At 46.8% G+C, this 72,089-nt stretch overlaps 1 long non-coding RNA gene across 1 annotated transcript; it reads left to right on the forward strand.

Moving 5' to 3' along the window:
• The first annotated feature begins 27,220 nt into the window (after nt 1-27,220).
• LOC135244523 (uncharacterized) lies at nt 27,221-28,730 on the forward strand. Its single transcript, XR_010326992.1, has 2 exons — nt 27,221-28,231; nt 28,649-28,730. It is a non-coding gene; the product is annotated as an uncharacterized LOC135244523 (long non-coding RNA).
• The last annotated feature ends 43,359 nt before the right edge of the window (nt 28,731-72,089 follow it).

The following is a 72,089-nucleotide window of genomic DNA, read 5'->3' on the forward strand; positions in this document are numbered from 1 at the left end:
TAAATTTTTGGAGCGATTAGCCAAAGCCCTGTGCTTGTCCAGCTTGCACGTGTATAGTATTTCCAATGACTCTTAAATTATTATTCAGCATGGAATCATAACGAAAATGTTACAGCTGAAAATATTTCATTAGCCAAATGGGGAAAACTTTAGTAAGTATGACCTTGTTATTCCAACCCTAACGTTCATCCAAATGCGACACTTAACGTAACTACAGCTTTTATGGAACCATGATTGACATAAGTTACATCACGGCTACATAGTTTTGTTATTTAATTTAATATAGTAATCCCGTACATCACAACATGTAAAGGAGAACAAACAGGCTATTGTTCACGTGCAGTTGACCATATGGGTGAAGTCCATCGTTTCGTTTGTCAAGTTCATTCAGGATATTCTAGAGCTGAAGAACCTCTGGCTGAAAGACAGCAGGAGCAGGACAAAATCAAAACCAAAAATGGGAAGAAGTCGTTCTGACGTAACAAAATATACGCTTATTACGCAATAACCAATTTGCCACACACGGTATGTGAAAAATTCACGAGTGCGTGGCAATGTGGGCGATAGCCAAACTAACAGAACACAATGTACCGTGACGGCAAGGTTTAACATGACAGTGCACGACCAAGGCGATGCGTTTAGAATTTGGCAAGAGCCAATATGACGATAGCGATGCGTTTAGAATTTGGCAAACGCCAATATGATGATGGGTGCAAGTGATTCTGTGGTTGAGAATCATCATCGGTAATGTGCAGCGGTGTAATGCCATTGAGAGCAGTGGGAAAAGGTTGAGTTCCATTTTCCCACCTGTCCGAGGACACTCCCTGAACTCAGTGGGCTTCCCAGCAGGGTGTGAGGTCTAGACCCAACCCTGAGTGGACTGACTCATGCGTTTATCTCTCTACGAGAGGCACTGTCTGGCGAAGTAATCCCGGTCCGGTAAGTACTGATCATGTGATTATGAACTAATCCACAGTTTTACATGGATGAGTAGTCTAGCTACCTGACGTGATCCTTGCATTACTCACATATGCACGCTCACATGCGCTCAGGCGTACAGAAATATGCACACTCAGACATACGCACGCACGTACACACATACACCCCACAAACACACACACACACACACACCACAAATACACACACACAAACACCACAAATACACACACACAAACACACGCGCACACACACACATACACACACCCCACTATCACACACACGCACACACTGAACTTCACAAAGACAGTTTTCAGATTTTTTGTCGAAGCTCCTCCCTAGCGCTACAAACGAGGCCTGTGTGAAGCAAGGCCTCAGCTTTTCTTTCTTTTCTTTTTTGGAACTTCCTCCAGCAGAATATGCAGCACACACGCTTTTCTACTGCCAGCGCATTCATTTGACAGGAGAATGCAGCTTTTTGACAGGATGTCACCGCACGGCATTGTGGGCGCTACTGGTTCACACGGTGCTCCAGATAGCTTCAGTCTCTGCCCGCTACAGTCTTTTTTTTTGGGGGGGGGGTGGAGGGGGTGGGGGGGTAAGATTACACCCAGCCCAAGAGAAGAGTCTGACCTGAAAACTGGATACAGTTTTTTTGGGAAAGGCAGGGTACACTCCCAAGCCCTTTGTGAAACGGGATCTCGCGTCGGGCGCAAGGCCACGCTCGCTAGTCACGGCCAGAGCGAGCCGCAGGACCGCGCCGGGCCAGAAACTTCACCAAAGACTTTACCAGCGCGCCGAAAAATGTTTCTGTTTTTTTTTTTTGCAATTCTGCGCCACAAAAAGCCTGTTTTTCTTCTTTAAACTGAGGAAACCCATGGAGGCAAACAGTCCGCTTACGCTGCGAGGAAGACTAGCAGTGTATCTGTTTCTGCCAGGCCGAAGGCTCTTGGGCACCGAACGGAGAGGACGTTTGGCTTGGACTGTTCACCGGGCACTCGCGCGGCCTTGTAACGGATCTGAAGTGAGACGCTCCTCTGTGCGCGATCGAATATCGGGGCCCTGTCTCATAAAACAGGAACAGGAAGCTCCTGAAAAAAAGAAAAAAAAAGGGCTGCTTGATGGCGCAAACAGCTGACGCGCGCACTTCAATAAACCGCGACTGAGCTGAGCTGAAATAAAAACCTCATAAAAATCTGACCGCAGTGACCTTTGACCCTCCACACAGAGTAAAGCATTTAAGTGTTGCTTTTATCCAATTCTTAACCTTGCACTGTTCACGTTAATTTGGCGAGCACCTAACTTTGTGTGACGTTACATTCGTGCTGTTCGCGCATGCGTTTTTGTTACCACTTTGCTGAGCACGATGCGCGCTGCGGATAGATGGAACCGGTCCTCGCAGTGGCGGATCAAAGGCTCCAGGTTTACACGCCGCCTCCGTCTGTTTCGGGTTCTAGCCGCGCAGCGCGGGCGCGGCCCTGCCATGTCATTCCCGTTCCCAGCCGTGATGTCATACCCCCTGTCCCCATCCACCCTTAAAGCGCGGCCAGGAGCGTGTTAAAACACATCAGCTGTTCCTCCGCACGTTTCCCACTCGTTCGAGCCCAGCGCACGGTGGCTTTCTGTTTCCACCGAATCGAACGAGCGATTTCATGCGTGTAATTTTAATTCGGGTTCTACCGGATCGATATTTCTGCGGGTGTGCGTTTCAATGTTCCGGAACGGTGCGACAGCACGCCCGTGCCGCTGCAGAGCCCCTGTCCCAGCGCTTTGCATTCTGGGATTCATACGCGGTCAGACATATTGCCTGCTCTCTCGCATAAGTGCAAATGTTTTTTTTTTTGCTTTTTTTTTTTATGAAACACGCAATGCAAACGAATTGGCCTCCTGTTTCTGAATAAGTTAACCTCTGGAGAATTCACATACTCCTGCATCAAGTACTAGGGGGGTTATTATTGCGGTGCACATTTAAAATAAACAGCCAGAATGCAAATCATACAGTGTCTAAGAATCTATGGTGGACATTATTTTTAGATAAATAGAGAGACTATATTCTTTTAAAATAGCAGTTTTTACATGCCTTAGCTGAAACCATGAATTACTTGCGTCTATGATGAAGATTGGACTTCTTTCTTTATCCACAGGGTGTCACTGGTGGTCAGAGGAGTAGCCAATGGAGCTGAATTTTTTATTAATTTTTTTTTCTTCTTCTGTAAAGTACTTACACGCATTTGCATTTGATAGAAAGTCACACTGGTACACACAGTCGTGAAAATGTTTTGGATTTATAACTCGGAGAGACAGTCTCAATTATTATTATTTGCGGGCATAGGCTACCACTTTTCGGAATAATCTTTTTACATGAAATGTAAACAAATACTTCTACACCCGGGCGAAAACCCCTGGCTTGGCACTTTTGACGGAGATTAAATCTGATCTCATTCTTCCCCATTTCCCTGTCAGGGGATCTGGGGAACTCTGCGAAGCTCCAAAAGGCATTCAGATGAATGCATTGAACGTCACCGAACTGCACCTTTTCATTCCTGAAAAGACTAATAATCTAATTACAAACAACAACCTCACACATAGAAAGTGGCAACAATGTGTTATTGTTGTTGTTATTTAGCCCAGAGCAAAACGAACGGTGTACACCTGCGTCAGCCTGTGGAAAACCCAACAAAGTGCGGAGATTAATGTGCAGAAGTTGGTGGCCCCTGACCCTTCTCTCACCGAGCGCTACATCTTTTCCTGTTTTCCTCCCGCTGCGCCTGTTCGGTCCCGCGAAACCGTGATTTATTGAACAATTTGACAGGAGACTGGAGGTGCCCCCCCCCAACCCCCAACCCCCAACCCGCCCCACTCCCCCACTCCGCCGTTCTCCCATCCAGGGTGGGGACCGCCAAGGCTTCACTACGAGCCTGGGGGGGCAAGGTGGGGGGGGGGGAATATTTGTTGAGAAAACACGCTCGTCCTGTGACACCCCCTCAGCCGCTGAAGGTGGGTGTCACTGTTGCTCCCGGCGATGGCGGCGACGTCTCTGAGCGTGCTCCCTTGTCAGCATCGCGATCCACCACCAAACCCCTGCACCCCCCACCGGACCACCCCCCCCCCCCCAACCAGGGAAAGAGGTGTAATCTGGCCCCGGACCAGAGACCCCGGCCAAAAACAACAGTGCCCGGGCAGCGCTAAAAATGGTCCGCTCGCAAGGAAGCTTAAGCATTGTTTTAACGGTTTAAAACATATTGAACATTTCCTGTGACGGCCGTCTTTCCAGCAGCCTGCCCGTGCTTGCCGCCGCGCTTCTACATTCTTAGTTGCCGTGGTGATCGTTGCTTATGTTCCGTGCCGACGCCCCCTCGCCGCCTCTCTCGCTCGCTCGCCCGCCCGCCCGCCCGCTCGCTCTCTCTGTTATTCTCGCCGTGTTCCAGTTCCCCGAACTCGGCAGTTCTGAGGAAAACACCTTTTTCAGGGAACATCTCAGTAATTACTAAAACAATGTGTGGGAAAAAAAAGAACATTTAGACCTGCCTTTATAGGCCAATTAATCGACATGGCAACGCTGTACAGTATACGCCTAAACTCTAATGTAAACTGCCAAATGCATGAATTTGACCTATTGTCGGTCAAGCATCGCAGACAAATGGCTGTCCTGTAACCACTGAAAATTGCTTCTTGACCCCTCTTGACCTTTTGACAGACAACTAATTGAGGATGGTAGGAAGGAGCCCCCCCCCCAAACAATAGTGAAACTTAATTAGAGAGTGTAACTTTTTCCTAGTTACTGAGTAAGCCACCGGACTGGAATGTTGCAATTATGGAGAGACTAGGGTTAATGAAGGGTTGCCCTGTAGTTATTTATGAACTAGCGCATGAGTAGAGAATGTGCCACAATTAGCACGAATAAATCATTACACCATAAAAAAACTGGTTGGCCAGCCCTTTGGGGCTGTTGTGGGGGTAACGGATCGTCCCAACCACAGGTATCAAATTACTGTAGGCAGAACAGGCTCATCCATCAAAATACATCATCAAAAGTTTTTTTTTTTTTTTTTTTTTTGGTGAGCTTACACATTTGTTCTAAAAGAAAATTGCTTGCCAATACTTTTTCTTTTCCTTGGCTACACGATCAAACAAAAAAATTCCCTTTTGTTTTTAAAAGCAAAAACATCTATATCGTGTATTCACAGGCCTGAATAACATTGCACAAAGTAGATCGGCCACCAGCTCGAGGTAAATCATTCAATTAGCAAATTAATCGTCGTGACGATTAAAGCATTAACGGATATATGCACATCTGAAGAAAAGCTCAAAATCCTATCCTCACCACCATCTAGACAGTCAACCTCTGGATTTAAAGTGTAAGTACCAGCGCTAGCTTGCCGGAGTCCTGCTGTAGCTTGCGTGGACCGTGCTAACGAAACTTAGCACGACCAGCCGCACACAGACCCTCCCGGAGACGGATATATAATTCGCAGAGGAGCCCTCGCCGACGGGGGGGGGAACAGGAGAGGCGACCCCCGGAGACCCTTCCTGAACTTTCTCCGGCAGAACCGCCGCCCCTGTTCCCCAACCAATTATGGCAGACCACCAAAGACTAGCGGCAGGCTCGATCGAGGGGGGAAAAAGACAGAAAAAAAAAAACTCTGCTTACGGCTCCGAACCAAATATTGTTTTAAGAATGGGAGTTAGAGTAGAAACAGACTTTGCGAGGTTTATAAATAACCTGCTATCTGCGGTTTTTTTGTTTTGTCTTGTTGTTGTGTGTGCAGACGGTGAGAACACGGATGTTGTATATCCAGGCAGTGGTGCTTTTTTTTAAAAGCAGGCTGTTAAATGCTATCAAAAAAAAAAAAAACGATTAATTTTTTTAAATGTTTTAGTTTCTCTCTCAGCATCCTACGGGGTTTTCCCCAGCTAGCTTTTTAATCAGTTGAGAATGGGGTCGTTTTGTTGTTTCCAGGCGTACAGCTGTAAGTGTTTTTTTGTTTCCATTGTTTATAAAGATGTTTGTAAATGAGCGCTTGGCCGGTACCGTTCGCGTCACGTTGACGTCGTGCTAGCGTCACCAGGGTAACGCTCTGTAGCAGAGAAGCCGGGCTGAGGCCTGGGTAAGGAAAGGGGTTGATTGACAGCTGCCCCCCCCCCCCCAACCCCTCCCGTCCCCCTCTCCCATAAGGCTGAGGGGCGAACCGCGGCTCAGCGGGACAGAGAAAAGTGAGCCATTCGGAGTGAAAGGTGTCCCATGTAAACACGCCACTCATCATCCTGCCAGGTGATCATACCACTTCCTGCCTGGTTTACGGGGTCATGCTCTGGCCGGCTAAACAAAGCCCCCCCCCCGACCCCCCCCACCACCACCACCTGGATCAGTGCAGTCCTGCAACCAACTGGCAAAATATAATAAAATAAACTCTAAATACATGCATGGTAAAATGTTTAACCCTTTACGGGTGTGAGGTCACAAATATGTGACTAGAATGTTGTTAGCACACTAATGCTGATGTAACAATCGCTACTGGTAATTTGAAAGCACTGGTTTCTAGAACAGTTCTAGAAGCCATTGCTTTCAAAGGGTTCATCATCTCTGATAGAGAGCATTCAATCCCTACAGGACTCCTGCAAACTGTTAGAGCTGACCTAAGGTCAAAAGAAGCCAGTAGTAAAATTATACCATACAGTGCTGATTTACGTAATATCAGACATTTTTATTTTACAGCGTGACATGTTGGGGTAAGCGCCCATGCAGTAGAATGCAGTGTCGATCGGCTCTCAGAACGAAACTCTCTTACGGGAGCTGCTCACACAGGTTGTTGTAGGGAAATGCTGTACGGTGAGAACGTACTGTAAGGGGGAAGTGTTCTGACAGGCGTCAGCTAGCATTTGCCTGCGCCTGAGGTGAGAGGGGGACTCAAAGCGGGTGAAACAGACAGACAGCCAGCCAGCCAGCCAGCCAGCCAGCCCGTGGACTGCAGACAGACAGAACGACGCCCACCGCCTCGTGCGCGAGATTGTCCTAGGAAATTATTTACAGGACTCGCTTCGTTCTCGGGGAAGCGCTCCACGGTTCCCACGCCCGCGGTGGCTGCGGGCTCACTCATTTATCTTAAATCGGCTGATTGGCTGGCTGGAATGCAAGTACAGTGACAATGTTGTCATAGGGATATGTCAAGTCGGGTTTGATTTTTTTTTTTTTCTTCTTTTTTTTTGCCTTGTGTTTATCTTTTCCAAAAAAAAAAAAAACAGAGCCCTGTTGTCATGTGAATGGCAGCAGAACGTTGGATTTTGTCCACCCGGTTTAAAAAAAAAAAAAAAATGTTATTTCTTGAAAACATTGAGATAGAAAGTGAGAGATAGAAAGGGAGGGAGAGAAAAATAGAGATAAATAGAGAGAGAGAGAGATCAGGGCAGGGAGGGTAACAGAACGGAAGATTGTGTTCACAGGACGCGGGCGCAGTCTTCAGCCTTTCATCTCCCACGCCCAAAAACTCAGGCTCCGCCCCCACGCCGAAGAGCACGGAGGGTGCAGCAGGAACGAAAGCTCTGGGTCGAAAGAAACTGCAGTCGGGGAGGGGGGGGGGTGATTTTAGCGCTTAAAGGAGAACGAAAACAACCCCCAAAAAACTTAGTTCTTTGGCTTTCCTGTGTGAAAGCTCTTTTTTGTGGACAGAAAAGAGTTTGTCGACGGTGACACGAACACGTGCGTGTGCAGCGGAGTGATATGCATGTTCACAACACGCGTGCACGACGCCACGGACCGAAAGTATCCCAGCCCATGTCACAAAGGCTGCAGCAAGGGACCATGGGTAGGCAGGTTCCCCCTCACATTTTCCTTTCTGCATATGGCTTCTTATGCATGATGGGAGAGCAGACAATGCAAGCAGGACAGGGGGCAAAGGGAGAGGGAGAGAGAGACAGGGTGAGAGGGAGATGGGGGGGTAGACGGAGAGAGACAGAAAGAGAGAGACAGAGGGAGAGATACAGGGAAGGAGAGAGGGAGACTGTGGGAGAGATAGAGGGAGGGAGAGAGGGAGATGGAGGGAGAGAGGGAGACTGGGGGAGTGGGGGACAAAAAGAGAGAGAGCAAGAAAGAGAAAGAGCAAGAGAGCGAGCGAAAGAACTGACAGGTGAGTGAGACCCAGTGGGGTATGGAAGCATCTGTTTGGTAATCCATGTGATCATGCTTTCTGGTGGACAGAAAGGGTCTATTGTGCATTTACCTCATTATCAACTCAAAGGGGGGGAGTTGGTGTGGGGGGGGCGCTGGCTAAACAGACTACGAATCCAAAGATTTAATGTTTTTTTTTTTTTTTTTAAAGCACAATTTGTCAGCATACAATCTGAACAAAGGGGGGGAGCCAATCTGTTTGTGGGATCCGACCTCTTGGCTGCGCCCTGAATATTCAAACTGGCCTTTGAATAGAGCAAGCAGGTCTTCCGTCACACAGAGAAAATCCCAAAGGCAACAAAAAGGTCAAAAACCTCCCATTCAAATCTTTTTGAAAACGCATTAGATGGAGATGCACATATTTTCTTCTGTGCTAACATACATAATGCCGGTGCATTCATCTGTTATCAGATTCCCATAAATGCAACATGTTTGAGGAAGCACACTGCAGCATGAAAGCTCACAAGATATGATTCACAAGGTAACAGAGTAAATGCAATACAAGTTCTCTGAAGGCTCAAGGGGTTTACACTGATTCTAAAAAAATGTTACACTGCAAGGTTGTCACAATTATTTTTGGCAATCAGAAACAGGTTCTTCAATGATTACCATATTAAGAAGAAGAAAAAAACTGTGCTCTGAAACTATCATTGTCCTTATCACTATAACGTGATGTCTGCCTAATTTATGGTCGTGTTCTAATAAAAATTTATGTTTGCACATCATTCTTATCTTACCGCTGATTACATTTCCTAAATTTACACTTCATTAAAATGGGATGAGCCTCAGCCAGGATGTCTTTCAAATGAGTACAAGTGGCTGCTGAAGAAATCATAAGCCTGATTGTACATTTATGTCATCCTTTAGCTAAATATGTTGACATTTCTGTAATTGTACGCTACACCTACAGTTAAATGCTTAAAATATTTGGTCAGTGACACCATTTCTATTGTTTTGGCCCCATGCTCCAGTGCACTGGACTTGAAATAAAACAATGGATATGAAATTAAAGTACAGAGTGCTAAGACTATCTATTTTAATATGAGGGCTTTTGCATTCATATCAGGTGATCCATGTAGGAATTACAAAAGGTCTAGGGTCGATTCCAGGTGTGCAATTTGCATTCGGAGTCTGTTGCTGTTGTCTCTCAAGCAGTGTCAATGTGTCAAGTGTCAAAGTGAAATCCAATGATAATATTTTAAAATATATATATTTTTCCAGTTCCCTTTTGTTGTTTAAAATTTTGCTTTGCTTGGTTTGATAGAGTCGGGCCATCGAGGATTTCCTCGGTACACGAGCGACCGTGACTACGGTTTCACTTCTCTAGTGTGGGCATTTAAATCCCCCTCCCCTTCGGGCGTGGATTTCAAAAGCTGTCGTAATGGGTATTAAAGAGGGGGTCTTTATGCGTATACAAAGGCCCACCATTGGCATTTAGTCCATTCTGCAGTATCTTAAAGGGTTCTTAATTATGCTTGTGCCAGCGCTCCCCCATAGAAATCACAGCAAATTAATTGTAACACTTTTGTGAAAAGGCAGATTAGGCTTAGGGGGTGGGATGGGGGAAGGGGGGGGGGGCCGGGGGTGTGATTATGGCAGGGAACACGCCAGGATCGCAAGCAAAACAGACCTTCACCAGATTATACACAGCTGTTCCACCGAGCAGCCCCCTATTTCAATTCATGACCCGTTGTTCAAAAGGGGAACTTGGTGGCATGAGATTGCCATCAATCTCCATTGTTTATCGTAAGCCCTCCACCCCCCCCCCCGCCCCCCCCAACCCAACCCCACCCTGCCAAAGCAAAACTGGAGTCACTAAAGTCTCATTTGTAGAACCCATTCATGGGGTGCTTGAAGGCTCCAGTCCTCTAAGAGGGAATTATACGGGCTTAATTGAGTGTGGTAAGTGATTGGTCGCTCAATATCGATCAATGGGAGAGGGGCAGATGTGGCGTGAATCCGCGGGGCCAACGTCGGGGTAGAAAGAATACAGCTTTCGGCCCCACCCCGAAATACAAAAAGCTTATTTAAGACTCAATCATTCTATTCACGGGGATTCTGGTGCACAGATGGCGACAATGCCGACGGACTTCCCAATACCAGAGCTGTTCTGCCGACGAGCTTTTGTTCCCAGCAAGTTTACCATGGAATGATGAGGTTTTATTGGGGTTATTATTGACCTCCAGGGGAGGAGTGAGAGGGAGGGGGGGGGGGGGTTAGAGGGGCTGTTGGGAGCAAGTCTATGGTTTTAAAAGGAGACAATCGAAGAGAGGAGCTCATGAATTGGAATGAGAAAGAGGAGGCGGGTGTGCGGCTTAGCGATGGTGTTTTCGCTAGCGGCCTGTGAAACGCCCCGGGGAGGGGCCCTACACCGCCCGAGCACCCCTGTGAAAAGCCCTTCCCAAAAAAAAGGGGGCGTTCCAACCCAAAACCGGCCATCGCCACCGTCTGTTCACCATCTATCTTTTCCAGCCAAATGAACAGTACTTCTCTCTCTCCCTTTCTCATAGCATCCCCTAAACCTTCCCACAACTACCTTCTCTGTCAACAGGACCCATTCAAGGGGTGGGGGGTGGGGGGACCCAAAGTACCTAAACAAAAGACACCGCCCCCCATCCCAAAGTCCAGTCCATCCCCAAACTAGGGTCATGAATATATGGCCGTCTATTAGCAAGCCATGTGTCAACCCACTTTTTCTTTTTTTTCTTTTTGTTTTCGCATCACAATGCCCGTGGCCCTGAAAGCCTTCCGCCTCGAGACACTGGATGAATGCCACTTGTCAGGAATTAAAAACCCGACCTGCTCCCGTTCACCCCCGTGGAGTCACACGGTTTCTCTTTCTCATAGCGCCTACGACCCAACCCACTTCTCCAAACAAACAGCTCCTTATCTCGGCGGTCCCGCTCCACTTGGCGCAATCTGGCCCGTGTAGAGGGGGACAGGGGAGGATTCGCCCGGCCGCGTAGGCCATCTGGAAGCACGGAAGCTTCCGGAAGAATGGGAACACGCATGACCGTGGACCCCCCCAAACACCTTCCAACACTGGGGGGGGGGACATGTTTCTCTTCTGGAAGGTGGGGCTGTTATTATGGGAAAACAGAGTCACATTTTGGTCTCTGAGTGTATCCCAATGCCACAGGTGCGTAAAGCCAAGGGTTAATACATGCAGAGCCTCCAGCTCATCTGTGCCCTGGAGCTTCTAACTTTCAAACACATCGCGCTCTTCCAGCGAAGAACCTTTTTTTGTCCGGTGTCTTTTGGAACTGCGCGTCACTGAGCACTTTCGGTTTGCACTCCGAATTCCAGAAAAGGCAATGTAAGATAGCCAATCGGTGCTCCAGAATTCCAGAAAAGGCAATTTAAGAGCCAATCAGGGCTAAGACTTTGTGGTCAAGATGCGGTCAAGTATGCCTGCTTCAGAAAATAAGTCTGACCTGGTTCCCAACGCCGAGCCTTGATGTAACGCAGTCACCAGGATCCACCCAAATAAAACATGTCTAAATCCTTGGCTGAAGTCTGCAGAAAAGGTCAGGGAACTGTTCTTGGTTTGTGCTGATAAAATCTTTCGGCGATGTAATCCTAAAGGACACGCACTACATCACACTGCCTCGTATCTGCACCCTCAAACACAGCTTCTGATGTAACGTTAAAAAAAGAAGAAAAAACATTTGAATTGGTTATATAATACATTTATATTTGGGATTTATTTTTTTGTTTTTTTTGTGAGCTTGTTGGGGGACAGTTTAATTGTTACAAGTTAAAAAGAAGAAACAGATGTGCTGTATTTAAAGTTTATAGTCAAGGCTAATTGCCAAGCCATTTCACCCATTAGGCTTTGGCCTTAAAATAAATTATAATTGTACCAAATGTGAAATGAATAATAATTCATTGAAAATGGAAAGTTATCTTAGCATGGGCGGAATTATTACATTTGATTGACAGAGAGAGAGAGTGTGTGTGTGTGTGTGTGTGTGTGTGTGTGCGTGCACGTGCGTGTATGTGTGTGTGTGTGTATGTGTAAGGACGGAGTGTGGCACAGTGGGTAAGGAACTGCGCTTGTAACCAAAAGGTCGCAGGTTCGATTCCCGGGTAAGGACACTGCCGTTGTACCCTTGAGCAAGGTACTTAACCTGCATTGCTTCAGTATATATCCAGCTGTATAAATGGATACAATGTAAAGTGCTATGTAAAAAGTTGTGTAAGTCGCTCTGGATAAGAGCGTCTGCTAAATGCCTGCAATGTAATGTAATGTAATGTGCTAAATGCCTGCAATGTAATGTAATGTGTGTGTGTGTGTCACTTCAATATCATGTTACTGTGTAAAATGTATACATTTAATATATACATAAAGGAAGTTTTGATTTTATTGCATGTTTCCTTAAGAAACATCTGGGGACATTACTTGTGTCAGCTGATTTTTCTCCCCCAAAATATTGTGTTGCATGGATGAAAGATGGTGTTCATCTCTTTGCCGTCCCAGAATGCAGCACTGGCGGCATCTCTGGGCCATGTGGTTTGTGAGGACATCGACCACAGCAACATCTGGCCTGGCCAAGCACAACTGTGTCTCGGTCACATTTACTTACATAAATTAAGCTATTTCCGCAATCCGTGAGACCAGGCCATGATATATGTTTTTTGGCACATTTGTGACAACGCGCATGTGCTACATGTAACTAAGTGTTCTTAATTTCTCTTACTTTCTGTTTTTAGTAAGTTATTGCCGTGATGGCATTATTTTTCTTTCTGTTTTTGCCACGCCTCCTTCAGTTTTCTTGTCCAGAAATACAATATTGAGGAAAACTGAACACCGCGTGCATAGGTCTAAACATTCTTTGATCGAATACCGAAGGGAATTTTACAATCTACAAATACAGCATCTACATACCTCCCACTCCTGCATGCTAATTAAAACACACAGATCAAATCTGTATAAACTACTACAAATTCTGTTCAACTGTGGAAACATTTCTAATCTGTAACAGTAAAAAAGATTTCAATTCAAACATCAAAGTATCAAACATCTAAACATCTGCTGTACGGGTTTACACAGCTGCCTGTCTGCAGGCACTACAGCAGTCTGCTCACGGACAGCTCAGAGGAAGCAGGCAAGATGATGGTCAGCGGTTAAAAGGAGGCAAAAAATTTTTTTTAAAGCTGGCGAATGGTCTTGACCCTAGCAGACCACTGTAACGCCCATTTGACGATCCTTTGCAGAGGCACCAGTGGCGGGTCGAGAGTTGCTTGTTGCTCGATAATGTTGATTAGTTTTGTTAGCCAAAATACACACACGCACATGCACGCACATTTATGTATTATATATTTAATATATATATAATTTTGCATTTTAACTCCAGCAATGTCATCTCTGCTTGTAGCCGTGACAGAGTGCTTACCCTCCACTGACACTAACAGTCTATGTCACGGAATGAAGCCCAAGACGTGTCCGGGTCTCTGTTCTCTTGTGAACTGCTTGTCTCAAAAAGATGGCTATGCACTCTTCCCCTATTAAACCAGAGCCAAGCCACACATTCAGATCTCTGTGGTCGAACCGTCGATGCTGCCCGCAAGAGACTCTTCAGCAATGCTGGGGTTTCCACCCAATCATAAAGCATCATTTTCATTTATTTTATTTCTTTATTTATTTCTTCGAATAAACAAACTTGTGACCAGTACAGATATAATTTTGGTATAAACATAAAATTCTGTTTGATATGAATGACCGAATAAATGTAAAAACAAATCCGAGTCCGTATTCCCAAAGCAGCTCAGTGTACCGTGACTGACGTCGCTGGCAACCTATCCCATCTGAACCAAACTTTTTTTTCCCAATATTTGTGAACTAGATATCATCTCATTTCCTGAATCCTGAACTCTCTGTATGAAAATGGGATAAAGCCCTGCCTAGCAATGTACTCCTGTCTGAATTCAAACAGGGATAAACCACAACCTGGCAACCCACTCCTGACTGAATTCAAACGGGGGATAAGTCACAACCTGGCAACCTTAACACGCACCCCTCCATTTTCCAGACTCAGAAACGGTGCTATGCTAAAGGCCTCAGAGCGGAGTCAGAGATTGGGATCTCCTGCGCTGGTCTCCGCCGCCCAAAGGTCAGTCCAGCCTGGCGGGGCGCTCAATTAGCCGAAAGGAAGCACAGGGGGCGGAGGGGGGGGAGGTCCCCCCCGCCCCGGTCTGAACGCCCTTTTCCAAACGGGCCTGGAATGTGCTGCTGGACAGGCCCGGTTATTTATGCTAAGATCGCAATCGCGGGCCCGGACGACGCGGAGCGCGGGGCTGTATTTGCGTACGGCCCGGGAAACGGTTTCCTTTCTTTCATTGTCCTCGCTCCGTGTTTCCTCCCCCGTTTTTTAAAAACGCCTCCCGTTCACATAATAACACGACGCTAAGAAAGATTATTTCCCCGCAGAGAGACGTTAATCACTGTATCGGCGCTGAGCGCACTCAAATTAATCTTTTTTTGGGCCCAAGGTCACACAAGAGAAGCCCATGGCATTCTTAGTGTACAGTCTAATCCAGGGTGGAGACAATGCTTTCTGCTCCGTATGTTAACAATAAATAAATAAAAAATCTCACTAGTGCCAGTCAAAAATGTCTCAAAATTGTATAATCAGTGAGTTGTCAATCATGTTTCAGATGAGTGTTTCAGTGTGTAGGAGCAGCCCACCGACAGGATTTTAAGAAGCTTCACCAGATATGTTTCCAACCGACACTCCCCCCGGAAATTTAAGTGACAGCGGTGAGAATGAAAAATGCATTTTAGCGTCAATTATCATGTCATTCAAGTGCCATACAAGTCCTCCAGGCGTAAAAGTCTAACCTGTGGAAAGATTATGAGGGCAACAGTGTGAGCTGATGGAATCTCATGCTTTATCCTCTTCTGCGGAACAGTCATATCCCTCCATAACAACGGCTGCTGGTTCTTAAAGATTCCCCTTCATGACTTGACCTGGGCCAAAAGCACTTCTTGCTTTTCTTGTTCCTTTCTCTCTCTCCTCTCTCTCTCTCTCTCTGACTTTCTGGGTCACTCATTCACTAACTCACTTGCTCACTCTCACTTCCCCCTCTCATTCACACAAACACACACACACATGCGCTCCCTCACTCACTGCCCCTCTTCCTCCAAAAGTAAAAACCAAAAGTTTTTTTTTGTCTTAACTTCTGCTGTTTGTTGCCACAGCCTATCCAACGGGTTGCCATGTTTTCCCCTTACTCCCCCCCACCTCAATTAGAAACCACCCGTTCGCTGCGATGCAAAGCCTCAGCGGTGGCGTTTCACCCCGAGGGCTCAAACTGCTCGCGTTTTGCTTTCCGTCGCCCGCTCCAGCGACGATTATGTCAGAATTAGTCGAGGATCATTTGCTCGGCCGGGGACACGTTCGACGCGGTCCCAGGCAAAATCGGGACCGTCTCCGTCGAAGCTGCGAAGCCCCGTGGAGCCCCAAGCAGATGAAGTCATCCGCTCGTTAAAAAAAACGAGCTCCTCAGCATCCTCCTCCCCTCAGACCCAGCGGCTCCAGATAACTAGCACTGCGAGTGCTGCAGTGCTGTAGGGCTTTTTTTTTGTGATGTCGGTGTGTCTCTCTCACGGTAGCGTTAGCATTTGCTGCAAGTCGCACAGTATAATAAGAGTGTCTGTAAAATGGCATCATTTCTAAGGGCTGTAGCATTCACTTTTAAACGCAAAAGTGAAATACTCCATTTTGTACCCCGGGAGTGAAATTAGCTGACCGGGATAAAATGGGGTGGGGGGGGGGGCGCAGTGGTGGGGGGTCAGGTGCTCCACCTTCTCCTCTGAGGGAGAGGCCATATGTTTGATTTAATATGCATGTGCCCACTGGCGCCATGGCAACAAAAGCAGAGGCGACAAGACATCTGGGCAGAATTCCTCGGCCTCCTCGCTTATAATGCCTCACGCGTGGGCAATATTGTGCTTGCAGGGTCCAGGGCTTGCCTTCGAACGCGAGAGCGTTTCCATGGCGATGCACCAGTCTGAGGAAGCAATCACTCGGAAAGCGCAGAGCCAGTAACCGTGTCATTTTTTGACTCAGTTTCTCCAAGGCGCAGATTGTGTCTGCCTTAATCTACAGTTTAGCTAAAACAATATTTGTGTTAAATATCCCCATGTGTCGCAGGCCTTAAATCCTACATCCCTTCCGAGCGGCTCAAATTCACAGCCAATGGTTGCTGTCATCCTGGCGGATAGCACAGTGTTATTTGGGGGACCGGCTGTCCATAATAAAGAGGATCCAGGTCCTTTCATTGCAAGTCTTTCTGCTCTATATTAAATCTCACTCACTGTAGAGTCAGCAATCAATCAATCAAGCAATTAGTAAATAAATAAATTACAAATATTATAACAAAACTGTCATTTTTCCTACATTTTCTATCTCCAAAGGCACAAACAGGACCACAATTTTTTTTTTTTTTTAAACGAGCACAAGTTTGGCCGATGACCTCACCCCCCACTCCACCCCCCCCACCCCACCCCTCGCCTGCCCCTGCCTGTAACCCCGCTGATGTCAGAGCCCTGGGCACCCAGTGGAGTCTGGCAGGAAGTTTTTACTGTGCAGCTCCGTCCTCGGGGCCAGACAGCGGGGTTTGGACCGATGTCAGCCCCGGCCCGCTGCAGGCATAGCTTAGCGCTCGCTCGCCGCCCAACAAAGAGTAAATAAACACAGTCATCCCCTCGCCGGACCAACTGCCAGCCCAATCAGCCGTGAGAATCGCCCAGCAACTCTGCGTTTTTTTTGTAAACTTTTTAGTTTTTTTTTTTTTGTGAAGTTGTTTTTTTTTTCCTCTTTCACTCTAGTTCACTTTACCTACTCGAGCCTCTTTACCTGTGACCTCTGGAGCTCGTGATTGGAGGTGATTTTTAATTACCCCTTTGTGTATTTAGCCTGCACGCCCCCCCCCGCCCCCCTCCCCTTACATCATCAGGGGCGAGGGGGCTGAAATCTGCCGCGTCAGCAGTAATCCTTCCTGCCTCTTCACTGCATGACTGGAGCACCAGAAGCCCGTACGATGAGAGCTGATAACGCCGCCGCGGCCCCTCCCCTGATGCCCTGATAGCGACTCCAGCTGCCTGTTCCCTCAGACCAGCTCAGAGCCGGGATGTAGCCGTTTGGACTTTTTAAGGGCGCAATCGCATGCAAGCATGGTTACAAAAAAATATATAAGGAAAAAGAAACAACAGGAACGGTCCTATCTGGACTGCTCACGCTACATTTAGCCGATGCAGTGTGTGTGTAGGTGTGTGTGCGTGTGTGTGTGTGTGTGTGCGTGCCTGCGTGCGTGTGTGTGTTTTAATCACATTTATACAGCTGGGTAATTAGTTTTAACTGCAGCCATTCAGGTTGAGCGCCGCGCTCAAACAAGCAATGGCCCCACCCCACCCCCAGCCCCACCTGGGAACTGAAACTTCAGGCCAGCTCCCAAACCTACATGCTACGCTGCCAGTTTCATACGGTCCAATAAAATTCAGCAATGGCGAAAAAATAGCCTCTTTTAATTATTGATACAAATGGAAGCACGCTAGCAATGTTCTACAATACGGCCACATCTTACTGTTACACCGTTCATAAACTATTTGATTTTGTCCAATAGTTTGTCCAAACAGTGTAGAGCTGTTACAGAAATAATGCCTTTTTAAAATGTAATATACATTAAATATAAAACCGATATATCAAGTGCTATTTTTTTCTATAACGCACTGTGTGAATCAACATCGTTCCGTCAACAGCGAGATTACTGACGCACCACAGCACATAATATCGACAAATACCTGCATGCACAGACAGAGTTATGCAATACAGTAGTATTATGCCAGATATTACCAAACTGCTCCATAAATCACTCACGCCAACCTTGAGATCATGAGGCAACCACAAATCGGCCTCTGACAGGGCAAAACAAAAGCAAAAAAAAAAAAAATTACGAAATGCACGTGGGCTAACACAGGCTACTCCAGCTGGACACAAGCTGCTACACAAGTTGGCCGACCTCCAACCGTTTTCAAAAAAAGTTGCTTAGCAGCCGCTTGCGATTGTTTACACAGAAACAGGTTTTTTGAAATAAAGCTGCCAGCAAACGAAGGGGGCATTATCGAAGTGTGTTTTGTCGGATTGAAATGCTTGAACGGGAACTGGCCACGAGCTAATCTCAGGTAATTGAGGGGTAGAGGAGCTGGTACAATAGCACACCCCCCCACCTTGTGAGTTGCGCTCCTCGGTTTAGTGTTGCTCACGAGCGCTGTCCCGCTCGCGCCACTGCTCAGCCCGCCCATTACCCGCCAACGCGCCATCGGAGCGTCCGCCAAAAAGGGCACCTTGATTAATCAAGATCACAGATATCTCGACTGAACGTTCCAATGGTGACGTCACAATTACTATGGGTAACTGGAAGTAAGTGGAGTTCTAGAACACTGACTGAACGCTGAATTTTGAAAAAAGGCTAATAAAAATAAATGCTAATTCCAAAAATCCTACTTTTCAAAGGGTTAATTAAAAAAATAGCCAAAAGTCACGTTAGCCAACTTTAGTGTCTCTTTTACGTGGACGTAAAATCTCAGGCCTCATCGACCCTGTAGCTGCTGTAAGCTTGGTTTTATTATGACTTTTTTTGTTACCATTCTTTTTTTAAATTAAATAAATAAAAAACTAAGTTCATTGTTAGATTGTAGTACCACATTTTTTGGCAATGGGTGCCGGCATTCACCCCCGGACCCCAGGAGGAGTCAGCAGGATCCTATCCCCCCCCCCCCCCCAGCATAATCATGTCTGTGAGAGAAAGCAGTTAGGAGAGGGTAATTAGGTTCTCAGCTGGAGGTGCACGCTGAAGCGAGAGAACTGTGTGAGCAGGAAGAAGAGCAGTGGTTTCGATGTCGTTCTCCTTCTGCTCTTTTGTTCCCCCTGCCAAGGTGCCGGCAGTGTTGGCACCGACCCTCCTGAAAACAATCCAGTTTTTTTTTTTATTTCTTTTTTTTTTTTTTTAAGTAGTGTAGATACAGAGAGCTAATCCAAAACAGAGCTCCTTTGATAGTTGGGCGAAGCAAAGATTTTTATTAGGTAGTATGGGAGAACGTGCAGTGAATTCAAGGCCCTGAATGCAGATTAAATGGAAAAAAAAAGAAAGAAAAAAGAGGACCTGCCAATGAACTATCACTTCCAATTCTCTGTTAGACAACTTTTCATCAGTTGTCATCTATGGTAACAGAACAGTCTGTTCTCTTTCTCTCTCTCTGACGTTTTTATGTACTTATTAACTTAAAACTGGCAGTGAGAAATGAGGAACGTCCCTGCCTCACACAGACTGAAATATTCATTTCTCTACCTCTGCCTTCAAACTGGACTACGTATCCCACAAGCCGTAGGCACTGTGTTCTGGGTGTTTGAGCATGCAGTTGCTCAGGCAGAAGCAAATGGGTTTGGCTCCTCATAGAAGCTCGTTTACTCCTGGAGTTCTGTGTTCTAAGCATCGCCCAGTGTGACATCACACAAGAGCCGCCATCTTGTGTATTTCTAGAAATCTTTGGCTAAATCTTCGACTAAACTGTTGTCTTTCGCCAAAACACCTGGGCTCCTATTCAAGCATCCCAGAGCAGGATTGCTGACATAGGACCAGGTTTCCCCTCTGTCTATATCCTAAACTTATCAATCATAAGCTGACAGGCAAACATGATGAATACCGGGCCTTGGTTTGTTATGGAATATAAACCCTGGTTTATTAACAACTACAGCTTTGGCAAAGCCTTCAGGCTTCATGGTTGATTCCGTTGATTCAGAAAATACTCTCAGCATAACACTGCCATGTAATGACATCACGCAAGTATGGCTCTCCCTGCTCGAGAGCGTTAAAAAAAACTCTATTTACACAAAAAAACCATCTGTGTTTAAGCAAGTTTGTTTAGCTAGCTCTGCTACACTCTTTGTGTAAGTGATTAATGAGAGGATGAAAAGTGCTTATGATCAGGATGTCAGGAAATACAGATGTAGGCAGCCATGCAGATTTCTGACCGTAAATGATTTTTTAAAAATTGCGTTGTGATCTGCTTTACTCTTTGTGGTGTGTGAACCGGATGCTTCTTCTTTCAGTCAATTGATGCTAGCTGCTGCCACAGTTTTTTATGATTTTTGTAGCTTCTATCTTCCAATTATGTAACAGCGGTCACACACATATATATTACACAACAATTAAAGCACAAATTACACGCTGGGGCAGAAAGTTGCTTTAAACAAACATTATCGGCAATAAATTATACAGCAACATTAACAAGAGTCACAATGCTCTGGGAATATTATAATGAGTTGTATATAATGAGCAAATGATGACACAGTTATCTGTCTTGACTGATTTTTATGACCCAGGAATTCTTGCACAGTTTGCTCACTGCCTTAATGGGGTAATGGTTGTGTCAGATGTCTTTAAAGTTGAGAATCATCTCCGGTATTTTATTTGACACATTAGCTCATATCTCTTCCCACTCATCTTAATAAATGATTTACAGCCCATTATGACAGCCTGGTGCCACCTTCCTAAGAGAGAGAGAGAATGAGTGAGTGGGAGAGAGTGAGAGAGAGAAAGAGAGGGAGAAACACATGCACACACACACACGCATGCACACACATAACAAACACATGCACACACACACATGCACACGCACTCACACACACACACACAGACGCACGCGCACTCACACACATGCATGCGCACACAGACACATACATACACACACACACACACACACACACACACATTGTATGTAACCAAGAAAAGTATATTTGGATAAATACAACAGTAATAAGTGAACGATATCGTTCATATAAAAATAATATAGTAATAAGACAGTGTAGTAATAATCGTCGTATTCACTTATTCAATAGATGTTCCATCCAACACACGCATGCACGCACGCACACGCGCACACAGTCACACACTCTGGATTGCTTTCATAAAAACGCTGCTAATAATGTGGCCAACAGCCTGAAATTATGGGTTACGCTTGGGGTTGATCTCCATTTTTTTTTTCTTCTCTGCTGTGTTTCTCTCCGTTTCGTAAACACGTAACCACAGTAACCTCCGAGGGACGCGTCCCGCACACGCCGGCAAACGGACCGGCCCCTGGCGTCGAACGAGCGCCCGCTGCTCCAAGGTTCGGTAAGGAACCGCGCGGAGGGTAATGGAGTTTACGGGGAAACTCGGCCAAAAGGCTCAGTCAGGGCCATGAATCACTGCTGGGTCTCTGCTCCAGGATCTGGCCAACCACTGGCCTCACCACCAGAGTACAAAATAACAGTGCAAGAGGTCAGTGCAGTTTTTAAAAAGTGAAAATTAAAAAAATTGATTGCCTCATATTGTTGATCTAACGGTAGAATTTGTGTTGCAAGAGGCGGACCTTTGCAATGTCATGGTACTGCTGTTGGGATTAGCTTCATCTTACAAAAGGTCAACCCACATAAAGCCACCCACGCATCTACATACACATGTAACATACACACACACACACACACACACACACACACACAAAGCAGATATATGCACACACAAAAAAATTTTTTTGTACATTCAATATTGAGGATAAATTATTCCAAACATGCAATATTTTTCTTCTGGAGAATCCTCATAGCAGTTTCAAATTCTATACCAGTTTTTTTTTTTTTTTTGATTCATGAATCAGCAACACAATCGCGACACAGAAAGTTTGAACACATAGTTGCTTTTGTAAAATACACGCTTCATATCTTGCAAATTGTTTTTTTCCCCCAAAAACCTTCCAGCACGAGCGTCTACATTGCCTGATTCTTTTGACTGGTTCATTCTCTGCGGACCTCCTCCTGTACCGAACGGTAAGCGATATTCACCGTTGTCAGGAGAGCAGTTTGTCTTTGTCAACGTGTGGGCCAGTTTCGTCTTTCATGTACCACAAGTCATACATTCCCCAGTGGTGACGGCCATTTTGTCTCGTTCAGTGGTCATAAGAACAACAGAGAATGCTATTTAATTTTGATTTTTATTTCCCTGATTCATTAGCATTACGAGTAGAGCACAGAGGCTCTTTAATTTAACAGTTCCTGTTCCTGGCTGGGAAAACAGATGAGTCTAATCTGAGCACTGTAAAACACTTTTTTGGGGAGAGGAAGTGTTCATTCTTATGTGATGAAAACAGGACTCAGGTGAAACACTCAATTATTACGCATTACTTCACACTAGCCTATAGCTGTGTTTACATCCACCTCATGTAACTTTATTTAAAATACCTTAACCCTTCTGACTCAAATTACATTGCAGACTACGGAGTGTTGGCAGAAACAGGATTGTTAATGTGTTTTGTTTAAAATTGTCAGGGAACTGCAGGACCGGTTTCAAATTTGGCTAGCACCTTTCCAACATGTGTTTGACTCAGGACTGTTCACCAGAGGTCTGTCTGCGGCACTATCTGCAGCACGCTCTGGTCATACAACAGGCTTTTTCAATGTAGCTTTTCTGCTGCCTGCAGGGTAAATGTGCACGATGCACGTAATGAGGATGTTTTCTTCCGATATGGACGTGAGATCACAGTGGCCACAGTGGTGCACATTATGGAAGTAATCACAGCGTTTGATAGGGATCTTTTTTTTCCACCTCCTGATCTCGAATGGATGTTTACTCTCAAATTAAACTCATTCAACTCAAAAATGTCTTTGAACTCGCCGGTATCCTCCCATCAATTCCGACCTTCCCTGAGCCTTAGGCTTTACACACACACACACACACACACACACACATTCCAGCTCCATCCTTATGGGGATATTTCTTTTGTCTGTGACTGACTTCTTTTTGTGAATCCACGATAAACCAAACTGGGTTGTTGTGGCTTTGCAATTATCTCCAAATTAAACAGCATCGAGGGGGGGGTGGGGAGGGGGGGAGGAAGCCAAAGTTATTGCTCCACTTTTAGATTCAGAATATTTGTATCACGATGAAAAAATGATCTCAGCTAACCCAAAATATAATACCGGCCATTGTGCTGCAGGTCACACAGTCGCTCAAATGCAATATCCAGGAAGGCCGTTTCATTAGGAGCAAAGAAAAAAAAAAAAAAGAGCTTCAATGATGTGTAAAATTCCCAGAGTGAATGGGCCACCATCACATCAGTCATCGGGGCTTAGATAATGGCCGCAATTTCTGCCTCATATTTCTCTGCGTTTATTGTTTGCCAGTTCCGCCGTCAAGAGTTTGGCCCCCGTTTTTATTCGAAGCGCTTTCGTCGGGATCGAGCCGCGAGCGAACAACGGCGCTCGAGGGGTGTTCGCGTCAATATGTTTCCTCGAGATTAGGAGCGGGGGGGGGGGGGAGAGAAACATTAGCGCGCTGGAAAGAGAAATAAGGAAATAAAGGCGCTCGCTCGTAATAGCAAAAGTTGCAGAGTGGACGTAACGCGCGTCCGGTGCTGAGGTCATCGGCGGTTTTTTTTTTGCCTGCGTTAACCGAAATGGCTTCACGTTTACATGGTCTATATAAGGCTCTCGTCTTTGTACAAGCTAACTGAGCCCAATTTGAGAACCGTACAGTTTAGGATCAGGATGTGACCTGAAACGATGTGAAAGGCAGATCGTTGGTTAACCCCGTGCTGTCATTTTCTAACTTGTGCGGACAGGAGGTCAGAAGGTGAGAAGTATGGTATTGAGGAACCCACATTGATACTGCAAGTGGCACGATTTATCACCTGGCAGTTTTGCACCACCAGGGAAAGTGTTTGTGGTGAAAAGTCAAGTGAAACACGATCTAGGCGTTCAGGCAAAAAGAACATTTGGTTGAAAAGTCAAAATGGTCCAGCCGACTAAGACACACCTACACTGGGTAAAACCGGAGCTATATTGGGATTGACCTAGTCCATTCATGTCCATTATGTCTCTGAACCTAAATTTACACCGTTCTAGATGTCTACAGTCCACTGGGACCAAACATAGTGGGACACACACACATGCGCACACACACACGCACACACATGCGCACACACACACACACACACACACACACACACACAGCCTAAAAGATTCACCCAGCCAGCACACAGAGAAGAAGGCCCTGCGGGAGATGTGCCACGCCCTGCGCTGGGTACTGTAAACAGAGCAGAGCTCTCAGATAGAGGCCTAGGCGTTCAAGTGTGAGCGGCAAAAAACAAAGATCTCAGATCTTATCTCTCGCGAGGAACCGCAGAGGGAATCACCACAGATACCTCGAGCAAGTGAAAAAGCATAGAGGAAACCCCTCATAGAGGAAACCCCCCAGAGCTCTCAAGTTAGAGACCCAAGTGTTCAAGTGTGCTCAAGTGTGAGGGAAAACACCATAGAGATCTCAGAGATCATATCAGCAAGGAGTTATACAAAGAGGTACCATAGATATCTCAGGAAAAGACTCAGTGAGGGACGTATGAGGCAAACACCATAGAGAGCTTAGATACGACTACTGGAAAGAGACACAGTACAATGCTACAAGAGAGATGGGAAAATGCCAGGGATATTTTGGGTGCGGTCACAATGGGAAGGAATTTGTGAGGATAACCACAGAGACCGTATCAGAGAAGACCTCAGCCAGGAAGTACTAAGAAAATCAGCATGGATATCTAAGGAAAGGTAATGACTACAGTATTGCGAAACCCACTGAATTTTGTCAAAGGGAAGGACCTACCTTATAGTTGTCCCCAGTATGAGCTGTCTTTGAGACAGTACATCCTGTATCACACCTGTAGGTCGGAAGAATGAAAAAGGGCCTCAATTCAAAAGGAACCACCAGTGTAGTTAAAGTGCAAGCCTCTCATGAAATGAAAGAAAGTAAGCTTTCCAAACAAACATCTTTTCTTAATTAAAAAACATAATGGCAACACTCAAATATATTATATTTTGATTTAACGGGTTTTATAGTCATATGTTCACTTTTAATTTAGAATGTTCCGAATTCATAGTCATTAAAGTGTAGGGCTGCACGCCCACCAAATAAGTACACAAATTATCTAGAATTATGGCACATATAAAGTACTTCATGGATGGTAAACTGTTTGTCACATGACTGCTTTTTTTGACAATTGTGTAAACTTTAACAGCCTCGTGGCTTCTGTGTTAAAATGCATTTAAATTTTCCTATTTTCTTACGCAAGAACTACAGAAAAAAACGCTCGGTACGCTGCATTTCGAACGATCTCGGAGCGAGAGAGAGCGGTTCGCGGTCAGACAGCGAGGGGGGGGGCGGGGCTTGAGTAATCCTCGGGGTGCTTTCCCAGACAGGAAGCCTCTACGGTTCTCAGGGCCCCCTCGCCGAACGTGATATTCAAGTGCGAGGGGGTCAGGAAAACATTAAATGATGCAAGAGATACGATATCGCGCCCCGCCAGAGGCAAGATGAGTGACAGCGAGCATTAAACGCCGGGTAGCTATAAAGCGAGAATGCAGGCAGGGACAGAATAAACTATGGTATTGGATCATGTCCCAGAATGCATTGCATCACAAATGTACTGAACACAAAGAATTAACGGATCCCTGACAAGCTCGCAGACTGTCCTGCGCTGTATGATATGTGAGTGGTTTTCACTGTATGGCTTTTTTGGATGTGTCGGTTTCCTGCTATTGTTCGCAATCACCTATTGTGGGATTTTATTTTGTGTGTTTCGCTTTGTTTCCTCTCTTTTCTCTCTCTTTATTATTCATTGCAAATTGTGTCTTCCTCCGGGCCAGAAGGAAGAGGTTTCCCCCCCCTTTCATCTTGGTAAAAAAAACCCAGCCCAGGCACCGCAGCTAAGTGCCCGACTCATTCTGCCGCCAAACCCAAACTTACTTACCTCTCCGTCCGCCGGCGTTCCAGACAAAACAGTCGGGGGGCATTGTTTACCTCGGAGAACATTCAAAATAAAATCCCCGGGAGGAAAAGGAAAAAGACGAACTGCTGTCATCGCCGTCATAGAGAACTCCAAACAAGGAAAAATTAGGTTTAAATATAGTTTTTAGGATGTGTGTGTGTGTGTGTGTGTGTGTGTGTGTGATGGGGGGGGAGGGGGGGGTGCAAAACTCTGCCTTGTACCTCATGCAGTTTAATCGATCCAAGAAGAAGTCGGTACTGTTTTTGCCGTAACTAAGCAACAGCGAGCGTGCGCTTCAGTCCCGCTGACTTGTTCAGCTATGTTTTTGAAAACTACGGGTGGCATTTTCCCCCCTGACGAGTTAACGAGTTAACTTTTTTATTTTATTGCAAGTGTCAGCGAGTTACGTAGTGCCCCCACAAAATCCCCCCATTGCCAGAATTTTCCCCCTTCCATGAAGCGGTTGTGTGGTTTTGACACTTTTAGTGTTTTTGCACTTCAACAAATTCTGTTATTGCGCGGGAGTGGGTGCTCTGGACCGCCTTAAATCTTGTAATTTGCAAGGCCCTTGCTTTTTATTACACTGCAAACAATTATAGCTAAATTGGGCTTCCTATAAAATACTAATATAGACCTTTTATAAGCTCACTCAATCACTTTGCCAGGATAATGAAAAAAAGTGCAGTACTAGATGCATTGGGTGACATAATATTTCTGATTTCATATCTCTCCTGGGTAGGGGAGGGGGGCAGGGGGGCTTAATTTGGCAACTCTCTACTTCGGCCTCTCCCCAGTGAGTGGGGTTCTGGTGGCCCAGTTGGGCCGGGCCTGGATTGGCTGGGGGCTTTGACACCACAGGAAAAGTTTGTCCCAGTCTAGACGTGTTTCCAAAAAAGGACAATCTCCTGTGTATAGAACCAGCAGCGCAGGTTCTCACAGGCTAGAGAGAAAACGTCCCAAAACAGGACATATAATTCAGAGGGCTGAACCGGGACACAGTTTGGGGGCTTAAAGCTGATTTATTAAATGACAATAAGACATTACAGCAACAGATTAAACAACACTGCACTGGCGAGAGATTCAATTTACAGGGTTCCATTTGCATGAACCTAACTGACGTTGCATCCCTTCAATGCACCAGACTCCTGTGGACGCGTAGTATTTCTAACTTATGTAATAAGTCTGGGGAGCATGTATCAGTAGTTAATTATACATTTTGAGTGAGTATGTGTTTGAAAAAATGAGCCTTTTGCTTTTGTAGAGCCGGCTGAGACGTTCACACCGGAGCCTGGAACCACCCCCCCCCCCCCCCCAGAGGATATCGGGGGGTCGGGCCCCGCCAAGGATGCACCGTGCCAAAGGATGACATCACAGTTTATTCTCTCCCTACAGAAAAAAAAGGAAAGAGTCTGAGTGGATTTTTTTTTTAGAATTTTAGAATGCAGCGTTACCGTCGGTGCTTTGTTTTGATTCCTGGATTCTTGTTTCGCCTAACCCCTTTTGTTTGAAAGGCACCCCCCCCCCTTCCCCCACCCTCCCCCTGCCATTTTTAGAACACTGGCAGTTGTTCTGAGAATACCAAAAAAGCCGCGTTTCATAGCATCACCTGATTGATTATAAACCCTGCAATGTAGGGCTGATTAAATACAGAAAAAAATGTGAAATTTACGGGGAAGGGTAAGAGCCTGGCAGCGATCCAGCGCCGTGTTTGTTTTACATCCGCAGAATTGTTCCTCTTTCATGTTTCCAGAGGACTGTGAAAAATGATTCAGACTCTTACACTCACCGCAATTGTTTTGATTACATAATTGCTTGCAATTGTTTCTCATTATATTGAGATAATGTCCTAGTAACAAAAAAAATTAAAAAAACACCTGCGCAAATGAGGCACAACAAAGCAGAGGCTTCCAAACAGGTGTGGCTCATCCAATAATTAAGCAGATGGCATCCCAGCATGCATTGGGGCGCATATTAAATTGCTGGACAGGCCTGCTTGGATATAATTATGGCTGGCATGGCTGCTCGAGGAGACCTCTCTGACTTTGACAGAGATGGTGATTGCCGGTGCTCGTTTGGCAAGAGCTTCGGCGTCCGAGACGGCTCGACTTGCTGATGTTTCACAAGCAGCGGAGTGTAGGGTGATGTCAGCGTGGATCTCGGAGGGAATGACATCATCAGCGAAAGGGCAACAGTGCACAGAAGTGCACACTACTAAATCATGCGAGGATACAGCAACGGTGGCCCAACAAAGATTTGTTGCTTCCCAGTTTCAACCTGAGGTGAGGGCGGACAAGTTCATCACATTTCAGCTTCGCACAAATCTGTCCTCTGTTCCGTCCTCCTCTTCTAGGAGAGAGAAATCGAGAGTGGATGAGAATTAGAGAGAATGAGGGAGAGAGACAGAGAGATTGAGAATGAGGGAGAGAAACAGAGATGGAGAAAGAATGCGACGGAGTGAGAGAACGAGGGGGAGGAAGAGAAAGAGAGAGGCCTCTGTTTTCATGCTTTTTCCCACGGTCCACCAAGTCCGTCGTTTCTGCTGCGTTGGCATCGAAATGTGCCCTGGGACCGGCGGAGAAAAGAGAGGCCCCCCGTCGTGTTCTGCGCAAAAAAAAGAAGAAACAAAGCCCACACTGACCTCCCTTCTTCTTCTTCCTCCTCCTCTTCCTCATCTTCTTCTTCTTCTTCTTCTTCAGTGACAGGGATGAAAACAGAGCCACACTTCAGCTGGGGGGAGAGAAGAAGAAGCAGAAGAAGAAGCAGAAGAAGAAGAAGAAGCACGTGTGACCTGAAAGGGGCGCATTGTGTAAGGGGGCACTCTTCCCTCTGCCACCGAGGGGCAAGTTGACGGAGCAGCGCCGTGAATCGCACCCATTGTAGCGCTCGCCGCCGGGATGAGAACATGGAACGGATTTGGCCCCCCTCCGGCCCCCCCCTTATCAGCTCCCGCCAGGAACGGTGCCCCACCTTGACGACGGCGGCCGTTGATGCCAAAGCGACCGTAGACTCCTTGGCGATCACGAAAACTGCCGTGTTCTCACTAAAGGGTGTGTGTTGCAGTCATACGCACGACGGACCTTCTTCCTGGTGCGGTCACTTCCTTTGCTTGCCATAGATTTAGCCAGAGGTCTTTGCGGTTGGGTCTCATGCCCTGGGGTTTGAGCGATATTAGAGTCCAGTTCATAAGCCACGTCCGGGGTTTGTATCAACAAAAATCTAGAAATGGAAAATGAATAAATTTGTAACTTTGATCGTTTTCTTTATCCAAACGCTAACTGTTCAATTTAAAAGGAGAGAGAGAGAGAGACCAAGTTAATATATCCATACCTCAACATGAGTCCATATAAAGGTATTTTTTTATACATTTGTACAAGGTGTGTCTGCAAGAGTATTTTTTTTCTGGTAGACATTGCAGAAGCTGCAGGATCATCGACTTTCTCAAAAACACCTTTAAATGTGAAATATGCTCTCTCTCCCCTGTCTGTTTTGGTCATTCCAGCCTGAAAATAATTACATTTAATTTCAGCAGGCAAAAAGATACACAGTTAGACTTAGGAGAACCGCCTGCATGCTGCAGCCCCTCAGAAAAGTGTGGGAATAAATCCTGCAAATTGAAACTTATGTAATCAGTTTAGCTGTATTATGAAAAATGTGTCTTCCCCTCTGACAGCTGAAGGGGACAAAAATAAACAGTGAAACATAAAACCACCAGAAAAGACCATTTTTCCACCTCGTAATGCCGAATACATTTTCGACTGCGCAAGAGTGTTAAAAAAAAAAAGAGATCGAAACGATAAGCTATGTAAACTAGATTAGCAGACATGAACATGAGAAGCAGGGGCAGTGGTCGCTGTAATTCTGCTGGAGTTCTGACATCAGCTGCCCTGCACAAGCAGTGTTTTCATCTTCTGGCGAGTGATGAGGTCATCGCGCTGAGACAGGAAGGAGCGCTGGCAGGAAGTCCTGTGTCAGCATTCTCCACGGGCCACGAGAACACGACAAAAAAACAAAAATGGAATCCGTCTCCGCTTCTGCTTTTCGAGCGCGTTCACGTGTCCGAAGGGCTTTGTTTCTATTTACGCGGCCGATATGAGTGAAATCTGCCCCAGCGAAGAGGGCAGGGTGTGAGCGTCTGATTCCCCTCCCTTCCTGTCCTGGGAGGACTGGGTGAGGCATTTAATTTCGAGAAAGGTGGGACTCTCCTTCATGCGGGCATCGTCATGGATCAGCGGCACCTCATAAATGCCTCTCCAAGGCCCACTGGTAGCCAATGAGGGCATATCCGAGGCATAGCGGTACTTCATAGTGACATCACAAAGGCACTGTGGCGCCTTATAAGGGCATTTCCAATGTACAGTGGTACCTCTTTGTGACTTCACAAAGGCAGAGTGGCACCTTATAAGGAATTTCTAAGGAAAGCTAGTACCACCATAGTGACATCACAAAGGCCCCATGGCAACACATAAGGTCATTTCTACAGCGCATAATTACCTCACAGTGACATAAATTCACAGCGCTACAGCAATATCCCAGAGGCAAAGGGGGTACAGTGCCATGTAATCACTGGGGCATTTGGCTTTTGGCAGTCATTGCACTGTCATTGCACCAAGCAATGGCACATGAAAAAAGGCAAGGCAAGCCAGAAAGCTAAACAGAATGCCCCCCAAGACGATTGCTGGTGACTAAGTCAGTCCATTTAGTAAATTAGCTCCAGGTGCTGGCTTTTCCAAAGAAAAAAATAAATAAGAGAGAGAGAGGGCCTGTTCCTTTTCATGTGCAGCACGGGAAGCCGGGAAGCATTCCAGTCAGCCGGCACTTGTCAGGCTAACGGAACGCTACAGAACGTTCCGCAGCCGCCGTCGCCACCGCCACCGCCGCCGCCTCCCTGTGGGGCCGTGTTTCACCTCCCTGCCGCCCAAAATCGCTTGAAAGCCCCCAACCCCCACCCCTGTCCTGCCAGGCCACCGCGCGAGAGGAACACCAGCCCGCGGGCTCAGTCCACCGAGACTCCCGCCAAACCTGCTCCTTCTGTGACATCACCGCCCGCCGCTCCTTCTCAAAGCACCGCCACCTTTGATTCTTTTTTGTTGGGTGGTAATTAGCCTCAGGCAGAGAGCAGAAACGGGGGTGTCATTTTGCCCCTGGGGGAGACCTCCTGCCATTAGTAGTTAACAGCAAGGCCACATTTAACAGACTCCCCACTTCCCCGCCCCCCCCCCCCACACACACACACACTCCCAAAGTATCAAACAAGCTCTGTGAAGTTTCTTCCAGCAATTAAAACTAGGCACAGAAAATAAAAGAAATGTGAAGAGGACAGGGGATTTTTATTATTTTTTATTTTATTTTTACAAGCCGCAGATGATTGATATTAAAAAATTAATTAATTAAGAAATGTCTCAGAATTGCGACGGATGATGGATGAATGTCTGGTTACAAATTACTTTGGGGGCGGCGGGGGGGAGGGAGGGGGGGGGTAAAATAAATAAAGAAATTCACAGCGAAACGATTTTAAAACGAAGCTGGGGGTCTCCTGAGGGGACACTTGGGGGCGCGGGGCGGATCGACCTCACAAGCGCCCGGGGTCTCGCCCCATCTGCCTCGGGATCGGGGATGGATACAATTAGGCGGGGCCGGGGGGGTCAACCGTATCTGAGGGGCTCCCAGAAGTCCCCCCACCCCCCCCCCCCCATGGCCTGTTTCATCATCAGCCCATCCTGCACAGTAGCATTCCTCGGGCAGAGAGGGTGTGGAGGGGCACCGGTAAAAACCTCTCCGTTGTGAGAGAACATGACGGGCTCTTCCTTCTGTCTGTTCCCGCCCAGCGGCACCTCCCTTTCATCAAAACCGCCAACTTTATGGATCTTTTATAGTGTACTATTATATGCACAATAGTACGCTATAAAAGATCATAACGCTGGCGGCATCCCCTTTTATCAAAACCGCCAACATTATGGATCTTTTATAGTTGTACTATTGTGCATGTAATAGCACATGACCAAAGAGACTATACGGTACATAAGAGTGAGTCCCAAATGGTTAAACACCAAAAATGGATGATGACTTTCTTGAGATCACCCACAAACTTTCATCCTCTACCCCTAAAAAAAGTGTTGTATAATCATTTACGCCAAAGGTATAATTACACTGCTGTCATTGTTATTATCTGTATTCGCACCTTTTCTTCCTTAAATGTCTAATCATTCCCTTCGTTCGGGAAACCTTCCCAACGCAAGCCTTCCCTTCTCACTTTCTGAGAACATCCGCTCTGTCCGCTCTCATGTGTATTTCTTCAAGCTAAATACGAAAAAAAAAAACATACGTGCTAGGAATAACCGGATTAGCCGAATTAAATCGGGCGAGGTGACAACAGTGTAATGGAGGAAGGCCCTGTGATGGGCTGTCTGTGTGTCTGTGAAAGGCTCCATTACATGTAGTCCCTGGAAGAAAGAAAGAAAAAGAAGAAACAGAAAACACGGATTAGGGGAAATAAAAGCAGGCCTTGGCGGTAAGGCCCCTCGGCGATCCTCACACGCAGACATCAAACGGGAAGCGATCCGGGAGCCGGAAATCCACCTTTAACAGCTCCTTATGAGAAGGGGGCGGGGCACAGAGCAGCCCTCGGCGTCCATCTTTCTTTGGCTGCCCGGCGGTTTGGCGGGTCGGGCTGGGTCGGGCTGGGTCGGGCTGGGTCGGGCTCGTCCGGGTTCCCACAAGCGCTCGACTGAAACGGAGCACAGCGCTGCACACGTGCAGTGGCGGGTTTTTCATTTCCGCACCTCACGTGTCCAATAATATCACTCCCTCTCCTCCTGAGGAGATTCATTGGATGTCATAACTTGGGGGGGGGGGGGGGGGGGGGGTTGAGCAGTTGGTCGCTCAGACTGGTTCCTGGGTTGTTTCACGCTCCACATCTTCAGTTTAAATTTGATTACAAGGGTCGGAATTACACAATTCTGGGGAGGTTCTGTGAGATCAGAAACCCCCAAAATAGATCAGATTTGGGGGGGGGGGGTCAGATTGCGGTCGTGTATGGGAGTGTGGAGTGGGGGTGGGGCAGGGGATGACATTGCAACCACCAACCAAAAGGGGTGGGGGTGGTGGGTGGTGGTTGGTACAATGCGATTGTGTGGTCTGCTGGGGGGGTATGGGGGGTATTACAATCGCAGATTGCTTTCGATAATAACATGATTGCATGCTTTCAGCATACAATCAATCATGTAATTATTTTGTTTTGTTTTTCTTTTTTTGCCTTGACATAAGCTTTTTAACCCCGCCCTTCTCTTTTTTGGGCGTCCTCCTCCGACACCCCGACCGACCGTCTCCTCGACTGTGAGCGAGGCGAGGGGGGGGCTTGGGACACGCCCGCTCCAACCGAAAACCAGCGGGGAGGTGGCCCGTTTGGTCTCAACCCAAGCAGAAAATCCGTCCTCTTCTCAGACCCGTCGACTCCCTCTCCCAGAATTCACCGCTGGCATGAGAACCTGGGGGTGTTCAACGGGGGGACTTTCCTCTTCCTGAAAGCACTCTACTGTTGAGCAAAAAAAAACAAAACCTCCTAAGATGTTCAGCTCATTAATCACCGTGGAGCCAGAGAGCGTGTTTGTGTTTTTAGTATCATCTGAAAAAACCGTCTTCACCTCGTTTGCTGTGAATAGGGGAAGGACTTAACGGATGTACCGTTAACAAGGCGCATTGCAATAGCCACTCAACAACTGTCGTTTGATGTGCGTGCTTGTTTTGTTTTCAGGGGTGTTTTTTTATACGTTTCAAACAATTGCATAACTTTCTCTCAATACTTTACTTGCTTCACTTAATATTTTGATTGCTTGAATACGGGGATTATTCAAAATATAGCAGTATATGCAAACCAGTTACAATAACATACTACTTAAGAAAGAAAACATCAACTGTACAATTAAGATCATTATTTCAGTGGCATGCAAGTGCTTACAAGATTTTCTGCAATGTGTTTACACGTTTTGGTAAAAATAATACTCGAGTGTTGTGTAAAGGAGCCGTTGACTGCTCTGTGTAATCTGCTTTGCAGGCCTGCTATGAATGTTCAGGCCTACTGCTTAAATCAAAACCCACAGGATTCCCAGCTCCCGGACACAGGGGGCCTGTTTCGAAAACACTGGCCCGTTTCATTACAAAGTAAACTTTATTTACAGCAATCTTAAACTGACGCACATACAGGAAGAGCAGGAGGGGAAAACGGCAGTCTGGGTCAACCCCAGCAGGCATAAACAACCTGAGGGGGGAAAGGACATCTGTTGTTTAAAACCAAATCTCGTTTTGTTTACTTTTTTTTTCCTTATCTGAGCATTTCTATTATAGAATCCAAAATAAAGGCCGTCATTTCCTTCACGGGGAGAGTCGTAAACATCGCACCCATTTCCTGCTTTTTGGTAGTATCGTCGGTGGTGCGCTGCACCGCCACTGATGGTGAGCAGGTAACAGCATCTGTGGTGCTTGGGAGTTAAATGACAGCTCTCCAAAATCTGATATCCGGTTACCGACACATTCTCCACAGGTCAACGATTTTTTTTTTTTTTTACTCAAGAGGGCTTTTGTCATCAGGCATTATTCTGAGAATGCAATACCTCGCAATAAATGAACGAGAAGGAGAGCTCTTTAAGGGTGCTCTGATTAGGTGTTTTCAGCCTTAGAAGAGAGCGTGTCCAAAAAAAAAAGAGGAGGGGAAATTTGGCTTTGTTTTTTTTACAAAGGCTGGCACCGGCACTTGACCGAATGTTTAAAAAAATTTTTTTTTTAAAAGGCAGTCACGGTGCTGGACTCACACACTCAGCGATGACCTCACGCGGTGATGGTCCATTAGGCGCGGAGTTTGGAATGCGGGGCAGACAGTGGGATGAATATCGAATCGCCCCCGGGGGGAGAGGGATTGATGACATAGGGGCGGGGTGGGGGGGCAGGGGTGGGTGGGGTGGGGTGGGGTGGGGAGGGGGGCAGAGGGGCGAGTGCTTCCAATGCAGATTCAATGAGCCGTGTGAGCCCAGTCAAGTCCCAGCTGCCACACTGTCTGTCTATGCAGGCTACCAGGCCCACGGAGGCTGGCATAGCACAGCAGTGATGCTGGAGCACTTATTTTTCAGGCTAATCGTGTGTCCTTTAATCAGTGTGGACTCATATGAACTCTGAAGTAATGCTGTGCAGATTTTACTGTAAAACATTTCACTGGGGATGTGATTGCCAACCCCCCCCCCCAACACACACACACGCACACAGGAGGCTGCAGGTTCAGCTCCCCAGTGAGGCACAGCCACTGTCCAGAACAAATGTGGGAGCTATTTCACTTGCACAGAATCACGCTGTTTGCCAAGCAAATATAAAATGTGTCAAATAGACAACATGGATATGACCACAAGTACAGTAACTACTGTTTATGAGAATGAGACCATTGGTTTAAACATATGAAATCTTAAAGAAGAATGCTCATTTCTTGCCACTGTGCAAACTCTCACAGCCACATTGACAATTTACTGACACCTGATCCTGACACCAATCTTATTCTCTTCAGCAAAACCCAGCAATTACAGTGCACATAATGTCAGCTAAAATATCTAGGTCGCCAGCATTCTTTGGGGCATATTTTTAATATCGCCCAAATTTGTTTCATTTACGGCACCAATTAAACTTTGTCATGAGTCATTTAAGAGTGAATGAAGTATCACAGAACGCCATGCTGTACGTGTATCACGGATTTCATTATTCTCATCTCTCTGACACGTTTCTGTAAATCTTGCCGACGGGATCGTGCTGCAGACACGGCTGCTCTTCATGAACCCCCACGGCACTTCCTGCATAAGTGAAATGGGAGCCGTTGAATCACAACACCAGTTCAGTCGGTTGATGGTCTAATCTCACTATAGTTGAAGTTTTTGTTAGGTCTGTCTTTAAGTTTTATTTGTTTTTTCACATAATAACTCATCGTTCTTTTCGCAACAGGAAAGAAACTAGAAAGAGGATTGCACCAGACTATTTTTTTTATTTATTTCGTAAGCCAAAAATTAAATTAATTCGAAGGACCATGCAGGCATTGTTTCTGTAATGTATATTAAATCACTCTCCAGTCTCCAATGCATCCGTTAATGGTCTTAAAGTTTCACAAGAGCCCACTTAGTATGACAAATGTATTTTATGCAAAAGGGGGTTGAATAGTCCTTCAGTGAACAGTTGGACCGCAACCGGGCTTTGCAAAGTTTCCGTACAGTGCATTACACGAAGTACATCAAAGACGTGGCAAGGTTCTTCTGTTCAGTAACAGCGCCAGACTCAGTTGAGGAACCTAGCCCGTGCCGCGGCGTTGCTAAAATCACTTTGGGAAACTCTTGTCTCCCCCCTCACTGGATGAGGTTTCTGCGTAAAAAAATTTGGGCCCGTGCAGCACAGGCTTGTGCGGTTATGACAAGGGCCCATTATTCACAAATAACGTTCCCTCTCGCGGTGACGTCACCCTGCTGGATAGTAAACAAAGGGTCCCGGATGCCCCCGGCATCTGTTTCCAAAGGGAGCGGCGCGCGGCGTCGAAACGAAACGCCCGGAGAGACGCTAGCCGGCTAGAGGCTAAAGACCAGGGTTTTGGGTCTCGCTGTCTCCACGGCGACTTCAAATTAATTAGCGAGTCTGTCCCGGCAAGTTCCATCATGCATTATTAAAGCGGCGTTGTTTGGTACGAGCACGCCCGCTCAAACACTCGGTAACCATGGAAAAAAAAACCCACAGAATTTCAGAATTCACTCCATGCATCGGGGTAATGGACCCTCTCAACGCCTGCAGTTCAACTGGTGAGCTGTTGGGCTTCGTAATCCAACAGGAAGTGGTTTCCCCCCCATGTGCTTTTTCACTCTCGATGTTACCATACGCTAAAATAAAACAAAACCCATGCCACTCAGTTCGCAGAGTCATGCAGAATGTCAGCTGAGCTGAACATGTCCATTTTTCTTTTCCTTTTTTTTCTGCAGACCAAATCCTGGGAAAACTGGCACTCGGCCTGTAGAAAATGTATGGGGTTTTTGCGTGGGGTTTTGTGAAAGACGCTGGATTCTTTACCCACCGCCATCACCATAATTAGAAACATGCACCCATTCTGCATAATGAAAAGTCAGAACCACAGACCTGACCCAATCATTCAGCACAAGGAAAATTAGACACAAACAAATGCATCCACTACAGCCCTCCAGTGTGACTCAAGGAGTTACATACAGTCGTTTAGATCTCCTACTCTTTTGAAAAAGCATAGACATACAATGGCAATGTATTGAAAAATATACTGTTTTTTTTCAAGATCAGAAAATATCCTCACGATATGGGGGAAAATATACAAACTGCTGCCACTTCCAAATACTGCAATTAAAATAATCAATATATAATATATAATAAAATTTTAAAATCAATATATTTCACATATTAGTAAAAAACTGCATTTATAGTATGATGAAATTGTTCACTAAAAAGTGAACACTGTCATCTATTTTACTTGAGTGACACATGTAGACTTCAACTGATTAAGTTGAAGACGTGACTTAATATTAGTTAAGTTGATTATAAGTTAAGTTGAAGCAGCCATGGCATGCCTTTGCATGTATGCATGTGTTGTATGTACGTATGTACATGTGTATGTAGTATGTAGACATGCGTGTAGGCACCTGTGTATGAAATGTGAGCTCTAACATATGGGACGCCATGATACTGGGAAAGAAAACTCTTATTGGAACGTCCGAAAGAGTCAAAGAGTTCTCACAGAGCCCCACAGATAGGGAACATCTTTGCGGGGCATTATGGCTGTATAAATCACTGCCCATTAAATGCGAAACTCTATAGGCTTTACCCTGGGACTTTGATCTTCTGGAAGCACCTGGGACCGAATGGCTTACGGAAAAAACCCTTTAAAAAAATAATAAAGAGCCTGCATTCATGTGGTCACTTAGACATCGGCAGGGTTATTATTATTATTTTTATAATATCGCTGTAACCACGGGGGCGAGGAGGGAGGGGAGGGGGTTGGGGGGGGGGGGACTCTGACGGAGACGGAGAGTTCTCTGGCGGAGACTCACGACGATTGCTCCCGGCTATCTTTTTAAAAAAATATATATATATTTATTTTTTTTGTTTTTAAAACGATGTGGAAACGTTCTGTGATAAACTGCGCGGCTGCCTGATAACAGGCCCGGGTTTCAGGAAGTCTCGCGGAACACCTGCATCGCATTAGGCCGCCGTTAGACACCGAGGAGATCAGCGCCGCGATTCATCCCATAAGCCCCTGCTTCCTGCCTCTGCCGCAGCTCAAAGGTAGCTTCGCTTTGGTGGCTTTTTTTGGGGGGTGCAGGGTTTGCCCCCCCGACCACCCCCCCCGCCCCCCCCAGCCCTACCCCTACCCCAGTCGGTTGCGCCCAGAGCAGTGTTTGTTGTTGTTTTTTTGCGATCGGGGGCCTGTCTGAGTTCGCACAGACCCGGCTTGGCTTGCGATGAGAACGCGGGCCGCCAGATTGAGCTAAATAACTCCCCCCTTCCTCCCTCCTCCCCCCGACCCCTTCTTGTTCGCAGAGTAAAATGCAGTGTCTGAGGGGCCTGTGTCTGTGCAGGGAGATCCAAAGACACAGGGGGGATAAATGTTATTTGGCAACCTCACTGTCCAGGAGACATCCACGACAACTTCCCGTGCGCAAATTCCTAATGATAAATGGGGGACATACCTTTGGGCCTCTATAGGAATAATGCTATAGGTGTCGCTGTGGAAAGACAGGTTAGCTGTATAACGGCATTTAGATTTGTTTGCGGACGTTTTCTAGCTTTTGTGTGGCATATTTCATATTCCGATTCTTTTTTTCACAGTTTTTGTTATTTTTCAATTAATTTTTATTTGTCTGGCTTTACAGGAAGCACAAGGACTTCCAGAAAAACAGCTGCTTTTTTTTTGTTAGTGTCTCGCATTATCGAATGTTTATTTTTCGTAGCCCGTCGCCGTCCCTCGCCGCTCGCGAAAGTCGATACCGGAATGCGTAAACACTTCGAGAACGACGTCCGCCCGTGACATGCGAGGCTCTTATAGGGGCTGACGCAGCACACGATCCGAGGTGTAAAAACCAGCAGCGTGCGATTACAGCGTGCGACGGGCTAACGTTTCAACCAGGAACTACGGCCTTAGCTCACAACAGACCTGCGGGAGCTCACATAATGGCGCGCGGCGTTCGGCCAGACGTGGCGTGCGGCGAGGGGGGGAAACTCGATTGTGCGTCTGTGTTTCCAAAAGAAAAGGCCGCTGTGACACATCCTTTAAAACTGTTTCCTGTACGGCGGTCCGACCAAAAACTGAGCCTACCATTCATACCCATAATGACAACACTCCACAGTATTTCTATGGGACTATTGCAAAAAAAAAAAAAGAGAAAAAAAAAAGCAATTTGTTGTTGCTGCTCTAGCCGTGGTAGTCAAGCAGGGGCATGACTCATGTTTAATGTTTATTAACCTGTATGGAGAGCTGCGGGATTGTTATCCAAAACCCCCGGATGCTCACCTTTCAGCGCGTTTCTCATTGTGGTGTCCCCGCCTCGCTCACATGTGGGACAAAAAACTGCTTAAAACCAGTTCAAGCGAGAGACAAGAAAGGCATGATTTCTTACACCACGACAGGAACGGGATTCCAGCAATGCGAAATTTATTGTTTTTTTTTTTACGGGGAGAATCAAGTCGAATTCCACGTGAGAAGAAAACAGGAGAGAGGGGTGTTTGGACGGGCGTTGCGTCCGTGTTCATCGCCCGTTTGTGGGCTGTGGGGTTTGAGAAGGTGTTACGAGAGGAGTCGGCGCCGGAGTCGTGAAATCTATTCCGGTTCTTTCCGGGGGGGGAAGAATGACGACTGCGAAGACGAGGCTCGGTTTGGGTCGGCCGTTGCCATGGGACTGTTCCCTTAAAACAGCCCTTTTTATCTGCACCTCAAAGGCTCTCCCTGGATAATAAGCACGCCGAGCGGCTTTAAGGACTTACCTGTGGGAATCAGAGTTCACTTAAAGCTAATCGCCGCTTCCCGTCAACTCCGCGAGGGAGGGGGGATTCTCCCAAAGTGCCGGAATCGGTGGTTTAAGCCCCCGCGATTGAACAACGTGCGTTCGTCATGGCAGCCGCCGACACTAGATGCTTCACAGTACCACAGAAGAAGACGCACACGGCAGAACATTCAGGTTGTGAAGGAATTATGGGATGGCCTCCACATCTTCATTGGTGCATTATTCAGTTTTACCAGATATTATGAATGTTTAGTGTTACAGCAGGCAGGCCAGGAGAGGATGGATTCTTCTTAAATAGCCAGGTTCCCTCCTGAGATTTTGTATTTTCTTTGGCCTCAGTTGCTTATTTTTTGGTGGTGCTGCTGATGTTTCTATTAAATTTTCCGTGCTCAGCTCTAAGTGCTCAACTGAGGGGTTAAAGTATTTCAGGCATAATTCTCTGCGTAGGGTCTGCCAGATAACCATCGCGAGGTGAAAAGGATCCCAGCTTGTTAGCGGTTAGCATCGTCACGTTACCTCCATGGAGGGGCTCTCAAGACTAATCAGCGAGAATCTGCCAACACCACGCATAAAAACCCAGAGCTCCCGGCCACCGGCTCCTTTCCAGAGCCTCCGTTTTTTTGGAGGGGTCCCACTCCCCCATTCCTCTTGCATCATTTTCGGCCACAGCTTCCTCTGCGGGACCGGGCCCCGGCGGGTCGGTCTCCTAATTGAGTGCGTTTGAGGAGCCCTTAAATGCCTCGCTTGGCAGCGAAGCTGGGGGGGAGACATTTTGTGGGAAGTGTCACGAGCGAGCGAGAAGGGCGTCGCTTCTCCGTCGCCATCGCCGGAACGCGGCTCTGGTTACTCCCGGCAACGCGAAGCGGGAAACGCCCACTCGTGCCCACCCATGATGATGCGTCGGCGAGGGTCGCCCCACTGAAATCGAAAAAATCGCGCCGTCCTCCTCCGCAGATGTCTTCGCCGGTTTTGCCGTGGCTGTCATGACAGCCGAGGCAACCCTAAATACCTGGCAGCGAATCTTGGGAGTTACGTTCCGCTACCTTTTGTCGAGCGTAATCCCTACAAAGTAGGGGAGCAATCTTTGGACTTCCTACACACCTCCCTTTTTGTCCCAATTGCCCTCATTAAGAGGAAATGTTGAAGGGAATGTCAAGTGACAACCTCCTCCGCCCCCCCCCCCCCCCGGCCCCCCACCCCACCCACTTCAGTAAAGTATGGAAAAAAAGACGCCCTTCCAAATCGTCAAAAGAAGAAAAAAAAAACACTTCATCGCGTCTGATGTCCTGACAGGAAGGCAAGTCTAGACCTCAGATCCCTGATTGTCTCTGTGGGGCAGGTTGCCAATGGGACGTGGGTGGAGAGGTTTGGGGGGGGGGGAAGAGGGGCAATGGAGAAGATGGGAACACCCTTTCTCTTCACCATCTCCAGCCATTCAAAATGTTACTGGAAGGTTTTGTGAACGTTATATATACATTGCCACTGCGTGGAAACTGTTTGTGTTTGCTGGGCTCCCACCCACCTTGAAAAATGGAGGATATACCTCCCCCCCCCCATTCCCCCACAGTCACAGTCACCCCCACTCTCACCCCCTCCCCCCCACAAGATGGCGGAGCCATCCTTTCCCTTTAGTCCTGGAATGCGGGGTGTATTTTCTTTGGAGTGTCAGACCCCCGCTCCTCAGCCTCGCTCTCCTCCCCCATCCTCAGTGGGGGCCCCTGGGAGCCGCGCCGGGGCCAAGCAGAACCCGCTCATTTTCGGCCGAGAGAAAAACCCCGTCCTGATCCGCGATGGGACCTCGCTGCCGGGCGCGTCTTCACCCTCCACCCCCCACAGCTGTCCCGGCGATTACCAAACTCCCCAAACCGTATTTGTGAAGAAAAATAACCATTAATTTCCTTTTAATCGCGACTCAAAGTCAAGGGGAAATGTTGATGTTGAGTCCTGGCCAGTACGTCAATCCGCAGTTTAAATGTTTCCACCTCCTGGGTTGTGTGTCTATTCCCACCGGGAACCAGGCGGCTTTACCTGGACAGCTTTCACAGCTTTCAGCTGTGCTGCCTTGTCTTTTGAATTCGATTCCAAAAGTCAAAGTCATATCAGAGGTGCAGCTTACATTGGCTCTAAAACTAGGTCTTATCCTCCCGAGACCTAGCAGAAGGAAAGTATTTTTTTTTTTTTTTTTTTTTTTTTTACATAATAGAAGTGTCTTGGAAGACAAAAACATGTTGCAGTAGAAATATTTCCAAAAAAATATTTTTTATTTTATTTTTGAATGTCCCTTGTAGTGTAGGTTAGAGCATAGTAGAACATGGTTCTTGAAACTAAGATTGGAGACTCAAAATTAATCTCAGGTTTTAGGTGCTAAAGATTGTTCTCACATTTTGATTCCTCTTAACTTGGACTTTTAACTGATTCTTAATTAAAATGTTTCTTGTGTAGCCCTCTGGTTTGTACATATGAAGAACTCTATGGAAGACCTTGTAGTCCATTGTATTGCATTGCACTGAGAGAGGATAGGATGTTGTACAACTAGTGATGGCTGAAATGTAGTTCACAATCTTTGGGCTGTGATGACTGTCAATGTGCAGAGTAATCTGAAAACAATCTTGGCATGACTAGTTCACGACACGAGTTTAATAGACTACTGCATCACGTGTGGCCCGCAAGCAAGGTCCCTACCTCTGCCAAGTCCCCTTAGTCACTGGCTTATAATGACTTCTTCCAAGTTCATACTGTAACTTGTGGCTAAGTGGGATTTTATACTTTTGACTAATGAAAGCAGGACAAATGCTTATATCACGAATACAAAGGTGAGTTCAGTTTCCGAAAATGAATCAACGCCAGCTCATCTGTGTTCACCCATCATATTTTGGGAAATACAGTGACACGCCTTTAAGGAGTTGAGCCTCCCCCTCTTCAGTAGCGACAGAGCCCTGCATCAGTTAACTGCAAAGGGCGGGACGAGGGCAATAAAACTGCAACCTAATTGAAATGCAAATCTGCCCTAAAGACGTCACCACCGAGCGTGTCCGCCAGCTGCTAACTCCATTTCCCAGAAATCAATAGTGCGGCAGAAAGAAGAAGAGCAGATCGGAAGCTCAGCGCTTTCCTGTGATTGAACGTCTCCTCATGAGTCCCCCCCCCCCAGCCAGCCCCCCCGAATGAACTAGCCACCGACTGACAGTAATGGATGTTGCTAATTAGAAAATCAATATCGGATCTCCTCCGATTACTTAGCGTGTTAGGTCCCCATGTATATCGATTTGTGGTTGGAGCAGAAGGCCTACTTTAATTACTCCTAACAAAACAACGCTTTTGTAAATCCTGTTCAAACATTAATGTAAGTAAATGTCCCAAATATTCATTTCCTAGGCCATAAATAATTTCTTATTATTGTCCCATAATAACTGAAGTATTTAAAAAGCCCTTTGTTTAAATAAATAAACGCTTGAGGGTTGAGAGGCTTTGCTTTTTTGTTTACATAAGGAAAGTCTGGGTGTTTACAAGTTATGTTTGGCAGTCTTTTGTTTGACTTATTCATGCTCAAGTTGCAACCACAGCCGCCATTCATAATAAAATCGTTATTGTTGAATAAATACAATTATTGAATGGACACACTGCTCTAAATCATGTTTGAAACAGAACAAAACAAAACAAAACAAAAAAAAAAAAACAACACAAGAAACCACTGTGAAATTCACAGTTTGGAGTTGGGTCCAGTGTTTTTATTTTTTTATTTTTCTTTCTTTTTTTTCTTTTTGGAACAAGATCAATGTTGTGAACTTAACATTCACAGAGCGTTAAGGGGAACTTATTCTATATGGTCTGCCTCATTATTATTCTTTCAGTTGGACATCTTCCAGTTCCTGTTACTTATGAAAATGAACCACTGCCACACTTATCAATATTCATAATACCACCTTCCCTGAATTCAAATTTATATATGCCAAAGGACCTCATTATACATGTGTACCATTGTTCCGCTTGCTTTAATATATGTCACCTCATTATTGTGCATATTTGTTGGGTGGGGTTCGGTTAAATTTGGCCAGGGGTTCCTCAAATTACCATTATATTAGCTCCTCCCGACAACACTCAGTTGTTGCCAGGGAAACACGCCTCCAATCAGTGCTAGGTCTTTCCTGCGGTACCGTGTGGTCTGCACATTTTGTTTTTTTCCTAAAATGTCCACTGAGAAGGTACATATTGTCACACGGTGAGATTGTGGAATTATACTAACGGATGTCTGCCCGACCCAACTGTCTATAACGTCTACCGTCTGATTTGACCTCTAGGAGGAAGTAGACATGTTTATACTGTAAACAGTATGTGTACGCATGTAGTACTTTTGACTTGCCTGAGTTGCACTGTGCTGTATGTTGCTAGTGATATTGTCTGTACTAAGGAAATGTCCCTTTTTTGGGAATAACACAGTACTGCTACTGCTGCTACTGCTACTACCGTTATAAAACAGTCACCAGCTCACCGGTGAGTGAACTTCAGCAAAGCTTTAGAGAAACCATCAGTGTATGGAGCTGAGGCAGAAAGGAGTTATGGCCTCACTGGACTCTAAAATAGTAAGTAGGTGTTGACGACGGTTGGAAAGGGGCTGCTTAATTAGTCGATCCTAAAAAGGCACTCTTCTTACATAAAAAAGTAAAAATGCCTTTCTTAACCCTCCATATACACTTTGGAAGTCTCGATAAACATGAACCAATGCGTTTCAGTTCACGGGTGATATTTGCTATTTTTTCCAAGAGGCACTATAAGAGCTTCAGAATCAGTTTGGAAAAATGTGGAATAAATTTTTTTAAAAATACATTCATTTATTTCAATTTTATTTTTTTTTTTTGCACGAACATGTTTGTGGAAAAATTAAGAGCTTCTTTTTGTGCGTGCTGTTGTTTCTGGAATCGCGGCGCGCGGGTCATATGGAAAGCATCAGCGATCGACAATAAACAGCGAGGAGGCCTCGGAAGGGAGCGCGGACCAATAGCATCTGCATGACGCTGAATATCTTCTGCGTTTCCAAAATTGGTCTGCGTGAAAAAGGGACGAGAAGAAAAAAAAAAAAAGTATTTTAAAGCAGGACGCCGTGTTATTAGAAGCTGATTGGCTCCTGTACGAGGCCAGCGGACAGCTGTGGGGAAGAGCGGACGCTTTAGCTGTTCTTTCGCTCTTCCTCTCTTCTGCTTTTGGAGGAGCTGTGCTGTGCGTCCTTCCACAAGCCAGGGATCCCAGATCGCTGCCTTCCTGGCATGGGTGTCTTCCCATATTATTATGGGCCAGGGGGGACAACTATAGTCAATGGCTCACCTAGCAGCCAATCGGTGACACACACACACACACACACATATGGACACACACACACACACACGGACACACACACACACACACACACACACACACGCACACACATATGCACACACGTACATATTCACACACACACGCACACACAATTTTATTAAAATTATGATAAATGCTGTCTATAGAAAGCCGTGCAGAATTTCAAGTGCCTCAGAGTTAAACGCTCTCCTCCTTCACACCAAAAAATGGAATGAGTGTGGGGGGGCGTCCGTGCCAGGGAGTAATCCTTCGCACCCCGAGTCCAGCCTTTTAAGTGCGTCCTGCAATCAGCCACAATGGAAGCCCACAAGGGCTCGTGCTTCGTCTCCGGGAGAGGAGGTGTGGATCACCCGCGAGGAGACTGCACCGCGTTTTTATTTTCGTTGGCAGTTTGGGCCCCTCACACGTCGGCCAAAGCTGTTGGACAGGAGGGATACTAATTTCGTTTTTTTTTTTTAAAACCCAGTAAGCTCTCTCCATTAAAAACATCTTACCAATCTTAAAATACTCAGTGAACTGCCTTTAAACTGAAGAAAGAATGAGGTTTCTGCCCTGCGAAATTCTGCAGATCGTATTATTTTATAATGGGCTGAAATCACACGAGTTTCCCTTGAAGTATCGCCTGCCCCCCCTCCCCTCCGCGTTCAAGCTTTCAAATAACAATTTCCTGAAGCTGTAATTTGCTTCCTGTACAACAAATGAAAAACCGAAAATTGGAAATTCTCTATTTCTTATTGAAACCAATCAAACGGTATATTTATTTGAGGCTGTGGTGCTAAAGCATCTTTTCCTGGCAGCGCGCAGGTTTGCGATTAAAATAAATGCATGTTATTGCAAAAAGGAAGTCAGTCGGGGCTCAGAATGGAGGGGGGGGGGCTGGTTCACAGGCTGTTCCGAGGAGGATTCTGTCTGTTTCAAATAACGCCCTGTGCTACATTAGCCGAAAAGGCACCTGAGCAAACATTCGGCCCTTCTCGCTCTTGTCCTAGTTAACTGTACGAGCTGCCTGCGATGCAAGAGCTTTTTGTCTTTCTTCTTCCTGCTCGCTGTCGGAATTTTTTAAGAATACTACCGTCCCGACTTGTTAGTCCAATTTGTCTTCGCTCGACTCCCAAGCCACAGACCAGAGCACGGGCTGTTGTTCACTCTGCCCGCAGCGCGCTTCCTCTTCTGGGGGGTTTTAAATTGAGTGGCCAACCATTGCTGCCACTCAGTCTGGTTGGGTAATTGCTGAAAGCTCTGCCAGTGCCATGTCTGAGTCTTGCTAAATTCAGCCAGTGGTCGCATTTACTGAGGAAAAAAAAAGAGATACTGTCCAAATGTCTGCTGCTATGCAGGCTTGTTATTGTCTTAGTTTTCAGGGTTCCTGAACACACAGGTGACAACAACCAATGAGACCTTGTATGTAACCATGACTGCTGCTCACTATCAGGGTGAGAATCTCTATGGGAAATCAAAATCCCCCACTGATGCAACTTAATATTCAGTTAATTTCAATCACTGTGACTGGCAATCCCACGCCCCATCACGGGAGTGTCTGGGTCACGGGATGCCTCATCGCGCTACAGTGACCCCTGCTGGTGGGTGGGGCGCTCGCGATAATAACCTGTGGAGCTGCACCCAAAGCGTCACCCGCCGTCTCGTTTCCACGCAAGCCCGACTCAATGGGAAGAGAAGAGGCAGCGGGGAGGGCCTCACGTGGTTTTGGAGGAGAACGTGTTCCTGTCTGCGCTCTCCCGAATCCACAATGGAAGGTTCTGATTAGAGTCACAGCTTGAACGTGATTGGGCTTTCCAACATCGGAGAAAAAAGAGGGAGAGAAAGGAGGGGGGTAGGGGGCGGTGTTTGGGGTAAAAAAACAAAACCCTGGTAACCACTGTTTATGAAGCTGAAACACTCTCATATGATGATGTCATGCCCAGATCACCAAGGAAACACTGATTGTGCCTTCACTTTTTTTTTTTTTTTTTTTCTCGTTTCAATTTTTTTCCATTTTTAATGAATCGCCGCTATTGTGCGTCGGCTCACAAACTGAAATTCTTCGCCGGGAGCGGGTTTGTCGTACAGTACGCCTCCGCCCTTCGGGCTTCGGGGCTGAACTCCGTCCGGGGGAGAGAGGATGAGTGTGTGTGTCTGTGTGCGCTTCCCCGCTGCCCGGGCCTCGGTCCTGGGGGGGATAATTGAGGCATAGATCTGCCACGGAGTGCCGGGAGAAAGTTCAAAGTTGACAGGCGCAGATAAGGGGATCCGCTGTGCGGGTTCACGAGGGCCAGGCCCCTGCCATATTTCACCCGCAGTCAGTTTCGGTCGGGCGGCTAACGGCCGTTCCAAAGCAGACCCTCTTCTGTTTTGTTGCTGGAAACCCCCCCCCACCCCCCACCCCAGAACTCGGAATGCTTTAACCCCCATAAACACAGTGGAAGAAAGAAAGGGAGCACGGAAAGAATAAAACGGAAAGCTGCGGTATCTTTTCCCTTCGTGAAACGAGCAGGGTCGTAATAAAAAAATCTAATAATTTTTTATTTATTTTTTTTTTTTTAAACCCTGGAGTTGTTGCACGAGAAAATAAATTTACGGGGAAAGCGAGCGACCGGTTAGACGCGCAGTGCCAGTCCCTCGCTAAATCGATTTTGCTAAAGAAGACAGACCGCAGATTCTGCGGATGTAAACAGAATTAAACATGAGGCATTATCTGCTGCTTGAAAACTATCTGCTGGTTTTTCCCAGAAACGCCACACGGAACAGGAGCGGAATACTGAAGAGGCAGCAGAGCTTCTGAAAGTGCTGCGGAGACTGTGCTGACATCGAGCCCCCCCCCACCCCCCAGTCCGTCCTGTCCCCGTCCTCCCCACTCTAATACCCGGCTCTGTCCGTGCGGCTCTGATTAGAGTCAGGCCCGTGCGCGGACGCACATTTAACAAAGTAGAAATGCGGCGACCGGGGGAGCCGGAATGGAAGACGCTGCAGGCTCCGAGAGCCTTGGTTACATTTATTACAATTCCTAAACACTTCCAGCTGACAGGAAAAACCTAGACAAGCGCAGACAAGCCTAAGGAGGGGAGCCTTGTGTATTACCTCTGCGGATGATAATAATAGCCAGGCGCTGCTAAAACAAGGGGGCCACTTAAACACCATCAGCAGAAGAGGGGAGACTTTATTAGCGGCTGCTAATGGAATCGCTTGTCAGACAGAGAGTCTGTATTTTGACCTCGCCGGTGTGGTGTACACTGAGGAGTGAGAAAATGGGGCGGGGGGGGGGGAGGGGGGGTGGTGGAGGTTTGGAGGAAATTCATTATCAATCACTGCCAGTAAACACACACATCCCAAGTCTTTTAATCATACTAAAATGCCCTGGGGGTTGATTCTGGAAGGAATTACAGGAGTTTCTGTCTCTCTGACCGGGCGGTGTTTGCTTCACTGCAAACAAGTTGAAATATGGAGGGTTACTGGTGATGGCTCTGGTGATGAAAATGGATGTCAGCAAAGCTTGAAACAGTTGCTGGAGGTTAAAATAAATCACTGTTCATATTTTAAAGACATCACATAAATATTAGACCATATATGTTCTACTTGTTATGATGAACAAGTGCAATTCATCGCAAATTGCGATGTCAACTTAAAATAAGTTGAGAGGTACCGCCCAAAACAGTTTCCTGGGAGACAGTAAGGGAAATATATATACAGTAAAAAATGTAAACATAAGAAGCTGCAGAAATGATAGGTGTTCCCAGGCTTCTACAGACCCACCTAATTCAGTCATGTGCACTTAAAGACACCTGTACGATTAAATTAGCCGGCACAGTGAACTGAAATCTGAATTCATCCTCGCGGACGTGCATGTTCTCACAGTCGTAGGAACTGCATGTCTGCCTGACAGTGGCATGGCTGGGCATGTGACACAAAACTGTGAGGTCACAAATGCCCTGAGGGCAGGACTAGAGCTGGGGGAAGGAGGGAAATTGGGGCCATTGAAAAGGAGGTGAATTGGAGTGACCCGTTAAAAAGGGGAACATTTGTCAGTGTGTGAAGCAGCTCGGAAATCCTCCTAGCAGAACTTTCAACTTTGAAAACTTATTTTTTCTCTTTTTCTACCATAAAAATAGTTAAAAAGTAACTTCATTCAGCCTGCTAGTCTATTCAACCCAAATGAAAATGTGTTAGGTTGAATCATGAATCACAGTGATTATGGTTCTTTCATTGCTGACGAATAGTATTCAAGAAAAAACCTACAAATCCCTTCTACTGTGAAGGGAACGGACTGTTACGAACACAATAAATGAGATTAAGAGCAACTGTCAAGCATTAAAAAATTAAGAGGTGTTACTCTGAAAAGTGGTGCAGACCATAAAAAAGAACAGACCAGAAAAAAGAGAAAGATTTCCATCGCTTTCAAACAGAACACACCATTGTCTAAATTCAGTTGTCATGTCGTTATTTTCAAAGAGGGCAACCCAGAAGAATGAGAGAAGTATCAAAACCCATTTGGGTGCCCCAAAATTGAAACGATTTGAACATACATAGTTTTTCTTGATGTCATAGAGGCATTTAACCACTCAATATTTTTTTTTTAACAAATCACATATTTCATTTGTTCACACGTTCGTTACAATCCTAACTCTCGACATCCTCTGCAGAAAAAACACCATATGAAGTATTAAGGAAAAAGGTTAGATTTTTTTCCCTTAGAAGGTTTATTTTAAGACTTGCATATTCAGAAAAAAAAAAGAAATGAAAAATATCCAGTGCAATCTTTTCGGAATTTATGACCGTGAGAAGATGCTCAGCTATGTTCCTTTTCTCACGACAAATTAGCTCAGTTATCAGCATAGCTAACGGGACAGCTCTCTGCTCCTCAGTGTTGGTAAACATACATTCCCGGCTATCTTGATTAAAGATTGCATCCTTTTACTACCAAAAAGACAACAATCCTTATTTTGTGGGGACAATATAGGATTTTTTTAAAATGCACATGTCTTTCATGCCTTTCTGTTTATAATTTAATCTTTTCCTTCCATCGTGTGCATATAGATATGTTATTTTTTTCAGTTTCAGCACAAGGAGCACATGAGCTGTTTGTCAGAAAGATAAATCACAGACATTTACATTAGCCTGTGTAGAATTCTCACCTTTTATCTTGCAGCTTATCTGACTTTATTTGTGCACAGTAACATGTCCAGTGTTTAACATTTGGAGTGGTCCCACATTTTTAGAGTGGGACCAAAATGTTATCTGGCAGAGCTGAATTAACACTGGACATTGTACTGTGTGACCTGTACAGCAACTACCAACAGCGAGCCGGGAGAAGTCAATGCTTCTTTTCTCTCTTTTTTTTTTCGGAGGCACTGTGGACTTAAGTTTAGTTTTTTTTTCCCCCTCTGTGGGCATGCTAACCGCTGACGATAAAGAGCATGCTAGCGTCGCTGCAGCTCTGATGTGGCTCAGGGTCGCCTTGAGGTCCGGGCGCTCTGCCGTGATGTGGCGTCAGCCGCTAAGCTCGCCACTTGAGAAGAGGGTGACGACGGCGCTCGTTAATCCGCGGAAGCTGGAGTCGACGCGATTCACTGCTCCGTTACACTACGGGCATTTAGCAGACGCTCGTATCCACAGCGACGTACACACAACGCTCCACATAGCATTTACACTACATTACATTACATTACATTACATTACAGGCATTTAGCAGACGCTCTTATCCAGAGCAACTTACACACAACGTTCCACATAGCATTTACATTATATTACATTGCATTACATTACAGGCATTTAGAAGACACTCTTATCCACAGCAACTTACACACAACTGTTTACACGCCATTTACATTGCATTTATGTTCCAGGCATTTAGCAGATGCTCTTGTCCAGAGCGATTTACACAGAACTTTTTACACAGCATTTACATTACATTTACGTTACAGGCATTTAGCAGACGCTCTCGTCCAGAGCAACTTACACACAACTTTTTACACAGCATTTACATTGCATCCATTTACACAGCTGGATATGTACTGAAGTAATGCAGGTTAAGTACCTTGCTCAAGGCTACAACGGCAGTGTCCTACCGGGGAATTTAACCTGTGACATGTAGGTTACCAGACCAACTCCTTACCCATTATAATAATAATAATAATATCCTTGCATTTATATAGCACCTTTCCGAACGCTCAAAGTGCTTTACAGTCAGGGGGAACTCACCTCACCCACCACCAATGCGTAGCACCCACCTGGGTGATGCACGGCAGCCATTTTGAGCCAGAAAGCTCACCACACATTATACTACACTGCCCTCCCCTCAGCGCCCCTCCGATAGCCTCCCGACCAGCACAGCTATCGGAGGGTGGAAGTCTCCTCTGTGACCGCGTTTATTTTTAAGTTGTGAAGGGCAAAGCGGTCTGGGGGGGGGGTTGTTTATGGGCTCCATCGCCTCCATCATCGCACTAGAAATATAGAGATTTTTTTCGCCAGTTCCCTCTATCTCAGCACCACCAGTGCAGATGGCGTGCCATGGAGAGGGATGAGTGATTCCCAGATACGGTGTGATTTATTAAAAGCGTTTCTTTATTTATCTTTAAAATTCTGGTCATGCTGAGGGGATATAAAAAAAAGAATGCCGTTTATCTAAAGCTGCCGTCCCTTTCATGGGAAAACATGCAAGCGAGGGGAAATTTTTGGAAAAAGCGCTGAAAAATGAGGAATCTCGACCCCATGCCAAATAAAATGCTAATGGCGATAAGGCATGTCAAATTTTGCTGCCTTGTTCATCACTCAGAGCTGGGCTGGCTAGCGAAGGGAGTTGCGTTTGGATGAGTCATCCTCTGGTTTAAAGTGACAGTTACCAGCCTTACCCATCCGAAAATTTAATAAAAAACTCTTTATCGCGGTGCAGACTCCTGTGTTCATTTCAGCGAAAGGTGAGGCTGAGCCGTTCCAGTCAGGGTCCCTCTGAAGATGTCCGAAATGTCTTACGAGGGTATTCCTTCAGGCCTTGAGTGAAAGAACACGCTCAGTGCAAAGCAATCTTATTTTTTTCCCCCAGTTGTTCTTCCAGCCTTATCTAAAATGGGCAAAGAGAATGGCTGAGAATTGTGGGTAATTAAAACATGCAATAATGATAAAAAGTCTTTCCCTGCTGAAAAAAATTGAAATATATTTATGTATGCTTAGAAATTGCATTGATCTAGAACCGTAGTTTCTTAATTAGGTTGGTTTGCTCTGACTGCAGTCTCTGTTGATCCAGTTCACTTTGGGACCTCTTCAGCATTCCGAGCCTTGAAGCTCTTCCCATTTTACAGATTTAGTGAAATCATGGTCATTTGCGCAATTTATTTGCACAGTTTTATTCATGCAGTAATCATTACGTCAAAATATGCAATGCTCTTAAAATTATGATCTCATTTTTTGATTGACTGAATATCATTCAGGTGTGGATGTAACTTAATCAGCAAGTTAATTGCTAATTAATGGCTAATTGCTTTGTATGCGGCTGAAATCATTTTTTTTTTAATTAGAGGACCTGATCCTGGTAGAAGTAGTTAAAGATTGCTGCTGATCTTTCTTCTCAGCCAGACCAGTGGAGTGCAAGTTCAGCTTGTGGACAAAAAAAAAAAAAAAAAAAAAAAAGCAAACTGACCAGGTCAAAGTTCTTCTTGACATTGGCCACAGCCACACACACCTTATCACCAAACTGCATTGCCTAAAAACAAACAGACACGAAATAAAGATACTGGGGAATTTAAGAGACTGTCCTGCACGTCCTGACACAGAGGCCGTCCTGAGTCCGCAGTTTTTTAGTTCCAGGAAGAGATGAGGGTCATTTTCACTGCAAGCTGAGGTCCATCTGCAGCCACAGTCTCAAAAGAGCAGCCTATGCAGGATCTGTGGGAACTACGTTCAAGCAGACGCAGACGGCCAAGAGCAAGTACTACAGCAGTTATTAAGCATTAAGCATCGAAAGATGTGACGGGCCCCAGACGAAGGCTGAGTGTTGGGGTTCAGTCTCAGTGCGACACGACAACGGGGCCACCAACAGCAGTGCCCCACTTCAGCTACAAGGTTTTTCTTTTTTTTACCTACTTTCGTTTGTGTACCCGCCTTTATAGACATCTTCAAAATGTGTTTTTTTATCTTTTTTTTCCCCCTTTTTATAAACGGCCAGATGGTCTTTGTGTCGTGTTGGGAAAGGTGTGCAGTTTCATTTTCAGAATCCGTAATTAAGGGGTGAGCGGAGGGGGTGGTGGGGGTTGGGGGGGGGCGCATTTTCAGGAAAGGAGAGAGACGAGATCGTTTCCAGACTCACTTCGCTCGCCCCCCCACCAAATCACCACCCCCCACCCCGCCAACCAAGCTGTTATCACATTTTACTTATTACAAATCTGCGGACTCCCACAATGGCGGGATCCCATGGCAGGGGCGGGGGCGGAAACGTATCCCATTTCAAATGTCTTGGAGAGGGCACAGAGAGCAATTTTGGGCTTTGAGACTTTATATACCCCCACCCCCCACCCCCCACCCCCCTGAGCAAACCCCCCGGGCTTCAGCGAGGTGCTGTGATAGTTTGGGTGACCCCGTGACCCCACCCCCTTGGCCCTCCTGTCATCTCCCCACTCACGGAGCCTGAAGACGGGGGGGGGGGAATCCCACCGCTAATTACACACTCAGTTAGCGCTCGCTCCGATAGCCTCCTCGGGGGGCTACGGCCTTCCTGCCCAGAGCTTAGCCGCTCGGGACCTTCGCCGTTTTCGTCTTTTTTTCATCCGGCCAATTTCCCTCTAATCTGTTCACACCCCGGGTCTCCTGAGTGACACCGTGAAGAACTACGGCCCGATATCCACCCCCCCCCCCCCCCCCACCCCAGCGCCAGATGACAGCCCTTTAAAACCGGGAGAGGAAGTGATGTATGATCGTGTTACCGAGGCGTGCTCGCTAGCCAAAACTACCCCGCGCCCGTTGCTACCCCCTGGTTTGCGTGAACTTTAGGCTAAGGGCTTCAGGGTGATGACATGAACACTTCCTTAATATGCAGGAGGTCCTTTGATGGATAGCCTTTGGAAAGTGCGTGCACTGCCAGAAGTGAGCAGGACTTGAAGCAGCCATTCATACAGTGCTCCATATGTGAAGATTTCAGTGCTAATGCTCCCCAAACATCTCAGTCCAACAATCCATGGTGTTGCGTGTATGCATGTACATGCAATCATACAGTGTAGGTCATGCAATTACAAGTTTTTTTTTTTTTTTTTCAAGAAAACAGAAAACAAAACTAGGTCTTGTCTCCGGTAATTGCAATACACAGTATGTTACTGTACTGTTTGAAAATGCGACTGTTCAAAAATAAAGATTGATTGATTGATTGCAACAGTGAGCATCAGAGTTGGGCCAGTCTGGGGTTAAGTGACCCTTTAACTGACAGACCAACAATTAAAGAAACATCTGACTAATCCTTTAATAATGACAAATTATTATTATCATCATAGTTTTGAACTATGATCCCATCACTATCAGCAAAACAAGTTGATGGTAAACGTAAGTCTGTCACAGGCTTTTCAACAGGATATAATGGTAAATTTTGGTCTACTGCTAAGCCTTACGGTCTGTTAATGGTCCATATTGCCTCTGAAGCAATGGAGAAACAGAATGAGTGGATCAAACGCTCTTTCACCTTTAGGAGGAAGACGAGGGGAAGATGAATGCAAAACGAGGAGGCCTAGGAGTGATTCTAAAAACAACATCGCGGGAAGTCCTGTGGGGGAAAATCTAGTGGGGTTTGTTCATGCAGATGAGCGCTCGTTTCGTGAAACCTACAGACCTGTATCTGAATGACTACGGGCCTGGCTGCCGGTCCAAACGCGAAATGCTGGGGACTTAAATCATTTTCTCGCCTCTTACGACACAAAAAAGAAATATAGGCTTGATTCATTTTCAGGTTTTTGGAAACGAAGTGCCGTATTAGCAGCTAATAAATAATCTCTGGAGCGTTTGGCACGAGAGGTATTTTCTGAGCTGGGTGGTTTCAAAGAAAAGTGAAAAATGTTTCCAGTTTAAAATGGAAGCTAATGACTTTCTCCCCCAAGGATGCGAAATCACAGGAGAGCATAACGTGGAAGTAAAAATTTATTTGAAAAAATTTTTCAATTTCACTGTTTTTTTTGTTTTGTTTTTATTTCGACCCTGCATTTCAAAGGGTTATACGATAAGCCAGGGAAGGAAGCGTCCGCAAGCGCGAGCGATAGACGTGGGGGGTTGAGTATCGCATGGCGAGCTATTTTCAGCGCGCTCCAGACGTCCCGTGTGGTCTAAGTGTGACTTTTGGCGCTCGCGAGCGCTTGTGCTGTGCTGATAACGAGTCCAACTCTAAGTTGCTTCTGGAAATAAAGAGAGAAAAAAAAAAGAAGAAGAAGAAGGTTATTGAGTTCTGGAACGCACACGTGTTTGAAACTGCCACTTGCGTCACCACCTGTATTCCGACGTTATTATACGCGTATAGTGTTACCTGTCTCGTTATTTCCTTCCCGGTGCAGGCCGTACGGAGATTTTAACGAGGTGGGCCCGCCTCCCCAGCGCACGCCGAATCACCTGTTGTATCGCGCAACGCTAATCCCCCCGCTCTCATTGTGCTCCTGCTGTTGTTTGTTTCAGTTGCCATGTCCGCGTGGTCGGATCGAATGTTCGCTCCCATTCTGGGCACGGGCCAGTCAGCTGGTTTTGGGGTTTTTTGTTCAAGGTGTACTTCCATTGTGCGTGAACTTTGTGGTGGAAAGTGAGACGTCCGGTGCAGTTCGTGGCGGGGGGGGGGGGGGTCTTAAGTCCCGCCCCCTCCCCCCCCCTCCCTCTCCCTCCCTCTCTCTCTCCCGCGCAGGTGGAGGTTAGTTACCCGCCATACTCTTTGGCCTTGTTGTTCCTTCTCTACCCGTTACCCGCCCTGCTTTCTCCCTGTCTGAAGAATGCACAAAAAATATTTGAAAGGATGGCTGGCCTGTTCATTCTCCTTTTCAAGGAAAAAAAATATCTTGCGGTGGAATGTAACTATAGTCCTCAGAGCTGACCGTTGGCATAAACAATCCTGAAAGTTATTTATGGTCACATCCATTCCCTGTGCCACACAATTCAAGTTCCTTTTTTAAATGTGATTTAGTGATTTAAGTTGGAGCACTTTGGGGCCAAAGCAACATTCTTGTTTAGGGCCACCAAAACTCTGGGGCCAGTTCTGGTAGCCTTCCACAGTTCCTCTACTTTTCCTCCATTGCTGTGGTTCTACAATAAGAAAAAACTATCTGAGTACAACTGAAAAGCAGCTGGAATCCTTGTTGGACGGTCCTCTAAAGCTCTGACCGTCCATAGTAGGTCTCCCTGGATAAGAACGTCTGTAAGATGGCAGTAAACATATAATCTATTTTGTAAGCTTGGCTGGTGGAGGTTCACCCGATCCTGTTCTCTTTTGCAAGAAGCTGAACTGCGCCATGAGGATCTGCACATTTAGGACTATCATGTCTCCCATAAGCACTTGGCACGCGACAAGGTCTACATCGCTAAGCCGATGGACGTGTTGTAATTCTACGCGGTAATCATAGGGAATTCATAGCTAAATCCAAAAGGCTGTCATTGGAGGTGCATCAGACCTACAATCATGTGGTTTGCCCTGTCCTATCACGAATAAGCCGTAGTTTTCATTCTGCGCTTTGGATTGACAACCCCAGCTTGTGTTCACGCTCATTGTTCGCACAGGTAAGATGAAATCTTAGATCACTGGTGTCCACCATATAGGTTCTTGTGAAAAATGGTTCGACCTGGGACTTTCACACTTGTTACACCTACTAGGTTCCATGAAGAACTAAAAAGGGTTCTCCTATGGGAGACAAGCCAGAGAACCTGTTTTTTTTATCTCCATGAGAGGATGAGCACCACCAAAATTAATGCACACACACACAGACACAGTTCCTGCTTGACAGGCTTTTCCCTTACTGATTACCTATGAACTGAAGGATCATGTGACTCGATCACATGACCTGGATTAACAGTTCATAGGGCATTTCCTGGGGAAGGTAATGTTGAAGGCACACCAGTGCCTCTAAAACAGAAGTGAAGAAGGATCTCTGACAGGCCAATACTGCCACAGTCCTCCCACAAGCAACACTGGACATTTAGGCACCAAACTCTCCCGATGGGCAAGCAATCACCACCAGAGACGAGGCTGCTGGTGGAGACTGTGGTGCTTTTTGGGGTCTACTATGGGGTCATCGACCTTTTGTTTCGAAACAAGTGTGGGCTTTGGCATAACGCCAGAGGTCGTTTAAATACACATCACACACACTCTGCATTTTGGATGGGTCGCACTGACAATATGAAAGATATGCAATGAATATCTCAGAGGTATTTCAAAATTAAAAAGGTAAATATTGATAAAATGTCCACAGATTGAGAGGAGTGAAGAATGTGTGTATGCGTGTGTGCATGTGTGCGTGTGTGTGCATGCGTGTCTGTGTGTGTGCGTATGTGGGTGTGTGTGTGTCAGATTCATATTGGACACAAGCGGATCCCCATGTGAAACATCCCATAATGTTTATGTAAGGGTGTGTCGGCGAATTAGAGCAGAATAAAAGGAGGGATTGTGACTCTTTAGAAAAGGGTTGGCCTTGCCCGAGGGCTGTCGGCGCATACCAGTGCACGTCGGAAACGAGGAGCTTGTGATCCTTCCTGTTCGGTGTCTGAAAGGCGTGGGACCCCCACATGCTCGCCCCCACCCCCCCCCACCCCCCAACCCCCCACACTTTAAACTCAATTTCCACAGATTTTGGGTTTCATTACATCCCAGTGTCTGCAAACAACTTTCGCCCCAACATAATGGAAAATGGTAAGTCGAAGCAAGTCGGTGACCTCACCGTTTTTCTTTCTTTTCTTTTTTTTTTTACCCCCCTTTTCTTTTTTGTGTCCTTTCAGCTTTTTTTGTGAAGGGCGTTTCCTCCCATGGAATCTTGTTACAGTGCACAAAAAAAAAAACTAAGATTCATGTTTCTCTTCTTCTTCTTCTTCTATGATTCTCACACAAGACGGCGTACGGGAGAGAGCAACGGGCCATTGCTTCAGTGCCTACTGCGTGCCGAATACATGACCTCTCCTGAACCCTTTGGCCTAGATCCCAGCTAGCGCCGCTAGCCCTTAGCTCCGCAGAGGACAATGAAGCGGGCCAGCTAGCAGGACCTTGTGTTTAAAATGCACCGCGTGCGCTTTCTTCGCTGTACATGTTGTTTTCTGTGTCGAACGTGCCCCCCCCCCACACACACCACCCCCCACAGTGTGTCTCGTGGGGGTGTCACCTGCGCACAGCGATGCTGTTTTAATGAGGCCAGATGTGACCACAACAGAGCAAAACCGCTCAGACAACCGCTCCTCTCACGTGAGCCGGGCAGCAGCCGCCTGGCTACGGAGACGCGCCACACGTGGTGCTCGTTAGGCTTTCCACTAATTGAAACAAATCGTTGTGTGTGTTGTTATGTGTGTGTGTGTGTGTGTGTGTGTGTGTGTGTGCGTGTGTGTGTGCACGCACGTGCAACTGCATGTGTGAGTTTGCGTGTTTGTACATCTCTATATCTGTGAGTGAGAGTGTGTCTGTTCGTATGTACATTCTCCCGAATCTGGGTCTGCGTGTGTGTACCTATGTATGTGTGTGTATGTCTGTGTCCAAGTGTGTGCATTTATACATGCATGCATGTGTGTGTCCACCCATGTGCAATGGGGTACATTTTCTCTATTAGCATGCTTTCTACAGATATATGCTTGTAACTAAAGTATAAAAGTAGTTTCGTTCATCGAGCGCTTCATCCGTCTTATTGGTACTTCTGGCAGATTTCCTCAGGAACAGTAGTGCAGATTGACGAATAACCCCCACCGACAGTTAATCAAAGCTCGTTCTGTCAAACCGACTTAAAATTCACAGCCGTTTCTTCCTAGCCGTTGCAGCGCAAGCCACCGCACGCGTGTCGGAGTGTGTCGCCTGTGTTCTTCGTACGCCGCGGCTCCTTTTGTGTGTGTGTGTGGTGGGGGGGGGGGGGGGTCCTGAAACACCGAATAATAAAAACACAGACAGGGTCTCTCTCTTATCGCGGGAGTCGCCGGCTCCGCCGTCTGTCCCCCACGTGCTCGTTAGCGAGAAGAAAACAAGCCACCAAAGTAGCCCCCCCCCCCCCCTCCTTACCGCAGCCCCTACCACAACAAAACGGAGGCCCCCCCTTTTGGGAGTTTTGGCACCGGGTGAAAGTTGGAGACAGAGCGTAGTCCAACCGACTGCGGTGCACCGTGTGGGTGGGAGATGTATTTTCGACAGATGACAGATGAACTAGGCACGGTCAAATCCGCAGATGGACGGACGTACCAGCGACAGGACCCAGTGCTTTCTTAATCCATTGATATCCCTTAATGTGGTGTTTAATAATACTTTTTTTCCCCACATACACACACACACACACACACACAATGGTCTCTTGTTTCCTGACTCCAAACCCAGATATCCATTTTCAGCGTAAAAGAGAAAGGAAAGCACGTGGAAGCTTTGGGTAATGTGAAATGGCTCTCATTTGCTACACTCACCTGCTACACATGTGCGTTTGTTTGCGTGAGAGAGACAGTGTGTGTGTGCATTGGTTTGTGTGAGAGAGATGTGTGAGAGTGCTTGTGCATGCGAGAGCGGAGTGTGTGTGTGAGAGTGAGAGAGCGTGCGTGTGCGCGTGTTTGTATGAGAGTACGCTAATGTTCCAGAAACTTCCGCCAAACACACAGTTGCCCCGTGCGTTCCCTGTCAGAACATCACCTGAAGACGAAACCGTGGCCGTGGTGCAAAAATTCACGACTACCGCATAACTTTGACACACTCCGGAGTCTCCGAGCGCCGTGGGTTTGAACACACAAGAACATCCTTTCATTGGACAACCTTTTCGGCAGAGAGAAGACGTTGACTCAGCAAAAAATGAAAATGAAAAAATGAAAGAACTCCGAGCTGAGGAGGGGGGACCCAGGCCTGGGCCGGGGTACTTTGACACCGACGTGAGGCTTTCCCTCGCCCCCGCTCTCCAACGGTGCGCCCGGTAAATGAATTAGCACCCGCTGCTCGTGCCTCTCAGCCACCTCCACCGTCCCTCTACACCCCCACCCTCCCTCCCCCAGCACGCTCGCAGCCTCCAGCACGCTCCGCAAGCTCATGGTACGACTTCACCTCCAACTCCCTCTGTGGAGCTGCAAAGCTAAGATTGGGTTTCAACCCCCGACACCCCCACCCCCACTGCTCCCCCCCCCCCCCCCCAGCTTACTATAGCAACACTGATTCAGCCGGCTCTCGAACATAGGTACGGAAAGGATTAGAGAGAATTAGAGAGACAGAGAGCGAGAGAAAGAAGGAGAGAGAGTTATAGAAGAAGGGAGAGAGTTAGAAAGAGTGAGGGAGAAGGGGAGAGAGAGAGTTAGACAGAGAGGGAGGGAGACAGACTGCAATTTACAGGATTATCCTGACAGTGTGCATCAATCCTGATGCAGTCCCATTCCAGCTGGAGCAGTCCTGGGATTGGGTTGTACGGCACATAAAGTCCAGGGTTGGCATGGAAATGAAGCAGAAACAAAAAACCAGGGCAGGACCACCACCGTTCCCTTCCGTTGGAGGATCAGCGGTCTGGGACTGAGCAATTTGGGAAAAAGCGAAGAAGGTTAAGCAAACAAGGTGCTGACGTCTCCCCCGGCTCGCTTCTCAATGGCTGTCTCGGGCCTAGTCCTGTCCCCTTCAGGAGTTCATCGTTTTCTCAACTCCACCTTGAGCTTGCGTCCAGACTTGTGATGCACCGCCTCTCTCTCTCTGTACCTCTTCCTGCGCAGGAGAGAAAAAATTTAGGATTCCCCAGCCAAACCGCCTCTGTTTCCTCACTGCTGGCTAAGTCCGTCGTCTCCACATAGAACTGTAATTATACATGTTTCAACAATTCTGAGAAAAAAAAAAAAGACAAAATGTTACATTCGCCGTTCGTATATTCGAAAAGCGCTACGGCATAGGTTGCGATGATGTCAACTGTAGCCGTGAAAAGCGCAGTGTGTGTATCAGTAAACTTTTAGCAATTTTTTTGCTGAAGACAAAAAGCCGTGCCAATGGCAAGCTGTACTGAGGCCCAGACTGGACCGCTCTGATTCCGAATCCAAATCTAGCAGTGAAAGTAAGCTTCCACTTCATAAAATCCCTGCCCCGCTTCTTTTTTCCTTCGCACAGAAAGCTAACATTTGGCCGTGCAATGTTAAGGTCATCGTCATCGACATACAGTAGAAGACGACAGCGCCTCAGAAATTTTGGGCTCAGCTGTGGCTGCAGCCTTCCGTTAAAAGCCCATTAGCCGACAAATTAACCCCTCTGTTCCCTAATGAGAGACCCCCCAAACAAATCACGGCCGGGCTCTGTCAATCAACCGATACGGGAATGGGATAATGTAATGAACTCGGGCTCATTAATGATGCAAAAAACCCCCAGGGACCAGGTTCAAACAGCAAGAGGGGCATGACCTTTAACCCCCACGCATCACTGAGTGACTGCTCCACTGGCCTGGTTGCAGATGAAGTCACTGTTGTTTTTTTTGTTTGTTTTCTTTTTTTTTAAATAGCAGAAAACGCTGGTCTCAGTGAGTGCTTGAGAGCGATTCAGATTAATCCCGCGGTGGGACGTTTAATTAGAATTTTGTGAGATTTTCTCCGGGGAGCACCGTACAGATCCGAACCTTCGGCTGAAAGCCATTCACGACTCTGAGAGAGCTCTCTTTGAAGACACCGAGGCAGAAAGTTCCTGTCTGACAGCGTTACATTACATTACATTCATTTGGCAGACACTTTTATCCAAAGCGAAGCGTACAAACTGACACAGGTCCACAGATGTCCTTCATTCTCAATCCAGGCTCGGTCAACAGCACACAAAGAAGCAGAATCACTGCGCCGATTCTGCTGTATCGCTATGAACTTCTCAAGTGGCTCTTGTGCGATTAAGTGCTTTTCAGTTCACTCGAAAAATTTCTTATTCTTTTTCTTTCGGAAAGACAGACAAACCTACTTGGTGGAATTCAATGGCCTCCCATGCAGTCTTTGGGATGCTTGAATCCAATTAGATACATTTTCTTTCTTGCTCTGGCATGTCTCTCTCTCTCTCTCTCTCTCTCTGGAATCCAAGATCGTCTGGATTGCCATGGCAATAGGTGAGTGCTGCTAATTGGCACGGTTCAGCTGAGGAGGAGGTGGGGTGAGGAGGTTAAGAATTAGCCTCTGGGGGATAAATAACGTGATAAATGCTTATAAACACGATGAAAGGCGAAGATAGAAAATGACAGATATGATTTCTTCTGATGAGGCACTGAGGATAGGCTCAGCAGGGGGAGCGGGAGGAAATGAAGCCAGGCATATTAAACGCTTCCCGAGCTGGCGGGACTGAGGGCCTGAGTGTTACACAGAACCGTGCAATTATTCAGCCTGCCATGAGGTTATAATAATGCACACACACACACAAACACACGCACGCGAACACACACACGCTCGCAAACACATGCACGCAAACACACACACTCAAACACGTGCACACACATATACATGCACATAAACACACGCACACACGCACGCAAACACATGCACACACGCACGCAAACACACACAGACACACACAGGCACATGCTCATCCACACATAGACACACACATACACATACACACACAACACAGACACACTCAAACACACGCACATAGACAGACACACACATATACACTCTCATACACAAAAACACACACACACACATATACATACATCAATCACTCAGTCAGTCAGTCTTTCATTCACTCATTCACACATGCAAACACACATACACACACTTATTGGGGCTAATAAAAAATAAAAATAAAAAACCTGGCCATTAACGCAAAAAGAAAAACTGTTTTGTAAAATACTTGGGCACCCCCATAATGTCAATGCAATGAATCGCAAAGGCTTGGGGGGAATATCTCTTTTCTGTGGAGACTAACTATTAAAAACAGCACGCTCAGCAGCTCCATAAACAGGGCCCGTTCCCAAGCCTTGCCTGACCTGCGAGGTATCTCTGTTTAATCAAGCAGCTTTGTTTTTTTTTTTATTAAAGCCGTAGTGCTTTGTAATTAAGCAGTTGGTCCTGCAGGCTGTCTTTTGAAGTGAAGCCTGCGTTCAAGCTCTCCGTCGTTGCTTCCTCACGGGGCACCGAGCTGGAACTGCGGCAAACTGCGGCAAACTGCGGCAAACTGCAGCTGGCAGTGTTTGAGCGGGCTTCGGTTCTGAATTAGGCCGTTTTATCAGGAGAAAGAGCAGAGGCCCACGATAACTCAATCCTTTCCTTTCACCCTAGGCTATGAATGCGAGACAGAGACAGACACAGACTGCCCAATCCCTTACTTGCTCGCTCTCTCTCTCTCTCTCTCTCATACAGGCACACACACACACACACCCACACTCACACGCACACACAGGAACAGGCACAGGCACGCACACACACACTCGCACGCATCGGCTCACGCGCACTCCAGCACCCCTCGTACATTGCCGATCTGTCGAGGATTTTAAAATCCCATCTGAGTTCCATAAAATTCCACCCCTGAACTGATTAGTAAGTTTGGAAAGAATTTTCCTTTATTTAGAAAACAACAGGGCAATTAGGATTAGCAGAGAGGCTGAGACAGGGAATGGGAGAGGGCAGTCTTTTTGTTTTGTTTGTCTGTAAAACCGCAGGGAGATAATTTAGGGATCTCTGTGGTTCATCTCCATCTGTATCTACGTGACAGGGGGCTTCCTGTACTGTTCGGCATGGATCTAGGGGCAGGGATGCAGTCCGCGACAAAGCTGCTCGTTCTGTGTGATATCCTGGAATCTGCATATTCAGTACCTTCAAATAAAGTATACGCATTATGATTCAGATAAAGATGATGCTGATGATGATGATGAGGATGATGATGACAGCGATGATGATTTTCCTCTCCTTCCCTCCTTTGGCCGTTTTATGCAGAGTATTTCTCTCTCTCCATTTCTCCTCCTCTCTCTGACTGTGTTTTCACTGGCCCTCAGGCTTTCCACTCTGGATTGACAGAAAGACGTCTCTGACGTTGTCAGTTCGGCCCTGAAAGCGAATTCCACACACGCGCGAGTGTGTGAGGCCTGTCCGGGGGATTCGTGTCAGACCAGGCTCATTAGGACCGTGATTACATTACATTACATTACAGGCATTTAGCAGACGCTCTTATCCAGAGCGACTTACACAACTTTTTACATGGCATTTTTACATTGTATCCATTTATACAGCTGGATACATACTGAAGCAATGCAGGTTAAGTACCTTGCTCAAGGGTACAACGGCAGTGCCCTACCCGGGAATCGACCCTGCGACCTTTCGGTTACAAGCCCAGTTCCTTACCCACTGTGCTACACTCCGTCCTCCGTGATGACGGGGCAGGTCGCAGGAACCCGGGTCACCCCGCCTGGGGTGGGGTGCTTCTGCCCCGGACCCCCGCTGGCGCCGGGTCCGATAGGATCGGCTCGGCTCGTGTTCCGCCAGCCGCGATATTTTCGCTTCCACCGCGACGCGCTCAGACAAACGGCCAATCCCGCTCGCTCTTCCAGCCGAGTCAACAGAACCGTCGCTTAGCAGGCGCCACACGTCTAAGAGAAGGACATTTTTTTTTAAAAAAGAATAAACGTGTGCAAACACCCCCACTTCTGCGCGATGAATAACTCTCATAATGCCCCAGCCGTCACTTCCCCGACCACAAGCTATACATCTGCTGCACCCAGGAAATCGATATTTACTGAGCCGCATTCATAATTCATAAAGGAGAGGGAGAAAAAAAACCAGCCGCTGTTTAAAGCTACTTCCACAGGACAAATTCCCACTTGAGGGAAAAAAAAAAAAAGAAAGGACATGACAGTGATGGGTCGATTTTAAACGGCTTTTAATTAAGCGTAAAATTCGCGAGTCGGAATTCCGAGCTAGCCGTCCATTGTTCGTTTCGCAAATATGATAAACGCTCGTTAGGCACGTTAGAATCCCCCCAGCTAGGGAGAAAGGGAAGAGAGAAATTGCTGCTGCTGTCTCTCGCTGCAGCGAGGAGGTGACAGGAGAGAGGAGAAACGCCTGGAGCGACGTGTTTCTTCCCTTCCCATTCTCTCAGGACAGGTTTGTGTCAAAAAGAGATTAGCTCCTGTAAAGGAACGCCGGGGCACTTAGACTACCTGTGGGCCCGTCAGTGTCTGCTTGTGGAAGAGGGGGGTGGAGGGGGGTGGAGGGGGGGGGGGGGAGCAGGTTTGGGTGGTATATGCACTGCGGCACGTGGGCCTTGTCGATCTGGTGGCTTGCTTGGCCCCCCTCCCCTCAAATTGGGGACACACCCATGCCAGGACACCAGCTGCAGCTTATCTGGAAGCTGAGTATCCTGGCGTGTCTGTAGCAGATGTGTCAGGACGTGCTGACGGAGGTCAAGGATGACAACACGCACACACACGCATGCACGCACACACACGCACACACACGCATTCACGTACACGCACACACATGCATGCACGCACACACACGCATGCACATATACACATGCACGCACACACACACACACACACATGCATGCATGCACACACACCCACACACATGCATGCACGCACACACATGCATGCACACATACACATGCAGGCACACGCACATGCAGACACACACACATACGCACGCACACACACGCATGCACGCACACGCACGCACACACACGCACACACATGCATGCACGCACACGCACGCACACACACGCACACACACGCACACACATGCATGCACGCACACGCACCCACACACACGCATGCACGCACACACACGCATGCACACATACACACACACGCACACGTACACATACACTCACACCTACACATGCGTGCACATGCATGCACATGCACACACGCACACACACAAACACACACACACCTCCCACCGCACCCTTTCGGGGGGTGTGCCCTTTTCCAAAATATGAATCATTCAGAAAGAATGTTTACATCCCCTCCTTGCCACCAACTCCAACCCCACCCCCCCTCAACCGCCCAAAATAATTAATGAAGGAGGAGGGTTGGGACAGACATGTGGAGACAGGGGGGGGCCATAGCCCGTCATACTCAAGGCCAGGTGTTTCGGGTGGGGTGTGCATGCAAACCACACTGAATACAGATCTGCAGATATGTGTTCTGTGTTTTTTTTTCTTTCTTTTATTCAGTCCTTCAAATAATCAGCACGTGTGCAAAAATTCCGTCCAGGCTATCACTCTAACCACAACACCTGGGTTCGGACATATAAACATTTGCAGGCAAGGTACAGCGGTTAATTAAAATTTTTTGCTGCTTCTTCTCATCAAGCACCTGTTTGGGAAAAGTCTCTGCCATCTAAAAACCGGGGGGGGGGGGGGGGGTGGTTAGCGAAGGGGGGGCTTCTGTCACATCGCCAGGACTATATGCACAGAAAACGAGACCAGTGATCCTTTATGAATTATTGATAAATCTCATCTGATGGGGAGCTCAGAAAACAAGGTCTTCTATTTCCATGGGATTTTATTCCCATGTTTTCTGCGCAAGGTACTACATTTCTGACTCAAACACGCACTGCCTCTGAGGTGACTCCATGAGTCTGTAACATGAAGGCCTTTCTGTAGCGCGTCTGGCAGACTCCGCGTAAGTTCATGCACGCGACGGCTTCTTCAGCAAGAGGGAACGCTGCCAGATTCTTTTGCTGGCACCGATCCAGACCTTGTGTTTACTCATGATGCATTTTATCTGGGTGGAATGCTTTGCAAAAGGACTCGAATATCTCCACCCCCTCTAAAGTTTTAGGGAGTCTGCGGAGAGGAGCGAAGACTTCCAAAAAGGCCCGATTGCCTGCACGAGCACGCTAGCAAATCTGATCAAGACGCTACTGCGATAAGTTCACCCGTTATCCCTTAAATCATTGCGTCTAAAAATAGGCCCCGCTACACCACACTGCGGAAACCGACTCACGTAATTAATATATTTTACACTCAAACTTTTTCGCTCTTCCATGTGACATGCAAGTCCTCGTTTTTCTGACATGGGACTGTGAGTCCCCCTTTATTTTTGGGTGCTGTAGAAATCCTTCCTGTGAGACAGGTTGACTCCCCATAGGTTGGAGCTCAGACAGTAGAACCCTAAGAGCGACACAGTGCGGAGTTGGAGTCTGCGGTAAGGTTCCTGTCACCACTCCCCCCCACCCCCACCCCCACCCCAACCCTCACTGCCCTCACTGCAGCACATGATATTGTTGGAGTGACAGTACAAAAGGAAATAAATAATATTCGTTCTCTTGAAAAAGAAGGGTAAAAAAAACACGTATTAAATTAACCCCAGATCTGGATCAAATATGTGTTTTGAAAAGCTTTTACTCTTTACACGCATGCATAATGTGGAAAGACTTCTGTGGTTTCCTGGTCAGTTTCAACAAAGCATGTCACTGCTCAGAACATATAATCGCGTGAAATAATCGTTTTGTTTTAGCATGTTGGTGAAATTACGAGTTTCTTATAAAATGGCAAGTTATCGGTTGGAATATTGCTGCTGGATCTCAAATAATTATTTGACCCCGGGAATTTTTTATTAAACTCCAGGGAAAATGTACACTTGGACGTATCAAGACTGCACGGATACAGCTGGCCTGACAAGACGCAGTTATAAAATTCTTGGCTCAATTACCCGACCTAAAGGATTCATTTTTCTCGTAGAAGCCTCCCTGCAGGATGCGTTTCAGTCCTGAATGTTTCATCCAGGTGACTTTTAACCCTTCTCTCAAACAGGCTTTTTGATTGGTTGAGGGGATCAAAGAATGGGGGGGGGGGTGAAGAGAATGAATTTGAGTGTTCTGGGAAGTGTCACGGCGGAACTCCCCCCCCCCCCCCCCCCCCCACCGCCCGCCCGTCTCGGGGAGACCACTATTAGTGTTTTGATTCCTTCGCTCCGCGCGCGGGTGAGGAACACCTCTCTCGATGGCGGCTGCCCGTCGGGGGGTTGGCGGACAGCCAGGTACGGCAGCGGTTTCGTCACGCGGAACCTTGAAGGCCGCTCGACGAGCGTCCCGTCTGCCGTTTCCAGCCATTTTAACACAACGCCGCTCTCAGAGACCCCCCCCCCCCACCCACTCCACCCCACCTCCACCCCCAATGACATCATGATCCCAGAAGAGAAGAGAATCCTTTTCTTAACAAACCGGGTAGACAGCCTCTCTCTTTTTCCTCCAACAAAAGTGCAGGGAGAACCCAAAACAGTCTCGACCGCGCCCTTTTGTTTTCGATACGTTTTCCTCCCACGCTTTGTGCGCCCTTCTCCTTCTGTAGGGGCTTTGACGGTTTTTGATCTATTTTGACTGCCTCCCGATTGTGTCACCGTCGGTGGCTGTCGTCGAGGTCTGGAGGCGTCTGCCCGAAAAGAAGGAAGAAGGAAGAGGGGGGGAAGAAGACTGAGCTATCCCTCCCTTTTACCCCGCCATGCTCTTTCTCTCACGACTGCAAATCCAGGGAAGGCCGAGCGAACACTTTCGGCTGGAGAAAGGTTTGACATTTAGCGCGTGCAAGCACGGTCTTGCGCGTGGAATTTTGGCTTATCACGTTCGGTTTGTTATTATCTGCGTATCCACCCACACACGCTGACAAAATACACCACGGTGCCATAACTTCAGAGGGCTTTCTTCATCAAGGAATCTTAACTATTCCATGCCCACTTAATTGAAGAATGGGGGAAACCAGCTGACAGAAATGATAGCATTTTTTTTTTTTTTTTTACGAAAAATGAATCTGCTTTAAATTAAGTTGCAACGTGACTCCATATGTCCAATTCCATTGAGAAGATGTTCTTGCAGAACACAACACGTTTGCATTAAACGTCAGTTGCTAAAAATAGCTCTTATGGCGGGCGTACATTATACGATTTTCTCATGGGTTACGACATCAGGACTTCAGATGCCCTCTCGCACTTAACGAGGTTCAGATTGTGACAGCCGGTCGGATGACGGCGTAGACGATACGAGCTCCCGACCAGATCACGTGACGTAACCGTCGGCGAAGCACAGCGGGCAAAACGTCATGCACGGAGCCACCTCCTGATTGGTCAACGGGAAATGAAACATAGAATCGGCTCGCGTGACCTCTCACACCTGATGAATTCAAGCCGACTGTGCCCAAATTTTGTTGGCATGTCAAAAACCAATCGGGAGCCCATAAGCCAGTCGGATTGGTACGGAGTGGTACCTTATACCTTTGCGAGCCCTGACTTCAAGACCTAACGTTTTTCTTACGAATCGGTCCAGATCAGAAAAAAAACAATCTGCAACTCGTATGATGTACGTCTGCCCATACATTCATTATGCTTTTACACATCAGGACAAAATCCTAATACATCCTGGCTTCTCTGTCTCCTTCAGTTTAAAAACTGAGAAGATAATATCCTTGAAACCTATTATTTTTTTCCCCTTCTTTTGAATGCCAGGATGTGGATTTAGCTTCAGAGAAATGCCAATGAGGGAAAAGAGGGGAAAAACACAGGCGCATAACTCTCTTCTGTCACACGCTGATGACAACGGTAGTTAATCAGGCTTCGTTTAATGCGTTTCGCATACCATGGAGATAAAAGTCCAAAATGGCTTCCAAGAACAAGATGGGTGTGGTGCATGTTCCTCGCCACAGTCGCCTTTGGTAATTAATGGGGGGAAATGTTCCATTGACAAATCTACGGCTTAAGACAAAAGGAGTCACTACCTCCAATAACTTGCAGACTTCTGTCTGATGGTTTCAATTATATAAAATTAAGTCTTTTTTTAGATACACAAAGGCCTCTACAAAAAAAATGAGGTCAAAGAGAGCAATCGTGGTTCATTTCTGGGGGAAAAAAAAAACTTGTGAAGGAATGCATAGTTGTTTCAGGAACTTCTAGTCCTGAGAATCAGGCTAACTTGCAGTTTGGAAAAAAACTTTCCCAGCCAACTATTTGAAATCAAAACCTTGCAGTTCATCGCAGTAACTTCCTAACAGGGTGGAGCCCTGCATATTTGTTGTTTTTTTTTTTTCTCAAAGCATTTAGTCCGTGTCAGTGAAAATACAAGCAGTGGTCTTATCGTGGCTGCTTTAAAGCCTTCCTCCCACTGCCTCTAAATTCAGAGGAGGAGACACGTCAACCTTCGGCAACAAGGCCGATGTTATTCTCTTCGACGCCCACAAATCAGCTCGCGGGACAGTCTGCCAGGCAGCCCCCCCACCCCCCCATCCTTTTCTCCGGGCTTCGCGAGGGTCCTCCCGCTCCCCTTGTCTGCCGCTTAGAGTTACGGGCCCTGTACGGAGGAAGATAAGGACGAGATTAGTCCCCAAAGCTTCTGCTTATCTCGCCTTTCTCCTAATCATAACAGCCCATCACTTTGTTTCGGGGAGGATCAAACGGCCGGCTGACACGAAAGATTTTCCGTTCTTCAGCTCGACAGGGGGCTGCCGTTACCGAGCTCCCGACGACGAGGACGACGATGACGCTACGTGCGTCGAACCGAAGACGCTTTCGCTTTCCAAGATATCATATCACACCTCGTATCTTCTTTTTTAATTAACCCCCCCGCCACCCCACCCCCTCGTTCATCTTGAGATTTGTCAGCGAGGAAGCAGCGATATTAATTTAGAATTTATGGCAGCGGGGAGACGGGGGTGAACACGCAACCCTGTCCCTTCAACACGCTTCCCCCTGCAGCATTCTCGCTGTACTTTCCACCTCTCTCTGATTTCTCAGCCGTGGAATCTTCTCAAATGTTCCGTGGCAGTTGGCGCTTAAACTTAAACTGAACAGCTCTCTGCCAGGGACATCTCCTGAAATTGGAGGAGGTGATTTAGGTTTTTTTTGGGGGGGGGGGGGGGATTGGTAATATTTCAAACCGAGACAAAATGTTTGTAAACCTCATTTGGACTGGGTTTGGCGCCTTCATCCGTGTGTATTCCCTGGAGTTCGTACTGAACAAAGTGCCCGGCCACCTCCGTCAGAGGGCTTGAAATCGATTTCGAGCTTCGGCGCAGAAACGCGCGTGAAATTTCCGAGTGTGAGGCAAATGACTAGGACTGCGCAATCCCTTCGGAAAACAGGCCAACGTTCACAACTTCTCGACGCTTGTACGTTCCCACCAACAGCCAAAGCCACAAACGCCAGCTAATCAAGATCCAGAAAAAAAAAAAAATACTAATTTCACGCGTACGTGGAATTAGCTTTCGTCCCACGGCCTCCCCCTGAGACGACACGAGGACCAGTCCAACAGCAGACCACACTATTTCAGCGTCCGTAAAAGTACCGGGATCAAAAAAAAAGTTTTTTTTTTTTCAACGAAGAAGCGGGTTCAAAATTCAAAATTTTTGGCAGGGCTGCGCAGATGAGCTTTTGTTGTTTGAAATATGAGGCGTGAGGAATCAACATGGACTGGTGCATGCCTGCTTTAAAATGGGGGTGTGGGGGGGGGGGGCTAAATCTCCTAACACAGGGCCAACTTTCAGCACGGAGATTTGAACGCTAACTCCTCGAGGCTCCAGTGAGCATCAGTGTCCTCTGGGTTTTGAGGGCTGCCCGACCCTCCCAGGCCCGTATCATTTCACGTTGCATCGAGCTCGAGCAGCAACACCAGAACCGACGGTGGAGCTGGACGACTCAGCCAGGGATCGCTGCGTCTTTTTCAGGCTCATAAAAATTCCCCGCCCCCCCTC

The sequence above is a fragment of the Anguilla rostrata genome, chromosome 2 (assembly GCF_018555375.3).
Source record: "Anguilla rostrata isolate EN2019 chromosome 2, ASM1855537v3, whole genome shotgun sequence".
Taxonomy (NCBI): domain Eukaryota; kingdom Metazoa; phylum Chordata; class Actinopteri; order Anguilliformes; family Anguillidae; genus Anguilla; species Anguilla rostrata.